General features: G+C 35.6%; 4 protein-coding genes across 6 annotated transcripts in view; 1 reads left to right on the top strand and 3 right to left on the bottom strand.

Annotated features, from left to right (window-relative positions):
• The window catches only part of LOC127948447 (mitochondrial uncoupling protein 2-like), a 6030-nt gene extending 2671 nt beyond the window's left edge, over positions 1-3359 (bottom strand). The window contains exons 1-4 of the mRNA XM_052544884.1: positions 3191-3359; positions 2290-2423; positions 1215-1422; positions 854-1051 (exon numbers count right to left, since the gene is read on the bottom strand). Coding sequence (XP_052400844.1) covers positions 854-1051; positions 1215-1422; positions 2290-2415 — 532 coding nt within the window. The 5' untranslated portion in view covers positions 2416-2423; positions 3191-3359. The remainder of the gene's footprint in view (positions 1-853; positions 1052-1214; positions 1423-2289; positions 2424-3190) is intronic.
• Positions 3360-7510: 4151 nt separating this feature from the next.
• Positions 7511-33685, bottom strand: LOC127949242 (TBC1 domain family member 9). Its single transcript, XM_052546283.1, has 21 exons — positions 33117-33685; positions 26999-27109; positions 24155-24273; positions 23848-24076; positions 22751-23012; positions 21573-21780; positions 21221-21427; positions 20598-20771; positions 18897-19047; positions 17225-17439; positions 17027-17144; positions 15781-16066; positions 14499-14628; positions 14312-14410; positions 14171-14239; positions 13690-13930; positions 12116-12181; positions 11749-11835; positions 11551-11619; positions 11358-11461; positions 7511-10067 (listed from the first exon to the last, which is right to left on the bottom strand). Exons 1-21 carry the CDS (start codon positions 33235-33237, stop codon positions 9456-9458), a joined length of 3678 nt encoding a protein of 1225 aa, XP_052402243.1. The 5' UTR covers positions 33238-33685; the 3' UTR covers positions 7511-9455.
• A 7869-nt stretch (positions 33686-41554) lies between these two features.
• LOC127949241 (RING finger protein 150) lies at positions 41555-55079 on the bottom strand. 3 transcript variants are annotated; one of them, XR_008152269.1, is made up of 8 exons: positions 54419-55079; positions 49841-50091; positions 49690-49761; positions 49099-49181; positions 48187-48283; positions 47907-48099; positions 45845-45997; positions 41555-41831 (listed from the first exon to the last, which is right to left on the bottom strand). XR_008152269.1 is itself a non-coding variant. In XM_052546282.1 (7 exons), exons 1-7 carry the CDS (start codon positions 54861-54863, stop codon positions 45897-45899), a joined length of 1242 nt encoding a protein of 413 aa, XP_052402242.1. In that variant the 5' UTR covers positions 54864-55079; the 3' UTR covers positions 42364-45896. The 3 variants fall into 3 exon arrangements, 1 of the variants encoding a protein (XP_052402242.1); XR_008152270.1 differs by having other exon boundaries at positions 41555-41826; XM_052546282.1 differs by lacking the exon at positions 41555-41831 and having other exon boundaries at positions 42364-45997.
• Positions 55080-55498: 419 nt separating this feature from the next.
• The window catches only part of LOC127949239 (zinc finger protein 330), a 13161-nt gene continuing 1675 nt past the window's right edge, over positions 55499-66984 (top strand). Inside the window, exons 1-6 of the mRNA XM_052546278.1 lie at positions 55499-55812; positions 56053-56179; positions 62996-63015; positions 63102-63172; positions 63673-63749; positions 66554-66680. Coding sequence (XP_052402238.1) covers positions 56060-56179; positions 62996-63015; positions 63102-63172; positions 63673-63749; positions 66554-66680 — 415 coding nt within the window. The 5' untranslated portion in view covers positions 55499-55812; positions 56053-56059. The remainder of the gene's footprint in view (positions 55813-56052; positions 56180-62995; positions 63016-63101; positions 63173-63672; positions 63750-66553; positions 66681-66984) is intronic.

Below are 66984 nucleotides of genomic sequence, written 5' to 3'. Positions count from 1 at the left end.
TGTCAGTAATCACTTACCCCCATGTCGTTCCAAACCTGTAAAAGTTTTGTTCATCTTCAGAACACAATTTAAGATATTTTGGATGAAAACCGTGAGGCTTGTGACTGTCCCATAGACTGCCAAGTAAGTTACACACAGTCAAGGTCCAGAAAAGTATGAAAGACATCATCAAAATAGTCCAATTGCCATCAGTGGTTCAACCGTAACTCTATGAAGTGACGAGAATACTGTTTGTAAGCAAAGAAAACAAAAATATCAGCTGTTTCTGTGTATTTATGCTTTGATTTGAAAGAACAAATCAATTGTGGTGCGGCTGACACAGAAGAGTGTACTCAGTTTGAGTGATGTGGAGAGACGTCGGTAATTTTGTTGTTATTTTTTATATATATATATATATAAGTTTGGGTGCTTTTCATACATTTCTGGACCTTGTCAATGTATTTTCCTGGCAGTCTATGGGACAGTCACAAGCCTCCCGGTTTTCATCTAAGATATATTAAATTGTGTTCTGAAGACAAACAAAGCTTTTAAGGGTTTGGAACGTCATGGGGGTAAGTGATTAATGACAAAATGTTCATTTTGGGGTGGAGTATCCCTTTAATAATAACCCAATACACTGTAAAAAAAAAAATCTATATTGGCATCAATGGTTCCATGAAGAACCTTTAACATCCATGGAATCTTTCCATTCCACAAAAGATTCTTTAAAATGTTCTTCACAGTTTCTTTTCAGACCTGTTGACTGATAGGTTCTTTGGGGAGCCCAGACTGGTTCTTCAAGGAATTGCTGGGGAAAAAAACCCATTTGGAAGCTTTTTAAAAAAAAGTGCCATAGAAACAAACAGAAACACACCTTTCCACAATCCCCGGAGCCCCTCGAGCTGGAAGATCTGCCTGTAGGCCTTCATGGTGCCGCTGTAGCGTCTGCCCACCCCCTGCAGGTTCATCTGGGCTTGGAAACGAACCTTCACCACATCTGTGGGCTGAGCCACGGACACGGCCAGCGCTCCGGTGGTGCAGCCCGCCAGGATCCTGATGCCCACGTTGGGGTCTGCAAGGTGAAAACGACCAATCTATAAACAAGAGACCCCTACACTTTCATCCAAGAATCAGCTTTGTCTCAGACGTTTCTCCTTCATCCCAGGAGTCTCGTTCTTGTCTGGGAGAAACAGCTTGTTTTTGTATCTAATGAAAAGTGGTGATTTTGAGCTCACTGTCTTTGCCGCGCGTGTAGAAGCTCTTGACGTTGTCATAGAGGCCGATTCGTATGGAAGCGAAGGCCATCTGTCTCTGAAGACCGGCGACCAGGCCGTTGTAGAGCGAGCGCGGGCCCTCCGTTCTCACCATGGTGCTGATGGTCCCAAACACCCCTCTGTACCGGATGCCTTTAGCTGCACCCGTCACCGCTTTCTCTCCCTGGATCTGGAAGAGAACACGGAGAACACAGAGAGATTCTGATTGTGCTACTGTAGAACAAATATGTAATACTTATCAAATAAATAAAAAAATTATAATACTACTTAAAAAAAATTGTATAATAATAATCTTGTTTTTGCCAGGTTATAGATTTACAAATATCTATCAAAATTCCTAACAATTACCCATTTAAAAAATATTTTAAAATAATAATAATAATCTATTATAATCTATGATATTTAACATACCATATTTAAATATATTTTTGGAGTCAAAAATATAATAATGTATTTTAATATGATATTCAAAACAACCAAATAATATTTAGAAACAGAATCATATATTGTAATAATTTTAAGTAGATTTTTAATACTGAGAATATATTTTTTTCTTCATCAGAAATAATAAAAAAGAAGGTTTACATTTTCACAAAAACTTGTGTTTTTTTAATGACATTATAATCATAAATATATTATTTGTGCAAACATTATATAATAATGTGTATTTTAAATTATATGATCTTAATTATAAGATATATAGTTTTTATATGCAACATTACATATCATTTAATACACTCATTGTCAGATCTTATGTAAAATTGTATTCTTCAAAAATCTTAAAAAATAGCATACTGAATACGTAACAAAACTACTCAAATAATTTATATATATATTTATATTTCACAATATATAATATTTCATTTTATATATATAAATAGAATTTAAAACAATTATATGCATAATAGAAAACACATTTTTTGTCTTCTTCATTAATGTTAAAAAAACATTGACAATACATTTACAATAATCAAGCCGTAAACCGTGCAAACATAACATATTTGGAGTGGTGGGTTGTTCAGTAATCAGTCTGTACCTGTAGCCGCACTTTTGCGGTGTCCAGAGGGAAGGTGACTAAATCAGCGATGCATGCGGCGGTTCCTGCGCTGAGAACCTTCACACCCAGAGGAGGAGGAACATCTGACGGCTTCAGACCCACCATACTGACAGCTGAAAACACACACACACACTCACTGCATTACAGCGCTTGATATAATAAAATGCATGACATCACTGCAGGTCAAAAGTTTAGACACACCAACTCATTCTTTATTATGACCAATAGTCATGAAAATTTTTATAAAAAATACAAATGAAAGGACAGAGAGACCAAAACACTTGTAACAAATGAAAACTCATATACTTGAGCTCTTCTGGACCCTCATCAGCCAAATGCAATGAGGCACAGGGGATGCTTTGAGATGATTGAAAGCATTTGAATTTAGCTGCACACTTGTTGTGTAAAAGTGCATACAGCAGGCTCTATTTTTCTTCCATTAAAAATAATTGCATAAGGAAGGCACAGTTTATAATAGTCTATAACACAAATGTCAAGCATGTTAGCAGAAGCCTTTTGATCAAAAGTGTTTAAAAAAAATCAAAGCTTTTGACAATGACTGTGTAAATATTTATGCAAATGTTCTCAAAGTAAGGATCAAAATATTTCAGCTTATTTTTGTATACTATTTGTGTCTACAGGAAAAAATTAATTCTGCACAATATAAAAAAGGTGCATGATTTTAAATTATAATTGCATGATAATATTTATTCAGAAAATGTCAAACATTCTTTTAAAAAGAATATGTTTATACAATATTTAATTAAAAACAAAAAATCCTCTCTCTCTCTATATATAGTATATATATATATATATATATATATATATATTTTTTTTTTTTTTTTCTGATACTATTGTTAATTGTGGATGCCTCACTGACCTGTGATTGGGTTCCTCTGTCTGATGGAGTGACAGGATGACGACTGGAGCTCTGGAGGGACGAGGACTTCTGTCCTTCTCTATATATCATGATCCAAGAGGGCTTTTCCTCCTGTGCTCAGGGAGGTGTTTCTCTGGGAAAGATTACTGGAGGACACAAAGTCCACCCTCCAGCACAAACATCCCACATCCAGATAAACAAGTGTTAGGTAACAAGTGAACACAAAGCTGAAGCGTCTGAAGATGCTGCTGTCAGTAACCGGCACATTAACATGCACAGCAGCAATAAATGACTCATGCATGCTTAACAATCACCCCCCGATGAGTTTGCATAGAAAAAAATTCACTTTTAAGCAATATATTCAAGCACCAATATATGTGGTAATACTTTAGGGAAGACAGATTTACGATTAACTAAAGTTTTCCCTCAATAAACAAATGTGCTAGTAACATGCATGCTTATAAGCATAGTTAATAGTGAGAAGTGGTCTCTAAACTGAATATATCGGTTCATTGCAAACTGTATAATACAGCTACTGAAACTGCAGATGCATTGAAAGAGCTGGACAAAGCTGTCAACCAATAGCAGAGCCAGGACAGTCCTGCAGGATCTGAGAGATGATTGGCCTCGAGGCAGGGAGGAAAACAGTCAAATATGAGCCGAATCACAGAGCTCTGAGAATCCAGGAGAGTTTCTGTTTAACAGCTACAAGCTAAACATTAAACTCGTCTCTTTAAAAGTCAAGGACCTTATGGGATCCTCAGATATGTTTATAAATTAAACCATTAATATAATTAAAGGACCCTTAAATTTGAGATATCATGTAATAACTCCACCACTGAGTCACAAAAAAAAAAAAAAGAGTTTTTTATGTTACATTTAGATTATATGTATAAATATGAATAATAATAGTGAATATAAAATATTAAATACAGTTATTATATTTTATTACAATGATAATAGTAAAAAAATATTATTTTTTCAGACAGATATGGTTTTTAATTGAACTATTAATATTAAATAACTAAATAAATAAAAATACTAACATTTTTAAAATACTAAATAAATGAAATTTATGTTCAATGTAAATGTATAAATATGAATAATAATTCTTATTGTTATTATTATCGTAATTCTTCTGATGGATATGCTCTTAATTGAACCATTAATATTAAAGATTTAATTTCAATGTAAGTGTAACAAATATTAACAATAAACAATAATACAGTTATTATATTTTGCTAATATAGTATTATTTGTTAGACAAATATGGTTCTTAATTGAACCATTTATACAAAAAGAATTAACTGTCACCAAAGTCAACATGCAAAATCTATTTTGATATTAAACTTAAACATAATAAATACAAAATATAAAACAAATGGTAATAATAATGTTATTGCATGCAAAAACTGTAAAAATAAGGATGATGATGATAATAATAATCATTCAGACAGATTTATTAATATCATCAAAGAAGTGTTTAATGTGAATTAAACTGAGCTTTGTGATTTCTCCACGGCTGAATCACCAAGTGGAACAAAGATAAAGTTTGTTTTTTAGTGGTTTAAGTTGAAGTTTGTTTTTTGTTTCCCGAAAACACTCCTCCGTCTTCCATTGGTCGACAAACAGATAGTCCCACCCCAAATGCATGCCATTGGCTGAGCCAGTGTTGCAGTGTCAACTTTTTGCTAACTAAATATAAACTCTTTAAAAGAGCTTTATCTCTAAGATAATGAACTGATTATGTAATTTGTTCTAAAGCAGATAAGTATTTCTATGTCAAAAACAAGGAAGATCTCAATTAGACTTATAATAACCCATTTTAAAAACATCACCATGCTGAAGTGATTAATCTCACAAACCGTGAACCTGTATTTGTCATGACATTAGACACTCTCCTGAATCAGCAGATCAATGCACTGCCATGAGTTCCTGAAACAGACGGGTTTGTGATCTCTGTATAACCTCAGCTCTCTGTGTCTCTCTCTCTGAGGAGGGTTGGATGTGACTGTGATGTTGACATGAGTCAGACGCTGGGGTGTGAGGAGCGCGGCTGAAGTTCATGGAGGACTGATAACAGAACTGAACTCTAAAGGTTCATGCAACAGACTCCAGCAGCAGCGGGAACATTATCATCATCAGGGTAACACAAGACAGATACACCAATGACAGCAAAGACTTACTTCACACTATACTGAATTCTGACTGCTTTTTTCCCAATCTTGAAGGCTGTCGTCAATAATAATAATAATAATAATACCACCTCCGGGGGTTCTTACCACCTCATGTTATACAAAAACAATGAATTGCATACTTGCATTGGCCAGATGCACACTTTGTAGGACATTAAATGCATATATATAATTAAATGTAATATGTAATATTAATTAAAAAAAATTCATGCTAACAACAAATCACATTATTACTGTAATAATATTTAAAAAACTTAATAATAAATTTTGGGTTGCAAAAATTTCACATGTCCTATGAAATAAAAGTTTAATAAGAAAAAAAAATATATAAATAATGAAACCTATGTAAATAATAAATTTAATGTAAATAATATTAATATAAATACAACCAATTATAATAATCTCAGATAAAATAAGCTAATAAAAATAAAAGGTAAAAAATAATAATAATAATAAAAACTAAATGATGAATGGGAGTAATAAAAGTAAATATTAAACGATTAAGCAAATTATAAAATATAAATAAGTATAATGCAAAATTTATAATATAATTCATAATATTATATAGTATTTTCATTATTATTCGGATAATATTTATTATTTATGTCATATTTATATTATATATTTATAATATTTATATGGGGTTGCAAAAATCGAATATGAGATTAATAAATAAAAAAGTTAATAAAAATTAAGGTAAATAAAAATGAATGATATATTATTAAAAGTAAATATTAAATTAATAAATAAATACAAAATTGACAATAAAAAATTAAATACATAAAGGCATTTAAATATATCAATATCTTAAAATGTAAAAACTTTATGCAATATTTCAAACACAGCTTCCTGTGTAATAAATCCCCACATCAGCGCATTAATGAAGCTGAAAGTATTATATTGCGACCGAGGGTTGACTGTGCACTATTGCAGTAGACTTTGGTTTTATTGGTTCATTCATAAACGGCAAATGTACAGGGCTTTTACTGTTTGCGTTGCTAATCTATGGCACAATACTCGGATGGAGTACAAAAGATACAAGGCTAAAGATAAAACAATACTTGATAGGTAAGTGGATAACCAGAACAGATAAACAGCTGACTTATCAAGTGCTTAGTGATGGTAAAGTGCTTTAGTAAGTAGTAAATAGCTTTATTTACAAGATATTTGGATCTTAAGAAATGTGATTTTGAGGCTGCGAGAACAGTTTTCTCTAGCAGAGCGCCAGTAATGACACAGGACAGTTTACTGAGACAGCATGCTGTCAGTATGTGAGTGCCAAGAATCCCTAGAACAGCGGCGTGTGATTGGACGTCTGCGCTCACACCCTCCAAACGTCACAGCGCTTCATTCAGACACCGCTCTGAACTCTGAACAACAGCAAACACAAGGCCTCGGTCCAATCTCTGCGAGAGGACAACGTTCAACAACAGACACATTCAGCACCAGCTAATATGAACAGATACAAGTTAATCAAATAATAAACAAAATAGGAATAAATAATAAAAAAATAACAACAACAACAATAATTTATCTGGGGTTAAATAAAAGGTAAATAGCAAATAAAATATAAATAACAAACCAAAAATAATAAATGAATTTTTTTAATCTAATACTAAATGATTTAAAAAAAAAAAAAATAGTCACTGTATAAAATACAACAAAAAATAACATTTATCTTAAATAAATTTTGTTCTGTTTTCATGCAAATTTGCAATTTAAAATTCATCAAATCTGAAAAAATAATTATATATATATATATTTTTTTTAATTGATCAGAAAAATAATTTTATTACTAACTACTAACCAAAAGGTAACTAGCTAGATACTTCTGTGACAGTTTTTTTTAGCCTAAATCTGCATCAATGTTACCCATTCTGGCTTAAGGTTATCTTATTAAAACTTAAGCTGAAGTGTCACTTCATCTGATGTTTAAGGTTTATTTATTGAACCTTATATATAATGTTAAATAACATGGGAGCCCCGTTTCTGAGGATCCTTTCACTGACACTTTACATAAACACACACACACACACACACACACTCCATAGCTTAACCCCAGATGGACTGCAATACAGTAAACAATAAATGAATCAGAAGAGTTTTTGATAACAGGGACAGGATATTTCCATTTAAACTTTTAATTGCTGGAAGTGAACTCAATCATTTACAAGTCTATTTGAACCATTCACATTAAAACGTAAACTTTAAAACAGCAGCATGAAATACAGTAGAAACTCGTCTATTTAAAAAAAAAACTAAACAATCAAACAATAACTTACGAGAAGGTGCACAGACATGCCACATGCCTGGTGGGAACACGGTAAAATAACATAAAAACTGTACACAATCGGTCTTCAGCAGACAGATATCAAACACAGCTGGACTGCGTCGCCTCTCAGCCGATTCATATCTGACATTTCAGCGCAAGAAGAAAAACCCAAAGTGCAGGTGCAAGGAACCGAGAGAGGGAGAGAGAAACGAGAAACCTGGGAAATAACAGATCAATCCCAGACACATCTAAGCTCCCAGTGTTAAATATCACACACTATCCCTGTAAACACTAAACACATGTACAAAAAACAACCTAAAGCATTCTCTTAATCTGTATTTACGTCTCATTTCAAAGCAAAGATATCTAAATCTTGAGAAGACACTTGAGAAGCAACTCCATATAAATGGCGTAATAAATGTACTGATATTTTTTAGCATAAATATTTAAATTAAATATCCCCCACTGAGGATTCTTGCACACAGTTTGCTTCTTAAGTCACTTAATATATATATATTTTAAAGAGATTTAGATACTTTTATTGGAACTTAAAACAATAATACAGATTAAAGGATGTGTTTTATCCCAATCAGGACTAGTGAGCTAATCTAAACACTATGATAAACATCTAACTGTATTAGATATTATTAGTAACCATTTCTGTATATAAAGTACATCAAGCGCATCGTAGTATACAACAGGTCCTCTCAGACTTTGTACAGGTAAAAAGCTCACATCACAGTCCTTCTGTCCTCAGATCAAAGACAAGCGTCAGGGAAAACTCATTACTGTCCGCTCACTAACGAGCTGAAGTTTCAAGAGATCAGATTAGATTTAGTTAAAGGGACAGTCTGCCAAAAATAAAAGTTCTGTCATCATTTGTTGAAATTTGTGTCGTTCCAGACCTGCGTTTCTTAAGGTAGAACACAAAAGGAGATATTTAGCCGAATGTCCAGGCTGCTCATTTCCATTCAATGGGGAAAGGAGATTTCAAGCTCCAAAAAGGACACTAAAACATCATATAAATGAGCAATAAACATCTAAAACAAGTTTTGTGAGAAACACACTGAAATTTAAGCCATTATTTGCTAGCTTATGGCTTCAGAAAACACATTTATATAGTGCACAAGTATGTTATTTCATTGGACATTTAGGTTCACTGCTAGAAAACAGTGAAAATACATCAATTAGGGGTTTTTGGGGGGGTGAAAAAGTTGCAAGCCTTGCATAAAATGTCAAATAAAACACTTTGACCTCCTGAGGAAGATTTCCAGCTCCAAAAAATGACAATGAAGCATCATAAAAGTGGCTTATGTGATTATTACAAAACATCTAAAGTAGGTAAAATAGGTTTGTGTGAGAAACGCACTAAATCTAAGTCATTATCGGATAGCATATGGCTTAAAAAAACTCAATACGTAGTGAATAAGTCTTATATCACGTCGTTTGATATTGAGATTTACTGCAGGAAACAGCAAAATCACACTAATTCAGTGTTTTTTGTGTGGAACTGTTTGCTGCATAATAAAATCAAACAGTGCATATAACATTTCAAGCTGACCATGAAACATCACAAAAGAAACATTATAAACGTCATAAAATGTGAGGTTTGTTGTTTGTTCAAGTTGCTAGCGTATGGCTTCAGAAAGCTCACTGTGTAGTGTCCAAGTCTATTTTTATGGTGCTTCTTGTCATGTTTTCGCTCGACAGAGATTGTATGGAGAAACTAGCATTAACATAAAAGTGAGTAATCGAGGTCCAAATCTTGTGTTTTGGATAACTACTCCTGTAACAGTTTTTAGCCCGATAGCGAGATCTCGTAGTCACTGAGGGACATGTGTTGGTGTCCCACCTTGCGGACGTTCTTGGCGTTGGTTATTCGCGCGGCGATCTCCACAGGTTTCTCAAAGTACTGCACCAGAGCTTGTTCGGTGAGCACCGAGGCCAGGAACTGCTCAAACGTGATGGCCCAGTCCTTATCGACGCTGACGCTGTGAGGCAAACCGGCCCTCCTCCCATGATGCCCGGCGGCCGCTGCGCCGCTGCGTATGAGCACGGTGTCCTCGGCGATGTCCTCGCACTGAAGCTCGTGCGAGCCGGCGCTCAGGACGGAGTAGGAGGACACCGAGGTGTCGTCGTCGGAGAGGAGCATGGCGCAGGACGTGGCCGTGTCTTTGGGCGAGGAGTCCTCCGGCTGATGGCGCTCCTGCTTGCTCTTGCTCGGGACAGGCATGCGCTCGTCCTCGTTCTCCTCGTCTGTCTTGTGAGCCGGACTAGAGAAGAGCTTGCCCACCTCTCCCATCTCCAGCAGCAGGCTGGTGACCGTGGCCGTGGCGTGATACAGCTCCTGCTCGCTGGGGTCTTCACTGAACATGTTGTAGAGAGTCTTGCACAGCTCGATGAACTGACTCTGAAGAAGCAGAGACAACAGATTCTGTGAAGGATGCTTTGGAAACATAATAGGCTACAGACTAAATGGAATAAGTAGAGTAACTATTACTTTATTACAGTAAACAAAAACTTATTTTGGATGCGATTAATCGCGATTAATCGTTTGCGAGTACTATTTTAAATCAAACAATAAATACATTTTAAAGCTTTTTTCCTATGATTTGATCTTTTTATTTTTATACTGTTTTGCTTCTTTTGGTTGATGTTGTTTAGCTGATCATGGTTTTCATCTTCTGGAGCATCAGCAGGTGTTTGAAGCTTCTGTAATAGTTGCATACGAGTCCCTCGGTTGTCCTCGGTGTGAAAATATGGATCTCAAAATCATACAGTAATTGTTGGAAAGGGTTCAAATACACAAAAGATGGAGGAAAACCAAAGAATTTGTGGGAGCTGAAGGATGTATCTGAAGAACAGCAGAAAGTTTCACTGTTCAGGACAAACAAGGGACTCATGAACAACTATCACTAAACTAAATAAAAAAAACATAGCTTTGAATCGTTCAGGTAACAACACCGTATTCAGAATCAGGGGATGTAAACTTTTGAACAGGGTCAGTTTTTTTTATTTTTATAAATTAAACAGTTTTTTTCCTCTTGTGGACTATACACTATGTAAATATCTGTTATGTGAAATATCTTATTCGGTTCAGTACTAAATAAACAATAACATGCATTTTTATGATCCCCCTTATCATATACTTTAACTTATTATTTGGTTAAAGTAAATACCATTTAGCTGATTCTGCACGGCGTATGTAAAATTTTGACTTCAAATGTATATAAAACCTGAATTATATAAAGTTGTACCTAAAAAATGTATTCATCTAAAAAATAATCTATACTACTACTACAACTAGAATTAAATAATTATAATATTGTTTGTTACTATATCATTTTTTACAAATTATTTCATATACATTCTTGACAATATACACGAGTTACTGCATATTTCAAATCAGAGAAACCATTATATATATAAAAAATTTTTTTTATAAAGTAGCTTAAAAATATTTAAATGTAAACAGCAATATATACTAGTTGTTTTTTATCATATTTTCCATTGACAGATTATCAGGTTTATATGATCATGAATTTAATTCACATTTTTGGTCTCATTGTGCAATGCACTTCGAAGAAAGAAAAGGTTTATTTTCCGCCTCTGAAGTGACTTCCCTCGACCTTGGATGGGTTTTGAACAGAGAACGATGTTGTTTTAACAGGAGCTACACTGATGAAGTCTCCTGATGTACCTGGTTGAGTTTGGGCAGGTCCTTCATGTTCTCTAACTTTTCTTTGGTCTCCTGGTTCCACAGGCGCATGTACGTGCGGTAATCTGGAGTCTGCATTTTCTTTACTACACACAAGACAGAGTGTTGCACATTTAAACAGCTCTCCAACATCAAACATCAGCTCTGATTCAAAGAAGAGGATGTTTTCTCCCACCTCTTTCACTTTTAAAGGTGACTCCTACAAAACCTTCATCCTTCTCGGCTCTGTTCTTCTGGTCGAGGCCTGTCAACGAGAGGTCAAAGCATCAGCACCGGTGACCACAGTCTCTGGACTAGGCACCAAGCATCATTTACACAGTTATTTCAGTGCAGCAATCTATTCTGTGTGGTAAGTGTGAGCATGCAGCAGTACCGCTGGAGGTCTCTGGGGTGATGTCCTCAAAAAAATACTGCGTGGCTTCACACGCCGAGTCGGGCTCCTCCTGCTCATGATGCAACTCTGAAAACAACAACAACATTCAGTCTCTTCTAGAGCTCAGTCGATTTCAGATAATAACACCTAATCACAAAACATGCAACTAGACATTATAATTAAGCTGCATTTCCTTGGGTCTTCTTTAAGGATCATTCTTTTGATTTGTTGACATGTTTGTGACAAAGTAATGTATATGTCAAAGGCAAACAAGTGAATATGAAAAGCTGAAAATAATTCTGAACTGTATTCATTTCTGGCACCATGTTAACAATGTTTCACACTTCATTTTCTCTTTTACACTCACCTGGAAGTACGTGAATCTTATACAGAAATTTGAGTTTTTCCGTCAGGTCACCGTGACACAGGACGCCTAACAAAAGAAAGCAAATTAATCATTTTAAATGTGTACAAAATCAAACAACTTTATACACTATATATAGTCTGAATTAAAATGTTTTTACGTTTTTAAATCATATGCACACATACATTTTTTTTATACCCTAGGGTCCACTTATAGATTTTTGGTTCAAAATATAGCTTTTTTTTTTTTTTAACTTCAAAATCAAAATAGATTTCTTTTTTCTTTTTTTTATGAAATATTGCATTAAATAAGTTTATTATAAATAATTTATCAGTGCACATCATTTTTTTAAATAATGCATGTTGCCTCATCATCATCTTTAACCAAAATGACTTTCCCTCCCTCTTGCAACAACATGTCTTCTCTTCTGCAGTGATCCAACAAGACAATCCATTCCAGAAGGACCCAAATTAAATCCTGCCCTGCATTTGTCTTGTTCTAGAAGCCGTTATACATACATACATACATATATATACATATATACACAGTACAGACCAAAGGTTTGGAAACATTACTATTTTTAATGTTTTTGAAAGAAGATTCTTCTTTTCATCAAGCCTGCATTTATTTTAACAAAAATACAGAAAAAAACAGTAATATTGTGAAATATTATTACAACTTAAAATAATAGTTTTCCATTTGAATATACTTAAAAAAAAATTTATTCCTGTGATGCAAAGCTGAATTTTCAGCATCATTACTCCAGCCTTCAGTGTCACATGCAACATCAGTCGATCACATGATCATTTAGAAATCATTCTAATATTCTGATTTATTATGAGTGTTGGAAACAGTTCTGCTGTCTAATATATTTGATGAAGAAAAGGTTAAAAATAACTGCATTTATTCATAATAATAAAAAAAATTATAATAATATATTCTAATAATATATTTTCTTTTCTATCACTTTTTATCAATTTAACACATCCTTGCTGAATAAAAGTATTGATTTTATTTAAAAAGAAGAAAAAGAAAATTACTGACCCCAAATTACTGACCAGTAGTGTATATTGTTATTACAAAATATTTATATTGTAAAAACATAGCTTTATTTTATTTTTATTTTTTTTTAACTTTTTATTCATCAAAGTATCACATGTTCTGAAAAAATATTAAGCAGCAGAACTGTTTCCAACTTTGATAATGAATCATCATATTAGAATGATTTCTAAAGGATCATGTGATAATGATCCTAAAAATTCAGCTTTGCATCACAGAAATAAATGATCATTTAAAGTATAATAAATTTAAAAACAATTATTTTAAACTGTAATAATATATCACAATATTAAAAAAAAATTCTGTATTTTTGATCAAATAAATGCAGGCTTGATGAGCAGAAGTAACTTCTTTCAAAAACATTAAAAATAGTAATGTTTCCAAACTTTTGGTCTGTACTGTATACATACATATATATATATATATATATATATATATATATATGTATATATATATATAAATGGAAAGAAAAGATTGCACCTTCAAGCATGGGATTGGTCATGATAAAGTGCACTCACTGAGGCCGCAGATGAACTCTCTGAAGTTGATGAGTGCGTCTGCGTTGTGGTCGAGCAGACGGAAGACGCGCAGGGCCAGGTCGTCTGTGTGTGTGCCGCAGGACCAGGGGAAGAGGAGCGCAAACAGCACTTTGAACTGCTCCAGATCCATGCGGTACTGCTCCAGGTACGGCAGGCTCGGGTCGTGCCGGCTCATGGGGTTACTGGTGCTGCCCCAATAACAGCTGGTCAGATGCTCAGCCTGACGGTCACAGATACAGGACACTCATGTTAGACAGCCAGTGGACACGGAGCCTGTCTGTTCAAATGAGGGCAGTGGTCATAACTAATGTGTTTCATCTGTTTTACTGTCTGCCAGACACACATATTTCTTGGGACAGTTTAACACAACAGACTGTAACTGGTATAGGGCTAGATGAGTTTAAAATGTAGGTACCACTAAATATGCTGATTCATGACCTCATCATGTGATGTGACTGACCTTAAAGAGTGTATAGAGCTCCTCCAGCTCATCGATGCTGAAGGGTGTCTCTGTCACGATGGTGCGCACCTGCAATCAAAGATATTAAGCTCCCAGATCCTCCATATGAGGGCTAATACTACACTAGCACTGTCTGATTACCACATTGCGTTTGGTGGTGTCCTCAATGGCCTGGATCACTCTCAGCCTCTGTTTGAAACGCATCTGCTCAATCACATCCGCCCGGATGGAGCCGAACTTCTGCAGATCACAGTGAACATCAGCAAACACGCAACAACCCGTGAACACACTTCATGATATAGAAGCTGAGACCTGGAGCTGAACGCACCTCATAGGAGCTGCGCACCAGTTTGAAGATGTCCACCTCGGGATGAGGCTCGCCGTTATCCGTCAGGAGAGAGTGAAGATGAGGGATTGGAGGAAGAGTGCTGTCCTTATTGGTCACGCTGTCCAGATACCTACAACACACATACACACACACACACACACACTCGTTTGAGACAGCAGAACGAAGAAAATCTGCACCATCATCATCACGGTTTCATACATAGATCCTGCCATTCCATATAAACTGTAGTATACTATAAATACACACACATATACCCTGTTTAGTAGACTATATGTGTGTATAAGTATTACTGTACTGTATGTGTTTGATGTTTTGTTCTTATGTTTATCTGTGACTGTGATCACCTGCCAAGGGACCGCGGATAAAAACTAGCCCAAGGCTAAATTCAGTACAATGCATGAAGTGGAAACATTTATGTTAAGATTGTACACAGTCCCTTTCCAAATAAATATTTATTAATAATAATATACACACAGACTACAGAATATTCCCTTTGTAGTACACAATTATTCACAGTATAGTCCCACACTATACACACACGTTACAATTTAGTTACTTTGTTGTACACTACATACTAAAGTATAGTCCCTATGTAGTACTATAGTCCCTTTCTAGTATGCTATATACACATATTACATTATAGTCCCTTTGTAGTACACAGTATACACAGTATACACACACACACACACACACACACACACACACATTACAATTTAGTTACTTTGTTTTACACTACATACTAAAGTATAGTCCCTATGTAGTAATATAGTCCCTTTCTAGTATGCTATATAGACATATTACATTAAAGTCCCTTTGTAGTACACAGTATACACAGTATACACACACACACACACTACAATTTAGTCACTTTGTAGTACACTACATACTAAAGTATAGTCCCTATGTAGTACTATAGTCCCTTTCTAGTATGTTATATAGACATATTACATTATAGTCCCTTTGTAGTACACAGTATACACACACACACACACATTACAATTTAGTCCCTTTGTAGTACAGTATACACACACACACATTACAATTTAGTCACTTTGTAGTACACTACATACTAAAGTATAGTCCCTATGTAGTACACTACATACACATACATGTACTACACATATAACATTCGCTTAATTTGCAGTATGTTATATTATCCCGCTTATGACTTTGCAGAACATTACATACTTTATGCAGAATACTATGCATACTACACCACACTCATTATGAAGTATAGCACACTAGTGTGCGGTTCTCCTACCTGCCCAGGATGGTCATGGCCTCTCCGTCATCTTTGCAGCTCAGCAGCTGATGGATGTTAGCGTCGAGCACCGACAGCGCTAGCTGGAAGATGACCTTGATGCCCTCGTAGAAGAAGCAGTCGACCACCACCACGGCGCTCTCGAAGGGCATGACGGACAGGAAGAGCGTGAGGAACCAGGACAGAGAGATGGTGGAGATGACACTCAGAGCCTGCATGCAGTCGTACAGCTGAGGAACGTAGACGTGAGCCAGCTCCTCGAACACACCCTGGTCCACCAGAGCACCTGAGACACACACACACGTCAGGTATGTATGAAATACTGAGGATTTAAAATCTCAAATTTAAATCTCAAACTTAATTTTTTTTGGCCTAATTCTGTTTTCAATTGAACATTTATTAATTAATAAATAAATAATTTATTACATATTTTACCATTAATAGGGCCCATTTTATTAAAAACATTTTATTTTTTCCAAATTCAGTGTTTTCCAGATTCAATTTTAACGGTTTAATTACATTTTAATAATCAAAAAGCATGTATAATCAACTCAATCAATTTATTTTTACAAAAACAGCATTTACATTTTTTCTGGATTCATGATTTAATATAAACTTATTATCCAAAATAGTGGTACTCAATTGAAGGTATAAAACATAATAATTTAAAATGTAATCAGATGAAAATTCCTTTCATTTTTTGGCAAACAAAGTGCAGCACAACAGAGGTTTACCATTAAAATTAACATGTAAGAAACACAAGAAAGGAATCATATAACTTTCTTAAAAAAGTTTCATTATTATTATTATTATTATTAATAACACTTGCCAAACAAAATTTTTCATTGGACCATGATGAGTCCAATTTTATTTAATTTTATATTATTTTATTTTGTAATTTATTTATGCCTAAATGTCTTCAATTTAATAAAAAAAAAAACATTCTGCTCGTACTTTATTTAATTTGATTACCATTTTATTTTACACAAATATATATATATATATATATATATGTCCTTTCAGACCTTTGAGTTTGTGTGCGTATCTGACGATAGTTTTATGAACTGAATTGAGTAAGAGTAACATATGTAACAGATAGGTGCAGAAGATCCTATGTGGTTGAACATTTACAGATACTAGTCCATGTGGTCATTTGATTCATTATACATTGCTAATTTTCAGTAACGCATCCAAAATCTGGCGGCTCGCTGATGCACTGGAGAAGCAGGATGATCCCGGAGCTCACCTACGACTCTGGTGTTGTAGTAGTCGGGAAGCATGCGCTCACATAAGGCCACCAGCAGCCAGAAGGCCTCTTCCTCTTTAGCGTACAGCAGCAGGACGGAGGTCACGATGTTCATGGCCTGTGGAGGACGACAGACTGGCATTATGAACAAGCTGTGGGTGCATTTAATCACAGACGGTGTGTTGTTGTGCATCGCACCTGGCAGTAGCCGATGTTTGGGTTGCGGAAGGCGTACGCAGTGAGGACTCGACGCAGGGCAGCGATGCCCATCTCGTTCTGAAAGGCTGGATGCTCTGGAAGAGAGCGGTGCAGGTCTCTCTCGATCTCCTCGGTGGCCAGATTATACTTCCCCATCGACTTCTCCACCAGGTCCTCATAATAACCAGGATGAGTGGCCATCTCATTAATCGCCCCTGGACACACCAATATACACACTTAACAGCAGCAATTTCAAACAATTAATCACATCCAAAATAAACGTTTTATTTACATAATATATGTGTGTGTGTTTATTATGTTTATATATTATTCGGACTATAAGTCGCATCAGTCCAAAAATACATCATGATGAGGAAAAAAACGTATATAAGTCGCACTGGACTATAAGTCGCATTTATTTAGAACCAAGAGAAAACATTACCGTCTACAGCCACGAGAGGGCGCTCTATGTCTTCAGTGTAGACTACAGGAGCACTGAGCAGCATAGAGCGCCCTCTGGTGGCTGGAGACGGTAATGTTTTCTCTTAGTTCATTTCTCTTAGTTCATTTCTTTTGGTTCATGTCAAATTAATTATGATAAATAAGTCGCCCCTGACTATAAGTCGCAGGACCAGCCAAACTATGAAAAAAAGTGTGTCCGGAAAATACGGTGCATGATACATTTTGAAAATATTTCCATGCATATATTTATATTAATATAATTGATGTTATATATAAATATTTGAAAATGTATAAACGTAACATATCTTTCTTGAATATAAACATGCATGTGTGTGTAGAGATATATGCGAGTAGTTCAACATAAGCTGAGCTGCTTTAAATCAAGGGAAGCGTGTAAATTCGCAAGTTTCAAAGTAACTACAATCCCGTGATTTCATCACATTGTAATGTTGCTAAACTGTGAAGGGAAACAAAGCAGCTGTTTGTTTACTACCACAGTCATGTGTTTAAGTTCCCGCACTGGTCTAGACAGCTTTGAAGTGTGCATGTGTGACTCTGAATAAGGCACTCACATCTAACAAACAGGAACCAGTACTGTATAAGACACACAGATACGTGCGCTGAACCACAAAACAACCGCACAACAAAACAGGTGCATGCACACGCAAAAGAGAGCAAACACCTTCAACATGCTCAGATTTTTGTTCCTGGTCATTTTTTTGTGCTGATAATTGTTTTTAATTGTGCATAAAAGTGCAAGAAAATATGTTCTTGAAATTCAAACCTTTTATTTTCATTATTTAAAAAAATATATATATATATTTTTCAAAAAAGTAATACGTAGTACTATTTAATATATATATATATGAACAATAATTGGCTGCATAAAATACATCATGCTCCATGCAAATCATATTTAATGTCTGGATCATATTTTTTTTACTGCATATTTCGCTCACTTTTTGAAGAATGAGGTTAACACAGTTTGTTCATCTTGGCATATCTATCTAATCAGATTAGCTTCAACCAAATGACAGATAAATGTGTAGAAACTAATTGGCCACAGGCTCTCTGATATCAACAACACCAGATATCAGTAGACAGAAGGTGATAAGACTAGTTATCTGGTTAGTTCGTTGTATTTATTTGCCTGAATCCAGTCTAGCTGTTCTCCCTGCTGTGTCTGTCTGTTGTGGGACGCATGACTCACCAGAAAACAGGAGCCAGAGCTCTCCTCTCATGTTGTCCGGGATGCCCTGCAGCACCAGCTCTTTGGTCTTCTCCGTGCGGTACATACACACTCCCTGGCCGAACTCGGTGAAGTGATTCTTCCAGGCCTGCTCCTTCAGAAACTCTTTAGCCTGAAAACATATCAAGAGTATAAAGAGAACGACTCATCTGCTGTCCTGACTTCAACTTCACAAGTGCTGATGTAGGAGACTCGGACTTTACAAAATAAGCGCTGGCAAAGAAGCGAAGCCAGTGAACCGTGAACTTCATTAACTTTCTATTCTCAAATTTTAAATGTGGTGCAGTTAATGTATACAAAAGCTTTAGATTAGACAGTCTTGCAAGCAAAGGTGACTACAATATTATTCTGAATGCAAAATGTTTAAATCTTTACATGCATTTCTCTTTCACGCACTGATCCTGTGACTAAATGAACACAGTCTAGTAGTTTTGAAGCGAATGACTTGGATAAGCAGGTTTTCAGGTCATTTGTTGCAGGGTCAGCAAACTAAATGAACTGTACATGGTCTCCTCGTCAGTTGCTCTTCCTGTGTGTGTCCTAATAAAATAACTCAATAACCTGCATCTGACTTCAGGCTTGGCTGTTAAACCTCTGACTGGACGAGGTGCGTTCAGATGCTGATAAACACACACCTGTGACCACACCAGGGCTAGAACCTTTTTTTGACTTTAAATAAAATACACTTTAACTGAAATACTATATGAAAATAATCAATAATAATAATAAAAAGTATATAGATATTTAATTCATATTTGTATATTTTTATATTTATATAATTATTTTATTTATAATATAATATTAATATTTATTAATATAATATACGATAAAATCAAATAACATTTTGTATATTATTTTACATTAATATTTAGAAATGGATATATGTTTTGTAATATATAAAATATTAAAATTACATTTTTTTTTTATTTCAGCAAGTTGATAGTCTTGTGGTTAGTGTGTCGACATGTAGCACAACTTCGCTTGAAAAGTTATTTTTTAAATAACTAAGTGAACTACCACTAAAAATTTAAATGAATACAGATTACACAGACATTTAAATGAAAATTTAATTAAAATTAAATTAAATTACATTTAAATTTAAATAAAATGTATGCATTTTGCAGACGCTTTTATCCAAAGTGACTTACAGTGCATTCAGGCTATACATTTTTACCTATTTTTACCTATCATTTAACAAAAATAAATAAAAATACAACTAAAATGAAAATTAAAACAAAAGATGTAATTTAAAATATTAACTAAAACTATAAGAGTACATAAAAAATACTAAAATAACACTTAAGCAAGAAGCTGTGTGTTTGTAACATGCCAATAATTAAGCTCAAAAACTGTGTAGCTTCACATACGATTTGTTAAGATTAATTTATAAACACAAACATAACTGTTGATGTCTTCCCATTGTTTTATAAAAGCAATAAGCCACTGAAATGTATGGCAATGATTTAACTGTGTTTTTTTAAATGGGGAAAGGCAGCTCTTAATCATAGTCAAATCACTGTAATGCACAGCCACAGCACATTTCTATTCCACTAATCCTGTTGATTTGTGATCTGAACGTATCTGTGAATGTCCTCTCAGTGAACAGTGATAAAAGCACGATGCTGAGGGGTCTGTGATCAGGCATGAGTGCTGGTGCTGTACCAGTTTGGGGTTGAACTCCTCGGGGGAGCGCCGGCGGTACATGGTCATCAGGGCTTGTGTCGCAGTGGGAACCCTGTTATCATTGAGATTGAACTGTCTGTCACTGTCCCCTTCAGAGCCGAGAGCGCTGCGCTGGGGACTACAGGACAACACACTGCCCTGCTGAGAGCACACCTGCACACACACAGGTGATGAATAATCATAACACACTTATTCTGAAAGAATCAGTAAACATATGACAGTAAAGACTTTATAATGTTGCAAAAGATTTATATTTCTGGTCTGAACGGTCCATTCAGAAAACTGAATTGTTTTCAACACGGATAATAATCATAAATGTTCTTGAGCTGCAAATATATGCATATGATTTCTGAAGAGTTATGATGCTGAGAATTCAGCTTTGATCATGACATTTAACAATGTATTACAATGTAAAATGGTTATTTTAATTGCAATAATACTTCACAATATTACTGTTTTGCTGCCTTTAAAAAAAATATATTTTCAAGATTCTTTGATCGATAGAATTGAAATGACTGAAAATGTTGATGTGTGCTTATTGAGTAAAAGCTGAATATTAGTAATAAATAGGTAGGTAGATTAATAGACAGATCTGTTCCCACCTCGTCGTCTGAGCTGCTGAGGCTGCCCGTGATTTCCCGCTCAAAGTAGATTTTGGAGGAGGTCTGCTGCAGGAAGTCTGAGATCCTCTGCACCAGGAAGTCCCGGTCTTTGAGGTTGGCGAAGAGGAAGGTCATTTTGTTTTTGGTGCTGATTGACAAGGGGCTGGGAAGGACGTTACAGCTATCAGCTTTCTCGACGATGGTCACCTGGTGAAGAACGATGCAAAATGCAACTCATTTTACTTCCACAGAGTGCAATAATTAAATAAGTCTTTATGCTCCAGGGACTGACGGCATTGTGAAAGATGGTGGAGAATGCATGATAAATGCTTGACTGTTTTCTGTGTTTTACCTCTCTGAGTGGGATAATCAGACTGCAGGTGGTCTCCTCTTTACTGGTGAAGCAGATGTAATTAGTGGAGACGAACATCTGTCCGAGGATGTGCATCTTGTTGAAGGGGGTCCACAGTGTGCAGTCTGTGTGACCGTCCAACTTCTCGTCTTTCGGCAGGCGGAAAAGTGCACGGTATCGCTCGCTTTTAGCCCTGGCGTCCAGATCCCTGAAGTCACAAAAACAGATTAAAATATTGAAAAAGGCCACTGAAAGTTTCCTAAACTCCTTTTAAATGCATACAGCGTCTACAGTATTGTCACTTTACTGCACATCAGAGCATTAATCCTCTTAGTTTGCTCAGACGGTGTTCAGCGCGCCCTGAAGGAAAACCAGATTTGCTCCTTTCAGTTTCACACAGCATTTCAGCTCCCATTTTAAAGGCAATTACAATTCTTTAATAAATTCGATAAGCAACAGTTCTGTGACACTTTTTTTTTTTACTCTACAAATATCTAAAATCAGGATGCATTTTCTTGAGAAGCTGTATTCCTGAAAGGTACTAAGCCTTGCTTTCTGAAACAAATTAGCAAAATTTAAAAAAGTGTAAAAACAATCTGCAAATGGGGTACAAAAAATATTCACTTAATAAAAAATTTAAAAAACATGTTTTATTTTTCTTATCTCATTGGCAGATATTTATTTTTATATCTTTATATATACTTCTTTATTATATATGTCATATCTTAAATAATTTAGCTTCTAAAATAAATGTAGCTAATAAAATAGGCTATAAAATAAGCTTACAAATATAATAAATATTACATTAAAATGACAAAAATAATTTATTTTTTTCAATTCATTTAAACTCATGAATTAATTTACATTTTGACTTTTTATTTACATTTATTTAATTAAAATACATAAAGCATTATATATATATATATATATATATATATATATATATATATATATATATATATATATATATAGAGAGAGAGAGAGAGAGAGAGAGAGAGAGAGAGAGTGAGTGAGAGAGAGAGAGAGAGAGGGAGAGAGAGAGAGAGAGAGAGAGAGAGAATATTAAGATGAATATTTCTTCATAGTTTTGTAGACGTCTTGACCTCCTAACACCAGTTTTCTAGCATCACTGGATCTTGATGGATCTACTTTATCTTCTCAAGTGTTGCATCACAGACCTTTTGAGGGCCGACACTTTCTTGGGTGACTTCTTCTTGAGTTTGGGCAGAGAGCGGTCCTGCTCGAAGCCCTTGTTGTCCAGCAGCTGTCTCATGGCTATGTTGGCGAGCTGCTCCATGAGTTTGAAGGTCTCGTTGATGTTGATGAAGACGGAGAAGACGTGCTCGCTGCAGCGTGTGCTGACACGCACCATGTCTGGAAGCAGCAGCGTGGCGCTCTTCTCCAGCTGAGTCACGTCAGCCCAGCGGATCACCAGCTTAGCTGAAACACACACACACACACACACACAGACACACAGACACACAGACAGACACAGACACAGGCACACACACAGACACACACACACGCACAGACACACAGACGCACAGACGCACAGACACACAGACACACACACACACACACACACACACACACAGACAGACAGACACAGACACACACCACTTTAAAGATGATTTTCTCAATATTTAGACTTTTTTGCATCCTCAGATTCTCACTCGCAATTTTGCCTTCCAATGCTTTCAGTATCCACTATTTATATATATATATATACATAAATACAATGACCAAAGATTTGTGTTCTGCAATTTTAACTAAACCGCTGTCACCAGAGCCACTGTGTTTGGGTTAAAAGTGGGAATGTTAGGAAGGCTTTGCGGAGCGCGCTCTTGAAGGGTTGCCAAGTCCTCTTATTATAAACAATACTTATTAAATGACTTTGGGCCTGCTGTTTAGGATCAACTTGGCTCATAAAGCGATCCATTATGGAGGTGCTAGTCATGATATTTTTGTATGTGGCCTATTTGTAAAGATGACACATCTGGATCATAATTACAGTTTATTTTTTTATAGCAATATTTCTGAGGACACTGAGTCAAGATGTACATAATTCCCTGTGATTTCTTGCAGCACAACTCAGATATGCATTTAAATATATTATTAATAACTACATGTTCAGTGCAGCTCTGATCACAATGTGCAGAATTTGTGTAAATGTGGTTGCCATTACCTGCATTTTCTAGGAGTTAATTCATTTGTAGAATCTATTTAAAACAAACAATGACATTACACTTGACAGAATCAGAAAAACGGTCCTCACCCTCTTTTCCGAGCAGGTATGAGTAAAAGCAGAGGTGGTTGATGCTGAGGTACAGCCAGCCCTGCCGCGGCACCTTGCCCTTCCAGTAGCTGCAGGAGTAATAGTTGACCAGCTTCTCCTCCTCCGGCATGACGAAGAGCTTGCGAAACTTAGCGATGGCCTCCTTAAACTTATCCGTGTCGTCATCCTCTCTGATATCATGGCTTTTGTTGTATTCGGCTATAATGCCCTGAACACAAATACACACCTATAAGCACCCTGGCTTATAGTGAAGCACCAATCTGAGTTTGAAACGCTAATGTGTCACCTGTATTTTGCCCTTGACGAAGGTGGTGATGTCGTTCTCGTTCTCGAAGATGGAGAGCGTCTGCAGCAGATTCTGCTCCAGCCATTCCCAGTTCTCCGTGATCTCCCTACGAGAGCTCCCTGCCAGAAACAAAAGTCAAGTAATACTCATCCAGGCGTTCAGGATAATGAATTTCATTTGAAGTCTTTATCTGCAGCGACTTCATTTGCTCAGAACTGAACAGCAGATGGGTTGGGGTTCCTGGTTTAATTAGCTCTGTGTTAGCACAGCTCTCCTCAGGCAATTCATCAAACACATTACTGGCAAGACACATGATTCATGAAGAGCGCTCTGTGACGAGTGGCACGCAATTATGTAAAGATGGAAAACACAATTATTCAAAAAATAAACTATCGACGCTCTATCTGCCATTTAAACAACTCACAAAAACAAATACATTTAATACACACACACCACACACACATATATATATATATATATATATATATATATATATATATATATATATATATATATATATATGAAAGCTTAAATTAAAATATAAATATTATTAATAAAATAAAAAAATAATACAATTTAAGACATATGTATGTTATAATATTATATTAATTTAGCTGTTTTAAATGTCAGAAAACCAACGATTTATATAAAATGTTAAATTTGATCTGAATATTATTTTATATTTTATACATGTGAATTTAATATTAAATATTAATAACATGAAATAAATTTAGTTGTTTTTGTCTAAAGTAATATTATAGTGCATTTAAAATTAACATTATAATTTATGTACACACAATTATTTATTAATTCATTATTTTTTTATAATGTCTGACAACCAAATATATATTTAAATGGTGAACAACAATAATAATAATACTCATATTAAATTATACATTTATTTTTAATATTATAATGTTATATTTATAACTATATTTTTATAGTTAGATAGAAAAGTAATACCAAACTTTTATTACATTATGTATTTATAAATGTATTTACTTTTAGAAATTTTCTCACAACTTAAATTTACATTATTAATGAAGCCTACAAGTATTTCTAGAAAATGTATTTTTCAATAAAAAGTCCCTATGTAGAGTCAAGCTGAAGCCTTTCACAGAGCATACACACATCACAGCAGGCTCAGTGGTTTCTCGTCTTAAATAAAGAGGTTTACCAAATGGCTTGCAGCTAGCAATGTAACAGCTTGTGAAATATGAACCAGCATCGCAGTCGCCCGTAAACCAGATTAGCTGAGGAACTGAGCACTCTCCGCTCCTCTGAGAAGCCAGCGCTCTCTTTCGGCTTCACACATGATGTTCTGGATGCTCTTACCGTAAATACTGTGGGGCGACCAAACAAATCTTACTGATACAGTCATCTTGCATTAACTCAACTCATGCTGTGCCATCCATTAATAGCATGGGTTTTCTTTTGATGTCTGACTGTTTTCAGCTCTGTATTTTCACTCTCAGTATGTCTCAACATATTGCATGAATTTTTTTTTTCATTTTATTACTGAATGTGTATTTGTCTTTGTCAAGCATAGTTTATTCTTTAAAAAAGTGTTTTGAAGTACTATTTATTTACAATTATTAATTTACAATAATATTTAAATCTGTATTTTTTTTATTTATAATTAAAGGGATTTTTTTTACAGTATTAAAATAAAATTGTGAAATATTTAAGAGGCTCAATATCAAATTTGTTTTTGTAGTGATACTGAAATTAGCATCAAAAATTCATGAAATTTCTTTAGCATTGCTACTGACTCCAAAAATTTACATTTTGGTATTTTGACAAAACTACTTATTTCTTTAAGTGTAGATGACATAAATCACTCTTACACAGATGCATCTACCATGCCAATAACTGCACAGAAGAATCTATACAGGTTTGATTTAATTAGTGTTTATAGCCATTTTTACTTGATAAAAAACTGAAAAATACAGAAGGCAATTTGCCATTGTTTTAATGCATTATTTAGTTAAAATTATTAATTTTGAGCAGTATGTGTAAATAACATATACATAATATACAGTAATAACAAATCACTCTTGCACAAATATATCTAACTTCTTAATAATTGTATAGTAAATTTAAGATTTTATTTATTTCTAACTGAAAAAACACTGAAGGCTACTCGCCATTGTTTTAATGTATTATTTATTAACAAAAGATTAATTTGTAGTAATATTTAAACAAATTTATGTGTATTTAGAATTATAAATTAAAATATGTAATTATTAAAATAAAATAAAATAGTCCACTACTGAAAAATTATGTTGCAATATAAATAGTTGTGAAACTGGTACTGAGAAACTTTACTGAAAATGTATATAATTTTAGAGAAATGTTTCTGGTATTGCACCAACAACAAAAACTTTGTTATTGTGACAACTGATATCATGTGTCTTCACGTGCAACTGGCGTAATGCAGACCTGTGCAAAATATATCTAGCACAGTAAAAAAGCTATAACATTCGGGTTTCAGGTTGTGATGTCCTGCTGCCTAATATCTGTGTTACTCTAAACAGAGCCGCTCTCATCTTAAGTGCTCTTAATTGCACATTAACCGCACTGCCCTGCATTACAATACCCTTCGTAGTCGTCCTGCACAAATACTGATCCCTAACAAACACCATGTTATCTAAAACATTGATTCCTGCACTGAAGTTTGCAGTGAGACAGTGAGTGAACATCATGTTCATCCGGCTTCATTTGAAAGAGAAGTGGAGATTGATTTCTGACTTCAGCTTGCACTTTAGAGGCACTAGAGCATGAGGTAATGCTCCGGCCATCAGGGAGCAGAGTACTCCAGAACGTTCGGAGGAAGTGTGTTACCGTGTGCGATGGTCCAGTAAACCAGGGAATCAGGGGTCTGGTAGAGGATCCTGTACGGGGCCACACGGGCGCTCGAGTCCAGCACCACGTCAAGAGTACCAACCAGCAGACCTGTGAGAAAACAGACCATTATGAAATACAGTAGAGTTTCAGTTTTTCAAGTTGTTTGTAAAATCTAATGTTTCCTAATGAGCACATCAATAGATTCACTCGTGTTTTAATCTTGTGATCCTTGTCTTGGGACTTGCAAACATGAGAATGTTAAGAAAGAGGTTATTTAATATATCATCCCTGATTTAAGCATTAGCAACAAAAATGGTATTACAGTTGGTAAAGTTGATTCATTTTAGCGAGTCAGTTCAATCTGTGACTGTTTGGTCAAAAAGATGGTTCCTCTGATCATTATAATCATCAATCTTTCAAGCAAATTCAGAGCAACCATACAAAAATATAATTTTTATATTATATTTTTATATACTTTATTTAAAGATGCTATTCAAAAGCTTGGGTTTTTATTTAGATTTTTTTTTTAAGAATGTCATTTTTATTAATCAAGGATGCTTTAAATTGATCAAAAGTGACAGTTGACAAATTTAGAATGTTACGGAAGATTCTAAAGGCCCGTTCACATCAAGCACGATAACTATAAAGATAACGATAAAGATATAGTTCTAAAAATCGTTCTCAATATTAAAGAATAGCAGAGTCCACACTACAACTTTAACGATAAAGGCATAGAGAAACGGTATCGTTTGAATAATTTTCAGAACGATTTTTTTCCAGCTGATGAACGATACAAACATTGACATCCAATCAGAATCCATCTTGCTGTAATGAGCTCGAGGATTTAAAGCGGCAGACGCACGTGCACTCAGAATAAACAGACGATATCGTTCGCTGGTGTGGACGCTAATATCGTTATCTTTATAGTCATCCTCATAGTTATCGTTCGCTGGTGTGGACGGGCCTTAAAGCAAATAAACGCTGTTCTTTTTAACCTTCTATTCATCAAAGAATCTTGAAAAAAATGTATCTAGAGGTGCTCCGATCACGATCGGCCGATCGTTATGCGTATCTCCTCAGTAAAGCCGGTTTTCTAATCAGCGGTTGATTCCATCAGGTGCGTGATTTCACATAGAGTAGCTGTTAATACACAGAGCCGTTGTTAATAGAGAAGATGCGCAAATCACGTTAATTTTCAGCGTTTATTGGCCCATCTTCTCAGTTAACAACGGCTCTGTGTAGTAACAGCTGCTCTATGTGAAATCACGCACCTGATGGAATTAACCGCTGATTAGAAAACCGGCTTTACTGACGAAATGCGCATTAACGATCGGCCGATCGTGATCGGAGCACCCCTAAATGTATCCACAAAAAATACAAACAAGCAACATCACAACTGTTTTCAACATTTATAATAATTATAAAAAATGTTTCTTGAGCAGCAAATCAGCATTTTGAAGTGATTTCTGAAGGATCACGAGACACTGAATCACAGGAATAAAGTACAGTTTTTACTATATTTTTGATCATATAAATGCAGCCTTGCATTCAACATACTGACATACAGCTTCAGGAGGTGTAGTTTAGCTCTAACTAGGTGTAAGGCTTCAAAGAATCCATCTGAGGAGCATTAGCACTAGCATCGCTATCAATGCATCAGACACCTGTAAAACCTGCAGATCAGAGGAGGAGCTACTCATCTCCAAGACAAAACCTCCAATGCTTTTACAATCCAGTGTGGACCAGGCAGGTTCAGCCAGTTTGAACATGCACGAGCAAAAAATGCAATTTGAGACTATTTCGTTTATTTGGAATAACAGAGCAATCATGCACAGTAAGACCAGGAATGTGCATTACGCAAGTAAACACGCATGAGGCTGTTTCAGACACCACAGATTTAGCCAAAGTTGAATGTGTGAATCATGAACCTCCAAACAAATCTGGCTTCCTGTTTCTGCTGGAGCTCGTATGTGCACTAACGAACACCCCCCTCCTGAACACATGACTTTCCGTTCCTGCTTTCATATGCTCGGATGAGCCACGGTTTCCTTGGTTGCGAAACAAGAGAGCAGAGATTTGAGAGTACTGTACGGATCACGTGATCTATTCAGTGGCAGAGCCCCGCGTTGAGCGCTGTGTAAGTGCACATTAACAACTCTCAGTTCATTCTTAAACAAACCGTTTCCAGTTCCAGTATTTCAAGTTCCTTTGACAGACAGAACCAAGCAACTGCCTTCTCTGTCAAATACTTGACATATTTCATGACATAACATTCCATAAGCCTCTTTTTATTTATTTATTCATTATTATTATTATTGAGATATTTTAATATGATTGATGGGAGTTATTTTACATTATATTAATCGAGTTTGCTCTGCAATAAATATTAAATATTCTATTCTTGGATCATGAATATTAATTAAGCTGCATGACTGGATAGTCCCAAAAGGTTTCCAAGCAACGACTGCCAGAATTGATATTCACACACTTTATGGCTCAAATTCACACTGTTACACAGTAGCAAAGTCGTTTAACACTTTCTATTTTCTATTAGGATGCAATCACACTAGATTGCCATCAAGAAAAATCCCTTCACACTCCGCAACGAATACCAACAACAGGATAGGAAATCATACGCTAAGGTTTTGGTTTTTAACAAATAATGAATAAAAAATAAATAAATAATAGGTAATAATGAATGCATAAATATAATATTTAAATAAGACTGGATGTTTGTATTCTTTGTGTTGTGGTTAATCTGCAACATTTAGATCTTCTCTTGGTCAAACTGCTCAGTTTGCACCGCAGATTGCCTATAAAAATGAAACCATAAATAACAATAATTGTTTTAATAGTAGTATTCTATATTATTGTCACAAGACCTTTTTGTGAACGTGTTTAATTCAGCAATTGGCATCCAGTTGTTGCATTCATAAAATAGAAAAATTATGCATTTTCAATCCAATGCTTTTCAACCACTTGCACGTGCAAGGTCCAGTCGAGTGCACTGCATCATGGGATACACTATGTAGTGTGCACTATTTTGACCACTGTAGTAGGGCATGCTACACTAGATACCCTTTTACAGATATAATTATGTTTCCCTGTTGGCATATATGTGAATCCTGGGAACACAATTCATTCTTGTAAGGATGCTTGGATAAGGAGTTTGTGGGAGGAACATTTCATTGTTGTCTTTTCTCATTCTAAATATAGAACGTTTCGCTCTCAACTGAATTCATCTCCGCTCTGACAAAAAACAGCCTTACCAGCACATGAGCAAAATCAATATTCTCCTGAACAGCATCAACCTGATACAACTGTATTGAATAGCATAAAAACACAAAGAAGCTGTTGACTTCACCCGTATTTAGCTTTAGGAAAGACATTTAGGCTCCATCTGGGTGCATGTAGACCACTGGGCCAGTGGATAATAGATGAAAATTTGATATACTACCGATATTAATATTTGCTTTTTAACCGATAATTTGCATGTTAATGTGGCTGATAACCGATATGCAGAACCTGTAATAATTGCACTCATTCAAGCCGTTTTTCTTTTCATATTATGTAAAGTTATGTCTTTGGGACATGATTTAACAGATTACTTGAGCATTTCAAAGCGCCAAGCTTAAACTATAGATCAAGCGTTATTTTCATTTCTACATTAACGGCAGTTATGTTAAATAAAGTTTAGTAAATAAAGCAAAGCAAGTTCGAATTTGAACAGGTTCGTAATGGAGGTCTAGCGTGCTATTCTCCATTTATCGGTGGTTTCGATATTAGAAAACTGATATCCGTTTATGGAAAAATGAATAAATGTCAGGGAAAATATTGGTAAAACCGATTATCGGTCAATCTGATGCAACTGTTCTAATGCAACTTAATGCTAAAATTGGATTAAAGTATGTTTATGTTGGTTTAAAATTGCACTAGCTACAGTCTGACTGTTCAACAGTTGCTCTTTTTAATAGCTCACGACTATTTTTTAAAGCATGTATCATTTAGGCATTTGTTTCAAATGTTGCCTTCAAAATAGACTCAAATGAGTCGCACATAGATTATTGCTCGATACATTTCTTGTAAGAATCTGATGAGCTCCTATGGAGACCATTGAGAATAAAATTCTGGTAAGATTCAGGTAATAATACCAAAACAAAAGTCGCTGTTCAAAAGCATTTGTTCTCGATGAGAAACATGCGAGACATTAGGGAGATCTCGTGTGATTTTTTTGTGCTCATGGGTAAATAAATGGAAAATATTTACACATGTAAAGAATAAAAAAATAGGAAAAGGTTTCAAAACCTATAAAGGCTAATCATTATGCACAACTACATCGTCTTTGCCTATTCCACTTTTCTTCTGTTAAAAATTCATGTCTGAATACAAATGTCACAAGACATTAGGTCAGTTTGATGTTTGTAGGCACATACACAAACATATACATTGCTTTTTTCCTAGTACTTCTGGCCGAACGCCGGCTACCCAAGACTCTGTGGGTCAGTCTGCTGGGCCGTGCCAGGCTCACCGGCTCTCACTGGCACACAGCTCGCACATTTATGTAACAATGACATCATCTTCCCTCGCTAGTGTACGCTTTGTGTCTGTCTTTTCTCACTGACAGACACAAAGAGGTAGACGCACAAATACCGGCACCGTTTCGGCTCCAGCACGATCTCTGTCAATCAGCACCTGTCCAGCTATAAATACAGGTCAGCTCACCAGGTGAGGTCAGTAAAGGGTATTTCACAACACCAGACCAGCTAAGTTTCCTGTCCTGAGGCATTGAGAATAAACCGAACCTTATTGAGCCTGTTTGGTCACTGATATCAAGCTAGGACTTTTATATTTGGTTGCTGGATGCATATATCAGCCAGACTGTTTAACTGGACCATATTTGGCCATTTTAATGCGGTCAAAGCAATAGAAGGGATATTTAGGTTTACTGTAACTAAGTCTGAGAACATGAAAATGAATGTTAATTTCAGCAACTTTCCCAGTCAACCAAAACTCTCAAAATTAGTATCAGCCACTGAAAAAAACCCCATCGGTCAACCACGGCCACATTAAAAACACCCCACAGAAACAACAATGAGCCATTTCTTTGGTTCTTGAATGCATCTATACATCTCTTGCATGGCCTGTTCACAGCAGTGATAGAAATGATATGATTATGAGGCTGTATAATCCATGTAAGTCTATGTTATGTACAATCATACATACACACAATCATCAAATATATACTTGACTCTGACTGATCAGTCATGATATTGTCCAGGGGGACAGAATGGTAGATCTGAATGGAAACCAACTTTCTATCAATATCAAATCAGGATACTTATTGTCCATTCAAAAGACATTTAGACTTTTTTTTATTTTATTTTGAAAAAGGAACTTCTTTGTACAAATGCTCAAATAATGCTGGATAACATGAACCAGCAAGTTGTCCATGCAGACATTGTAAACATGAAACACTGAAATTCCTGTTATTTTAAAATTATGGTGAGAACATAATTGCTAATAAATAATATTTAATCAATTGTAAAAATGCTGTTTTTTTTTAATGAATCAATAATGACCAAATCGCACTACCATAAAAAAACAAAATAATAATAATAATAGGCTAATATATAGATATATATATATATATATATATATATATATATATATATACACATATATATATACATATATATATATATATATATATACATATATATATACATATATATACATATACATATACATATATATATATATATATATATATATATATATATATATATTCGAAATAAAACAATTTAGAGTAGGCTACGTTTGATAAGAACATACTATGCAATGTGTTATTTTTCGTTTCTATGTAGTTATTTGTGGAATTCACTACCAATATCTGAGTGAAAACTGTTTCAAAGTAAATCCTATTTTATTTAGTGACCCGTCCACACAGGTAAGAGCGGGCTCGCGCGCACAGGTGCGTCTCTTAGCACGCGGCGTGAACAACAACAGCGCGCGTCCACCTGAGTGTGCAGGCATGAATGAACACATACACACACCTGTTTGTTAATAAGCTGTCATCATAAACAACATGCGGTTGACTGAGTAAACACGGCTTTACCTGCGAGTCCTCCTCCGCCGTCTCCGTGGCCCTTTCTCTTCTGCAGGATGAAGTAGGGATTCGCTCTCTCTGTCATCCACAGCGCGCTGGCCAGCAACACCTCCTCAGGGTTCACCCACATCTTCTGCTCGGCTTCCTCACGAGGACATCAAACACACCTCAGATGCGTGGTCCAGTGTGGAGCTTATCCAGATATTGGGAAGCGACGGCGGCGGTATAATGCAAACGTTATCAGCTGTCAGTAGGATATAACACTTATTGTACCGTGCATATAGATAAATATTAAAATATTTCCATTTAAAAACGTGTACAGTCCTCCTGGGGCTTCTTGAGACGCGCGCGCACCTCACTCTACACAAATAACAGCATTAACACCTTTCTTAAAGGACGACAGCAGCTCCAGCGCCAAGCGATGACTGACAGAGGAAACGAAGAGCAGGATTGTTGTATTTCTGGGGTGGATAATGAACGGCGAGGATAGTTTCAGCGTTTAAACGAGCACGCAAAATAAACAATGCCGTACATTTCTGCCGTGCTTCTATAATGATGCTTAACTCACTAGCGCCACTGCAGCGTACGTCACGGGCAGGCCACTGTGACGTCAAGGCTGTGGGCGGGGAGCACGTTGATCATAAACAAAAAAAAAGATTGACAATTCATTTTGACTAAAATAAATTGAAAATATATATTTTTGGTGTTTTAGGATTAAATACTGGGTTCAACTAAGTTGTCACGATCAATCATGTTTAATAAATAAAAAAATAATAATGAAAACACATAATATTTGTGTATGTATTAAAACTATTCTAAAAAAAAATTATATATATATATATATATATATATTATATATATATATACTTTTAAAAATATAAACTATAGTATATACTATAGTACTTAAAGTACAATGTTTAAAATATTTTTTTTTTATTGTAATATATACTTACATCATTTAAGGCTAACTGGCTGATTTTCAAATAAACAATCATATCATGCTTGTCATCTGGTTTTAAGTTTGACAACAAAAGGACACAATTTCTATTTTTGTAATTGACTTTTTATGAGGTTCATCGGGTTGAGGTGAAGACCATATTCTTCAAGTAAATAAAGCAGTAGCTGTTGTTTGCATGAGGTGTTTCCCCATCGGTCGGCTGTGAAGGATCATATGCAGTGTGTTGTTGCGAGTGGCTAACCGCTTTATCAGTAGGTTTAACAGCTCTGTTCAGCATCACAGGTGGGACAGGCTGAAGTTCAAAAGAACAAAGCAAAACAACCGCATAAACACCCACAGCGACAGCTTCACAGCATGAAAACAGAGGTCATCCATTACTGCACAGCTGCTCTGGTGGTTTGTCAGCCGCTGCTGGGTGAGAACAAACCAGACTTTCCTAAACCAGACCACAGCCAGAAAACAAACAAGCTAGTGTTGGCGGCACTGAGGGGGTGTAGAGGAAACTCAACTGGAAAGTGCTGTGAACTTGGAATAAGTGATCATGTACAGTCAGTCACACGGCGCTGTGATGTCATGCTTACATTATAGTTTAAAGATAAGAAAAAGAGTCTGTTTCAAATCAGCCAATCAGAATTTAGTATTCCAGAGAGCTGTGTAATAAATTATACAGCAGATGTTCAGTGTGCTCACGTCAACTCGGACAGTTTTATAATTCCAACAAATCATACAAATATTTCTTACAAAATACCCTTCAATAATAAAGTCTGTGGAGATCCGGTCAGCTCTGAATGACTCATCTGTGTTGCATTTCTCACTCATTTTCTCACTTCTTAAAGAAAATGTGGGACTTTTCCGTGTGGCATGTGAAACTAACTTAATTTTCAGAGACAAACGGATCAAAAAATCCTAAATGACGCATTGCAAACATTACATCAACATAACGTCAAATCAGAAACAGAACAGAACAAGAAAGGTTTTATTTAGACCTACAGTAAATTAACAGGGGCCTATGTCTCATACATGAATCTCTAAAAGGCCTGTAACGTCAGAATAACTTTTAGCAATATTTCAAGATGAACACTTACTGAACTTAAGCAACTTTGCTTTGCTTAATTATCCATACAGAAATAACCATTTTAGAAATATCATATTAAAATGTGAGTGTCAAATATCTTTGAGGAACATTTATTTGTTAGATCACATGGAAAACTACAGATCTTTTGATCATAAAACTAACCATTGAAGTCACCTTACAAAGACATTATTGGGAGATATAGAGTGAAAATTAATATTGACATGTATTTGAATATGTATATAAAGATCTCACTGATTTACTTTTTCAGACTATTAAAGGCATTACAGGGTTATATTAGGCCACTTATTCCCCAGCTGGCATATTAATACAGTATACTAAATTTTGGTTTTCATTTCCCCTTTGTGTCATATCATAAATAGCCTAGTATACACTCAAGTACTATAATGTATTAGCTTTATTATATTCATATTAGTGTAAAATATAAAGATGACAGGGTGGACCAGCACATGACGGTATGGACACATAATGCAGAACACATAGCATGACTAAATATGACAATTCAACTTTGAAAAAAATAAATGAATAAATAATAAATAATACATCCATACATATACAATAAAAGTACATCCTCAGTCATAATGATATACCCCCTCCCACCTATTCATTTTAGTTTTTAGCAGTAATATTAGGCTAACTACAAATGAATGCTATGTCCACCCTTCAATTAGCATACTAGCTTCCAACAAACTGTGACTTGATAACTATTTAGAGAATTTGGTATATTTAAACTTGCATATTTTGAAAATACTGTATTATAATCACTTCAGGCATATTTTATGCCAACAGGGTGGACATGTTAAGCTTCGGCAGAGCAAGTAAGCAATTTGTCAACTGAAAAGTGACCAACTTATTCACCTCAGCTATTGAAATTCCTGCCACTGAAGACACAAAAAATCTATTGTCTTGATGTCACTAAAGCGGATGGCCTTTTCTTAAAGAGGCGGTATCCCTAATATGAAAGAGTGGACAGCCATTCAAGAGACATGGACAAACATGGGGCAAATTTTATCTTATTTTATTAAATAAAAATATAGTTTCCATTACCAAGTGATCAATACACTCAAATTGAGTAATCTCTTATGTAACAAAATATTATTAGGAGAACAAAAAAAAAAAGGACTTCGAAAAATAACATGCATTCTTTTACACACAACTAAAAAAAAAAAAAATGTATCGAAAGAACCAAATAATGCTTTTGTTATGAATATAAAAACTTAGCCTAATATGACAAACCCTTTCTCAGTAATTTTCATGTTATTATGGTGATTGAGTTATACAGGACCCCAAAAGGCACGCTACAGTGATATTAACCCACATGCTATTCTGTGTCATTATGAAATGCTTCTTCATTTGTGAAAATCCTTGATTGAAGTCTTTACATCAGGTTAGGGGGTGTTTTGAGGGTTTTCTTGATGACTAATGACTTTCCCCTGCTAATGTCCGCTCACCACAACAACTTTACATTACCAAATGCAAAACGATGAAATCTTTACTTTTTTTCTATTTTTGCTCGTATGAGTCATCTATAAGAATATATGAGTCGTAAATATCCTCACAGTCTGACTGTTAAACCAGAGTGTTCCTGTTTTTGCACATCTTTAATATCAACAATAACTGTGTCTTCTCGGTGGATGTTTCACTTCTGGAGAAACTCATGCAGATGCAGAAGTTTGACAGCACACACTTCACATTATCAACAGAAACCAGGCGTAAATGTTGAAACCTTGAGAAAATCACACATTGGCCTATACGATAAGGCAAGAGGCCCTTTAATTGGTGAATGGAGCAGGGTGCCTTTCACATGTTACTCATTGTATTGTAGATAGGTGTTAAAACATGGCCATCCCCCCAAATGGTTGAATTATCATAGAAAAGAACAAAGTCAGCAGTTTCAGTTTTCTACACCATTGGAGACGATCACATACTGAGCAAATGCTCATGTAGAACGGAAACGGGTGTGTGAAACTGAGAGCCATCGCAGACAATAAGATGTCTGGATTTCATTAACATACAGACATAACAGGAAAAAACTGCTTTCATTGCGGGCATGTAAACTGAGACATGATTAAAGGCTTGAGTTTAGGATGTTTGAGGTTTATTCAGCTGCTACTTTGTTACTGCCATGCTGCAATAAACTTCATGTCTTACAGTATTATAGATTTTAACATGTGAGGGACATGTACAATCTTTGTTATTATAGTATTATTTACAATCTGTTTTGTATGTATAGCTTGTATTTATGTATTTTAAAATTGTCAGTTGTAATTTTAGTTTATGTAGTTTGCAATACTATATTTTATTCATATTTTTGAATTCAATTTTATTTATTTACATTTTTTACATTTCATTTTTAATTTTATGTCATTATGTAGTTTTATTTTAGTATGTACTGATATTTTATATATATATGGTTTAAGTTTTTACATGCTTTGGTATATTAACAAAATGAAATAAAAATGTCTTTCTTTCATTAGTATTTCATCTTGAACACTTCGGTTAAGTGGGTTCTGTTGGCATCTATTCACAAACTATTTGATTTGTTTTAGTTTATCTATATAACACGTGAAGTGGGAGACAGTTATGCATATTGTGCCTCCACCAGAGGGCAGTATGTCTTTGGGTAATACTTGGACTAATATTCTGAACTGTAGCCATAACATATGCAGTGAAGCATCTGTAAAGACCAGAGCAGACGTTGATTCGAATGAGTCGGTTCATCCTTAAAACCGATTCTTCTCATATGCAGAGTTGGAATGTTCGATTCTTTCTAATGAATCGATTCTCTCTAAATGGTTCGATCTCTCATTTGAAAACGTTGGAAGGTCCGGTTAATGTAACTTCATTAATGATTCACGTATTATACTATTGTCCATGCATTTAGTAACTGCAGCGTGGTTAGGCTTTCTCTTTTTGTTTGTACATGTGCTTGAAATGTTCTTCACGACGATGCCACAGAACAACCTTTATTATTATTATTATTATTATTATTTTTATGATCTTACCTTTTTCTAATCTGAAGATCCTTCTTTCAACACAGAAACTTTTGTGAAACAGAAAGGTTGATGCTTGAAGCTTGTTTAACTAGTTTTTTGACTGAATATCTTGTAGCTTGACAAACTACAGTTTCACAGTAACTTCTCAAACTCTCTTTCATAGATTTTAAGTTATGTAATGTGTTATTAAAAGACAGTTTGCAGAGAGAGAGAGAGAGAGTGTGTTGCAATACTAAGGGTCATGCTGGACTGAAGAACTCAGTTTTTGGCAGCTGCATCAGCCACATTATTGACGTTGGATTGGTGGATGTTACAAAATAATTTCCTTTATGTTCCACTAAGGAAAGAAACTCATGTCTGAAACAACTTGACTGATTGACGACTCAATTTTCATACAAACCCGAAAGTTGGGACACTGTACAAATAGGGAATAAAAACAGAATGCAATGTTTTGGAAGTTTCAAATGTCAATATTTCATTCAGAATACAACATAGATGACATATCAAATGTTTAAACTGGGAAAATGTATCAATTTTAGGGACAAATAAGTTGATTTTAAATTTCAAGGCATCAACACATCTCAAAAACGTTGGGACAAGACCATGTTTACCACTGTGTGGCATCCCCTCTTCTTTTTATAACAGTCTGCAAACGTCTGGGGACTGCTTAAGTTTAGGAATAGGAATGTTGTCCCATTCTTGTCTAATACAGGCTTCTAGTTGCTCAACTGTCTTAGGTCTTCTTTGTCACATCTTCCTCTTTATGATGCGCCAAATGTTTTCAATCGGTGAAAGATCTGGACTGTAGGCTGACCATTTCAGTACCCGGATCCTTCTTCTACACAGCCATGATGTTGTAATTGATGCAGTATGTGGTCTGGCATTGTCATGTTGGAAAATGCAAGGTCTTCCCTGAAAGAGTCGACGTCTGTATGGGAGCATATGTTATTCTAGAACTTGGATATACCTTTCAGCATTGATGGTGCTCATCTTTCCAGTTGTGTAAGCTGCCCATGCCACACACACTCATGTAACCCCATACCATCAGAGATGCAGGCTTCTGAACTGAGCGCTGATAACAACTTGGGTTGTCCTTGTCCTCTTTAGTCCGGATGAAATGTTAGTCCGGATGAAATGTTTTCCAAAAAGAACTTCACATTTAGATTTGTCTGACCACAGAACAGTTTTCGACTTTGTCACAGTCCATTTTAAATGAGCCTTGTCCCAGAGAAAACACCTGCGCTTCTGGATCATGTTTAGATATGGCTTCTTTTTTGACATATAGAGATTTAGCCAGCAACGGTGAATGGCACGGTGGATTGTATTCACCAATGTTTTCTGGAAGTATTCCTGAGCCCATGTTGTGATTTCCATTACAGTGGTATTCCTGTATGTGATGCTGTGCCGTCTAAGGGCCGAAGATCACAGGCATCCAGTATGGTTTTACGGCCTTGGCCCTTACGCACAGAGATTAATCCAGATTCTCTGAATCTTTAGATTTCAAACTCTGTGCAATTTTCAAACTCTGTGCAATTTTTCTCTGAGAAACTCCTGTCTGATATTGCTCCACTATTTTTCGCCGCAGCATTGGGGGAATTGGTGATCCTCTGCCCATCTTGACTTCTGAGAGACACTGCCACACTGAGAGGGTCTTTTTATACCCAATCATGTTACCAATTGACCTAATAAGTTGCAGATTGGTCGTCCAGCTGTTCCATATATGTGCATTTAACTTTTCCGGCCTCTTATTGATACCTATCCCAACTTTTATGGAATGTGCAAGTCTCATGAAATCCAACATGAGCCAATATTTGGCATGACATCACTTTCACGTCTCACTTTCGACATCTTTTCGACACTTTTCTATATTCTATTGTAAATAAAAGATAAGTTTATAAGATTTGTAAATTATTCCATTCCTTTCTTACTCACAATTTATACAGTGTCCCAACTTTTTTGGAATCGGGTTTGTATTTAGGTTGCTGGTCCTTTAAATGCCAGTGAATCAGGGTAATAGAATCACTTGGGAACTTTCTTGGGCGTTTCTGAGGAGAAGACAAAACCTTTTTTGGAGTTTTCCATTGAAGAGTCCAGAAGAGGATCTCAGTCAGTAACACAACACTGGATATCCTGATAGCAGAGAACCGGCAGGGACACGTTGAGACAAGTTACTGACAGCCAACACAAAATGACAAAAAGCACATGATCCAAAATTGGCAGGACATCTAGATTATTTGCTGCCAATTGGCATTTAATTTAATAGGGGAAATCTGGTTTGCACATTGCAGGGAACGTCCATAACCATCGAATAACAAAGCGAGATCATGAGGAGGGTGGCTGTGGTAGGTCTGTAATGAGGAACAGGTTGGAAATCCAGGCCACAGTTTTGGGTTGGATCAAACAAGTGGAAAAGCTATCACAGATGAACCTACAAACCTAACGTTGTGTTTGCAGATCAGAAAAAACTGCTAAACAGCCGAAGACATCATACATGTGTTTAATACTGATTCTTTCTGAGATCAGGAAATGCGCTGGTATCCACCCAAACAGTCGCGCCACGGCTAAAAACTTTTCCTCGAAGGAGGGTGAGGCACATCCTGAATGACATTAAATGTGATGTCTCAAACGCCAAAGTAAATAAGACACTAAGTAGATATTCTGAAGAAGACATGAGGGGCTCTTGTGTATCCGAAACTTTCTGATGACACAGTTTCTGAGCTATTCAGTCTTTTAGGGACAGGTTAATGTTAGGACAGCAACTAAAATAAGGTGACCTGTTGCATGAAGCCAGTTTCGGTTTTTACCCAGGTAAGTTTGCATTTAGTTTGACTAAACTCGTTGAGTTTTAAGGCTCAGAAAGGTAGGTTGGTTTTGATTGCATTTTGTGTGCAATTTTGTATGGTTTTTTTATGTTGTGGGTTACATATAGCACTAATAATTAATAATAATTTAACAACAACAACAACAATAATACTGGTATACAATTCTCCAAAAATAACAATATGACAAATAGAAAAAAGTAACCATTGCAAATCAAAACGATAATATATTATTACAAAATACATTACAAAAATATAATAAAAAATATGAGAACCTATATAAAACTGCACTATGAATGAATATTAATTAAAAAATTTTTTTTATTTATTTTTATATAATATTACGTTTATATATATTTTAATTAAATATAAATATAATATTTTCTTAACATATGACATTTAAAAAAAATTCTATAATTTTCACACATCTTGTATATACAATAATTACAATATTCTGATGTTATTTTATGCATTTGCGTTTGGAGATGAATCTTTATCCTTAATTATTCCTACAATTTTGCTTTTAAGGGTCATTTTGAGCTGAAATTATGTGCATTCTGCAAACATTGCAAGTGCAAATGTTGAGTTGGAGTTTTATTAAGATTCATTCTGAGATGAACATTAACTCACGTGTTTCTGCTTTACTGTTAAAAGGAAGTCAGAAAGCAGTCATCCCCAGGCCTCTTTTATCATCTTCTTCTTTCATCCGTGGTTATGCTCTGTTGACACAGCTTTGTCCTTGTGTTTAATGGTTTCCTGCAGCTGGCTGACACACATGAAGATCCATACGGCACGTTTAAGAGTCCAGTCTGTCATCTTTATGGTAACTATTGCTTGGAAACAGCAGCGTTTTCTGTGCTGATGGAAAGCATTAGAGGAAGACAAATGACAGGTGTGCAACCATTCAGTCATTAAAGCACAGACACCTTGAAATAAAACGACAAGATTAACTAGATTTACACTGATGTTCTTCTCCGTGTTCTTGGCTGAAAAACATGTATATAAAACAGTTTTACAGAAGCCATATTCAGCTTCTTTTAAAATCTACAATTAAAAGCTAAGTAAAACCACTTGAGTTTAGATGCTTGATCAAGTATTGTACCTGTATCTTTTCTACATTACAGAAGTCACTTCATCTTTAAACGCTCTGATCAGACTTCCTCACAAACGAGATGAAGTGCTTTCACGAACATGTTTAACTGGCCACAAACAAGAAGTAAGAATACGATCCCTTTAACTTGTAAAACATGGAAGTGGTAAAATACTGAGAAACTGTGCAAAAGGTGAACCGAGATGGCTAGACGGTCGCATAAAAAAAGTACAGAGAGCTGTGGCCAGCATTAAATATCCAATCAGATTTTAAGGTATTTAAGAGAGTGGCAACTGAATATTTATCACAATTATGATTTTATTGCACTGACTTCAAAAACCACATTCACAAACCATGAAAGACATTTGGTGCACGTTCAGGAAGGTTATCAACCAAATGCTAATGATGTACAGCAGCATGGATAGCATCCAATCGTTTCACAAGAAAACGGATATACATATACAGAATGTGCTTGATACATGAGAGCTATCAGGTCCAGTGCATGACAGAAACACTGACACAGCAGTCAGACAAACACTCGACGGTGTCTACAACCGCACACACTCACTGTGTCCCTTAAAGGGGTCATAGTAGAAATATCGAATTGATGCAAACATAATGCAAAATGTAGCTCGCAACACTTTTTGACCAATCTATGTAAATGTGTCCAAATGCACATGTTTATATATGAAGAGGGCGTTTACATCGTCTTAAAGGCACAGCACGGAAATATTGTACATTAATTTCCCAAGGAGAAAAAAGAAATAACAAATGCGAGGTATGATCACTTTGAAGGATTTGCTAAATTATTCCTAGACATTCCTAGACAGATGGTTTTAAACAATGAAAACACACTGGGCCGGATTCACAAAACATACTTAAGAATATAATTCTACTTAACTTTAGAAAAATAAAAAGTTTAGAATATTTTGTAAAAACTTATTGAGTTCTGAACTCCGATCAAGCCTGTGGCAACAATATTGTGTGCTTTTTCAGATAAGAACAATGTCTGCTTTTAAAATAATTAATTGCACTTTTTTAACAATTACAAACTCTTAGAATTCATTATTAGAATTTTCATAGTTTTCAAGAACTGCACAATTTTTCAAAATAACATTTATTATTAGAATTTTCATAATTTGTCTCAAGAATTGCACATTTTATCACGATTCTTATGAACTTATAATTTATCATTAGTATGTTTGGATTTCTTCTCAAGAATTGCACATTTTTCAAAACTTCTTAGAATTTAATTTATTATTATTTCTTTTTAATTTTGTGAATCCAGCCCACTGTTGTCAAGTAGTTTGTGCATGGTTGTTTAATAAGCACAGAGTCATAAGTGCTTAACAATCTAATCTATTAAAATTCCTCTAAACACTCATCTCATACATGCTAGACAATAAAATCTGCAGATCTCAGGGAAATCTCATGTGCTTTTTGGCTGACAGATGCCTTTATGTTAAATATTACCGAGTATGAATATGAGGATCACAGACCCCAGCGCTATGTCCCGATATTCATCAGACTTTCCCGCTGCAGCAAAATACCTCATTAAATGACTAATAATTCATAATAACATCATCTTAATGAATAGTTTTTTAAATAAATATTTGAAGTTAGCAGACTGACTGAAAGTCTGCATTCAACATCGACACGCTATGATATCTCTATACTGGAAAGCTATTCAGTAAAATAATAATAATTATGATAATAAAACATGAATATTTAAAAGGGGTGTTGTTTATCTTCATACAGTATGTGTCTTTTGTTTTTGGCTTTTTTCTTTCATAGAAAAATAAACCCTTTGATATCAAAATAACCTGTCAGTAGTCTTTTGCTTTCCTATTGTGCATCAGAGAAAGCAAACAGTTGTATCAAACAGGTCTGTTAGCCATATGCTAACCTTCTGCAAAAGTGTGGTGAGCTGTTTAAATGCTATCTTTTATTACTGGCCTGCAACGTTTTATGGTCATTATCCATTGTTTGGACAAACCGGTAGCATCTGCGCCACAAGATGCTCAGATCAATTCAGCTGCTCTGACTGATATTCAGTTTGGTGTTGCAATAAATACGCACTTTATCTTTAGCAAGGAGTAAAGCAATGATGTCCGCGGATATAATGTTGAAATCCTAAATGCCGCAGTTCCTTTTTAAAGAAATAGAAACTCAGCACGTCAATGCCAGAGAATATTACAAAAATGGCCACATGCACACTGCAGGAGTCAGGAAGTGACAAGTACAGCACTGTGCATCACATGTGAATGAATCGACACGCTTGACTCACTGTCTTCATAATGGAAACTAGCTGACTGCATATTAAAAAAAACGTAAACTATACACTTTATACTGACAAATGTTTTTAAATATAGCATGTGAAAAAGATTACAATACTGCATTTCTGTCAAATGACAGAGAGTGGCATCAATAATATTATATAATATTGATTTAATGTAGTGTAAATGATATTAAACTTCAACTTTGACAATCAAGTCCCTGGAATCAGTAGTTGTTCATTTAAGTACGGAGTACAATCAAATAATTTATTAAGAAATATTAGATTTTTTAAATAAAAATGCTTTTGATATTAAAATCCTAATATCAATCAAGCATAGTACAGTGGGATACCGTAATGCATGCAGTGTGCTCTGTAGCATAAAGAAAACAATCATGCTATTCACCATTTTTTTGCTTGCAATATTAAGTCAGGAGGATTCTGATTGGCTGTCAATATTTTATTACATATGAAACCAAAAATATATATATATATATATATATCGTTTAAAAGTGATTCCAAGAATGATATTGTGCTATTCTCATACAATTACGATTAATTATTATTTTTTGGATTTTTATATTTTGACAACAAACTGCAATGGAAACATAATTATAAAATTAAAATGTATGTAAAAACTGCCTTGTTCTATTTCAATATTTATGTATGATATATGAGTTCAACTGATTATTAAATCAACTTTCAGTGTTCAGTTTTCGACTAAGTGAAAAACTAGATTGGGTATCAATGGTATCTTTCTGTAAATAATTCATTTTGGTGCATCACTAATAGTTATTATCTTGCGTGTGAATGGGCCTTTAGTTATTTTTGACATTCCACACTGTAACTAATTTCCAGCTAAATGAAATAGTGTATAATGCATGCAGGTTTGAATATGACATGAATATTTAGTGGTCACTTAGGTTGAATTTGAATGCAGTTGTCTGTGTATTTAGCAGTGTGCATGTGGCCTAGCAGAACAGATGACAGCACTTAGTCAAGACAAAATGAGCGGAAAGTATCTGCATTTGTGGCATTGTGATTGACAAACAGTGCTGTGACACATTGTGACTGGACAGGGCTGCTGAAACACTCATCGTGTCATAAGCTGGGTTTCTGGGTTCACTGTGGTGTGAGCTGAAACATAACATTTGAGGAGATGCAAGAATAGCACTGGTGATACTTCACAAGGAGATCTGACACTGGACCACATGAACTGCTGGTTACAGCACACACAAACCGCTTTACACACTTCATTGACGCATTACATATATATTCATTTTGGAATATCCTGGTGTATACTGGCAGTGATCCCATAGGGAAGTTGAAACAGTCAACATTTTTTGGAAACATTGTTTGTAGGACCATGTGGCTTTTCCAGTCTGGTAACACAAGCTTGGGACAGAAGACATTGAGTGCAATACAGCCAGAGGAAGAGAACAAGCAAGCTGTTTTTTTGTTGTTGCAGCGATTGAGACCATGAGGTCAGAAAAGGAGGTTGCACACCTGTATTGCTATTGCTTGTGTTCTTTTATTGTCCTGTTCTGTTTATGGCACTTCAAGACTTCACATCGTCCTGTTCTGGATCGGACTGGACGAGCTCCACTGGCCTGATGAGTGAGGTGTCTGAATCCGTGCTCATGGACGACTGGTGCTCACCTGAAACAACACAAAACATTCAGGACCAGCGCTGTTTTATCACCAAACCTGGTGCCAGGTGTTGTTTCTGAACTGGAATGAAAACGTTAACGAGATTTGTATGGAAGCTTGTTTTTGCGATCAAATAAAAAAGAAAATTACAATTACGCAATTGAAATGATGCAATATAATTGAGCAATTCTGACAAAAGAAAGTCTGAAATTGTGAGATATAAACTCGTAATTGTGAGATATGAACTCGCAAGTTTGACAAAAAGTCAGAATTGCGAAATATAAACCTAGAATTGTCCCATGAACTTGTAATTTGGAGAAAAAAGTAAAAATTGCAAAATATAAACTCATTATAAAAAAAAGTCATAACTATGATATATACTCAAGTCTTTGTGAGAAAAGAACACGTAATATTAAGAAAGTCAAAATTGCAAGATTTAAACTCAGAATAGTGAGATATGCACTCGCAAGTTTAAGAAAAAGTCAGAATTGCGAAGTATCAACCCAGAATTATGATATGAACTCGCAATTTTGCAAGATATGAACATGCTATGAACTTGTGAGTTCATTTCTCGCAAATCTGAGTTAAAATCATTTTAAATTCAAGATTTAAACTCAGATGTGCTAGAGATAACATTTTCAGAATTGTGAGATATAAAGTCAGATTGGCAAAATATTAAACTTGTAATTTTGAGAAAAAAAAGTGAGAATAACAAGATATAAACTCAGAAATGTGAGATATGAATGTGTAATTTTGAAATAAATTCAGAGTAGCAAATTATAAAACCAGAAATGCATATGAAGTCGCAATCTTTAGAAAAAAGTCAAACTGTGAGATAAAAACTCAATTTTGAGAAAAAGTCAACTACGTGATTTAAACTCAGAATTAATTTTAGGTCATAAAATTGCAATTTTGACAAAAATTACAGAAATTAAAGACATAAATTCAGAATTGCTTTTTATTTTTGTGAAATAAAGTTGCATTAATGTTTTTTAGAGATTTCAGAGCTTCGGTTGTTGGAAAAATGTCTTGGAACAGTAAACAAGACACATGGTGAAGTTTTATGGTGTTTTTTGTTCTGTCTGGAGTTTTTATAGTCAGCGGCAGCAGACCAAAGTTATAAATCTAGTCTCCTTATCTAACTAAATATGACCTGATATGAGCTACAGAAGCAGCACGGGATAGGAGAAAATGGAGAACCAGGACAGGCTGTGCTTTTATTTACTGCCGGTACCAAAAAAATGACCTACATATGTGAGAGCTGAAAGTAGACCACATGTAAGATGACTGATACGGACTAAAATAACCAAATCCACATTCAAGAGAAGTGTAGGTCAATGTGAGAGAGGGGAATTTCACCCTGGAACTACAATTCCTCTTATATTTGTTCTTTCTAAGCATTACTTATACAGATCCTTGTTTTTATTAGGAGAATAATTCCATCTTAATGGATTCCTCTTCTGAGTTTCATTTTATACAGTCACTGAAAACCCCACTGAAATAAGAAAGTGAAGGTCCATATATTGTTCCCACTTCTATGAAACATTGAATTTCTATACAGCTGTAGGATGTTTAAAATTCATTTTACACAGACTACACTCAAATATAGCAATTCCACAACCAGAAAAATGTATAAAAATGACCATTGATTGCATGAACTCTAGCCCTGGTAATGACCTTTTTAAAATTGGCTACTGAAAATTCAGCTTTGCATAAAAAAAAAAAAAAAAAAATTTTAATAGAAAAATAGAAAAATGATTATATACAATATTCATAGATTATTTATATGTTATACAATCCTTTTATTTTTATTTTCATAAAATACCTTGAGAAAAACGAAACTTCTTTTCTCAACAAAAGGTTTATGTAAGGAAAGTTGTTTTCTTGATAATGCACAGACTGGATGGTTCATACTCACTGCTGGCGATGTGCAGGAAGGCGTCCATCTGATGGTAAATGTGTGACAGGCCTATTGTTCTGACAGCTGGGTCCAGGACCACCGAGCTCTCGCCCACGGAGACCTCGCTAGCGCCCGTCACAGGGTTGGTGGGCGGCCCGCTGACAGACAGCTCATAATCAGGAGGGATGTCATCAGAACAGTCTGCACTGGGCTGTTTGAACAGAAAACTACAGCGTCATTAAAGAGCAAAACACAAGCTTACATGCAAGTCTCATGGATACAGTAGCGTCTACTTTACCGGGATGCCCAGGGCCTTTAGGATGTTCATTTTGCACATGGGACAGGTTCTGTGGTCCTGTAGCCACGGGTCCACACAGTTCTTGTGGAAGACATGACTGACAACAACAACAACAACACCACAGTGACATTAAACAGTTAGAGACACATTTTACTCTTATTTTTAATGCATTTTAACCAAATTAATATGGACATTGTATTGGCTTCTTTAGCAAGTAAATTAAATAAAAAACACAAAAAATAAATAAAACTGATACATTATTGGTTGAACAACAGATCATCCAGTTTTTAATGTCTTTAGATGCCTACAGACTAATTAGCATTAATTTTCAACTAATTTGTTAGCAGAAATTATTTTATAATTTTTGCTTTTTGACTCAGTAATTAAATCATAAACAACAACAACAAAGATCATTTAAGACTATTTAATAATACACCAGAAAAATCATGGGCCGGCTCTGGTGTAACGCTCAAAAAGTATATGCTTTTTTGTTGTAAATACAATTATTGAATTAAAGACTGATGCATTAAGACAAAGCGTTTCAATAACGGTAATGTGTCGTCTGTTGATCCCACAGATACTTCCAGTTTCAGCATTTTCATAGATTTTTAAAGAAGTATTTTCATCCAGTGTAGAAATAATATGAGCAATGCTTCAGGACGGAGGCCTTTGATTCATTCTGATGCTGCACTATTGAGAAAAACATTAAAAGCTTGACTGTCACACATTAAAACTGAATGGCTTTAGAGGAAGCGCTCATTTAGTTCAATAGTTTTAGACTGAACTTCAATATGAAACTAATGATGAATTCCTTCAGTTTTAGCCTTCAATTTCTCTGAGAATCAGGATTAGTCTTTTTTTAAACTACTTTGCTGATGTCTTATGTGTGTGTGTGTGTGTGTGAAATCTTACCCACACGGCAATATCCGGACAACATCATTAGGTTTGTAGTCTTCGATGCACACTGCGCAGTTATCAAAGTCCGACTCAGTTTCCTAGAAACAGCGGGTCGATGAATAATGTTGTGAAATTCACACGTGTGTGTACACTAACAGGAGATCTCCATTAGAGCTAACGCAGCAGACAGGAACTTACAGTCATAAAACACACATAATGAGATCAAATCACCGGTCACACTACAGATATCACACATTTCGATCCTATATATCATTTCCTCTTGCAATAAGATGTCAGTATGGCAGGAAATGACCTCATGTTTTGCAAGAAATTAATACTTTTAAACAGCAAGGATAAATTCAATTCAATGTGATGGTAAAGATGTTTATAATGTTACAAAATATCTATATTTCAAAGAAATGCTATGTGTAGCTTCCTCTTCATTAAAGGATTTTAAAAATGCATCACAGTTTACACTAAAATATGAAGCAGCCTGATATTTCATCAGAACTGTGGCATTATTACTTTGAGTGAATTGCTTAACAGATTTCACATTAATACTCAAATACCAAGACATCGGCCAAAAAAACACAAGAGGAACTGAACCTTGTCCCCCTTCCTGATGGTCCGCACTTGTAATTTACTTATGGCCTTCTTTGCAGCGTCGCTCAATCGCCTCTGCAAAGACAAGAAGTAATCTCTGATTTCTGATTCTCTTTGCTGTCTGAATGCATGCTGTGTAAAACCCAAGCGGCACCTGACTGCGGTCGTGTGCGTTTGCGTAGCGGAAGCGCTGGATGTAGTAGAAGACCAGCCAGGCCAGAGAGATGATCATCAGGACGATGAAGGAGATGGAGACGAACACCACGGATGTGCGGCTGACGTACTGCTGCAGGTTGCGTGTGCCGACAGTGATGTGCATGGTCACGCTTACGTTCTTCTCCAGCAGGGCCAGGATCTCACGACCTCTGGGCTCAGGAATCATGATCGCCACCACATCGCCGGTTCCTAAACCAATGATGATGGGTTCAGTTCTCAAGATGCAGATGACATACTGTACTTCAATGGCATTCAGTGTCAAATCTAGACTCGGCTTGAATTATTTGTTCTCTAGAAAGCTCTGGAGAGGCCTTCGCTTGTATTCTGAACAAACACACAGGCCTTCCTTAAACTGACACCTTTAACAAGACATACTTCATTCTGGATTCTGCTTCAATGAGTCACAGAAAATGAAGAAATAGAAGAAATCAATAATATCTTGTGTGTGTGTGTGTGTGTTATTAAGAGTATTTCCTACAACTAATACTTAATATTTAATAAATTCTGATATTTTCAAGTGATATTATTTCAAGATGATTTAGTATTATTTACATACATTTTAAGGATTTTTATATTTTATTTTTAAATATTTCTATTTTCAGTTAGTATTTTTTTTCATCAGTTTTCATTTTCATTTTAGCTTAAGGCTTTTATGTGTATCATTTTTGTAATCCTCAAATTCCATTATTATTTTAATTTTAGCTTTCGTCACAATAATAATTCAACTTCTTTTATTTCACTTCGTTGTCAAGAACACATTTGATTTGTATATTGTTTTTTTACTTTTTAAGTTAAAGTCAAACATTTTTATTTTATTTTATTTCATTTTTATTTTAGTTAACAAAATTGGTTTTTAATAATCGGGCTTCTTTCAGAAACATACAAAGAAACAAAATAACGAAAAACAGGTGCAAATAGGAGAATTATTTTTACATATTTCAAAAACAGTCCTGAAAAAAAGGAATGAATAAATAAGTAAAAAGATAAATAAATGAATACTACGACTACTGCTTTAAGAATCAATGATAATAAATAAATTAAATATTGATAAATTAATACTACGACTACTACATTAAGAATCAATAAATTAATGATTAAATAAATAAAGTATGTCTGTCTGTAAAATAGAGTATCAGACACACATATGAAGTCATTTTTTCAAACCAAATGGTTAAACTGTACTTGAATTTTGTAATAGCTCTAGTAATACCATTCTGGACTCTGAACTTCTGCTTTGCATCTGAGAAAGCCAGTGACATTATCCTCAAAATCAGCACAAGCTGGAGCTGATAAACATTAACATCTTATCTCTGAGCTGAAGATTTCAACACATTCAGATGGGATGCTCTCCTCAAACTCACATACTTTCAGCGAGTTTCTCAAAACAGCACCATTTCAGATCTGTGATTCCCACAGCAGCAACAACAGCACTGTAAACCCAGGCCAATATCTGGCCCCTCCTCTGCATATCTCCATTACTGATTGATTGTCAACAAAGAAACCAAAAACAAAACCATGAAGAATGACCATGCTGAGTTCCAGACTTTCCATTTATAAACCAGGAACTGGCGCTGATGAACTACAGCTGTGCTGCCGAGGTCAGGATACAGCGATTCATGCTAATAAACACTTTATGGAGCTTCATCAGTAACGACAAGACAGCAGCAGGTCAAGAATATGCATCAATGTATTCAATGGCAGACTTTGACCCACTTCAACTCTTAAATGATAAACATTAGAGGCTAAAAAAGGAGGTTAAATGGATAGTTCACCCAAAGAATTTAAATTCTGACCCACTTCAACTCTTAAATGATAAACATTAGAGGCTAAAAAGGGAGGTTAAATGGATAGTTCACCCAAAGAGTTTAAATTCTGTCATCATTTACTCAAGTTGTTCCAGTCTGCGTGAGTTGCTTTCTTCCATTGAGCACAAAAGAAGTTGATGGTACCCATTGACTTCCACAGTATTTCTTTCCCTAATATGAAAGTCAATTGGAACCAACAATTCAAAATTCTTTAAAATATATTTTAAGGGGAGATTTGGAACAACCTGAGGGTGAGTAATTTCTATTTTTGGATGAACTATGCCGAAAATTAGGTTTCTTCAACTACTTGGCATTAACACACCATTCTTACCTCTTTTAGTAGAACTTCCCTTGTTCTTCACAAACTGTTTTTCTAATAAACCCAGCACTGCGTATTCCAAATACTGTTGGCTTTTTGAGTAAATGCTTTTGTTTGGTAATTTGTTATTAATTGATTTTTTGTGAATATGTTCAAAATGACAAAATGAAATGAACTTTACAACCTATTATCCAGCAGTGCTTATTTCAAAGCTCAAATACAGTTTACAAGACTCATGTAGTGATCAATAAATGATGACAGAAAAATGTATCGGAGAACTGTTCCTGTGACATTAGAAAATAACAACAGCTTTAACCATCATGTGTAGAATAATGTGTTTGGATCATGTTGCTCTTGAATGCCTGACTGACTGCAAGCACTTAAAAACCACAAAGAATTCAGGAAACAAAGGATCGAGAGACAAGAAAACAGTGGGGAAGTGAGAGAGACAGAGAGAACAATATGAACTCTTGATCAGACACAACAGCTTGTCCTGCCCATGATTTCTGCAATTGCAAGACAGATTCTTGCGGTTGAAATGGTGCAATATAACAACTCCCACTAATGTTACCAAACCAAAACATGCACAGACAAGATCTTTGAGAACGTTTTAAATGAATAGTTTACCCACAAGTACAAATTAACTGAAAATTCACTCACTTCAGGCCATCCGAGATGTAGATGAGTTTGGAGAAATGTAGCATTGCATCACGTGCTCACCAGTGGATGCTCTGCAGTGAATGGGTGCCGTCAGAGTCCAAACAGCTGATAAACACATCACAATAATCCACAAGTAATTCTGTAAACATTATAATGCTTCATCCAGTGAAAAAGTCCATCCCCTGTTACTCTCTCACATTAAAATCCACCAACATATTTATTGAAAACATTGATGATATGATTTTTTTCAATGGAGAAAGCAATATTATGCATAGAGAACTCATATTTTTTCAGAAGCAATGATGGTCTGGAGTGGTCTCAATTACTTGTGAATTATTGTGGTGTTTTTATCAGCTGTTTAGACTCTCATTCTGACGGCACCCATTCACTACAGAGCATCCGTTTGTGAGCACGTGATGGAGTGCTACATTCTGCTCCAATTAAGAAACATTGGACTCAATATCTTTAATGCACTGGACTCTATATCTTTAATGCATTAATGAGTTTTTAATGTTAATGAGTTTGAGAGAACATGAGCTTGACTGTCATGATAACAACAACAACAACTACAGACAAATCAAAATATATTTTTCTTTATGATTTTGGGTTGCAGTGTGACCTGGACGTGTTTTTGTGAAAATCCTCCATTGAGCTGAGAAAGCACAAAACAAGCATGAAGTAACCTGCAGTGACTGCTAACGCATTGAGTAACGATGTCGCAACTCAAATAATAAATATAATACTTAGCTGCTTCAGAGTTAGTCAAGGCAAAAATCACAGAAAATATGTGTGTAGACCAATACATTTAGATTATTGAAATAATATAAATCTTACGAGATAGTGGAGTCAAGAGAAGTGTGGACAGTTGGTAAATGTTTGGAAAGTCTGTGCGAAAAAAAAGGGGGATGTTGGGAATGTCATTAATGTGCAATAATATGCCTTGTTTTAGCATTATAGTTTTACTTTTTTATGCATTACAACAATATAATTTATTGTTGTGAAAACAATGTTAAAAAGCAATAAATAAAGTAACTAATGGAATCCTATTGTAAAGTATAACAACGTTGTTGTTTTTTTTGGTGTGCAATATAATGCAATATGAAAATACTGATCCAAAGATGCAAAGGAGGCTTGATACTTGATACAAAGTATGCAAACAGACCATGCAAATTTCAAGAATTTAATGCGTTTTTCCGCATCAGTATACAGTGTATCATAGATGTTAACTATTAATAGCCTGAATGCACTGCAAGTCGCTTTGGATAAAAGCACCTGTTATATGCATAAATGTAAATGTAAATTAATAGTGCAAACAAACTGTGCATTGATGCAATATCCTTGTTATACATTAAAGGAATAGTTAATTCAAAAAGCAATGCAGTCACTATATATTCACCCAATTAACTATCAATAAAAGTTTACAGTTCACCCAAAAATTATCGCTTGCTCACCCTCAAGTTGTTCCAAACTTGTTTGCATTTACCTCTTCTGTTGAACACAAAAGGCAATGATTTGAAGAATGCTAGTAACCAAACAGGTGCATACTTAGTATGAAAAAAAAAATATATACTCAAGTCAATGGCTACTATTTGGTCACACACATTCTTCTAAAAATCCTCTGCATACAGAAATGCATACAGGTTTGGAGCTACTTACTGCATTTTTGGTCAATTAATGGTAACTTTAATGGTCAATTAATGAGTGAATGCACAGGAAAAGCATCTCATCTTACCGTGATGTGGCATAGTAATGGTCTCATTGGAGCCCACATTGAAAATGACCACAGCGGATGCATTGAGAGCAGCAGCCAGTCTAATCTTCTCCCTGTAGGAGCTGTTTCCATTGGCTATCAGTGCTATCCATGGGATGCTGGGATGGGGAAGGAGGAATTTAGTGTTACTGTCACACACCTGTCTGTCCTGCAGAAGGGATGGCATAAACACAAAGCCCCTGGCATCTCTTTTAGGAGAGTGCTCCCCATATCTGCCACATTCACTCTTGTCTGTCTTCATCTCAGATGTGACTGGATCCAGGTAAGTGATGTTGACAAAGGCAGTGTACCATTCCTCCTTCTCTGCCACTGTGAAGTCCAGACACAGCAAATGCATGAAGCAAAACGACAGCAGCCATGTAGACAGGGCAAGACTCCGGCAGGCTTGGGTTAGGGACATTGCCATGTTTACTTAGATGATCCCAAACTAACTGTCTTTATCCTGCCTCTTTTTCAGTATATGATTATGTTCCTTGAGCACGGCATCATTTGGCAACCCCACAACATAATTAAAGAGCAGTCAGACAGAAACATGTACCGGTCCATCGCCGTTGTCCTTTAAAAGTGGCTTATAGATGTAGTCTATCATCATGACGACTGACCCAGCAGCGTTTGCGCTTGTTGTGACGATGTCGGATGCAAATGTTGCCAGATATTCTTAAAAAACATGGACCCTTGAGGAAAAATGCAGTTGTTCAAGAATATATCAATGCAACGCTATATTAAGCAAGGGACTCAAAGAGCGTGATTAATAAATAAATCGGATTAATTAAAAACACACACACACATACGCACACACACACACACACACACATATATATACACTAACAACGTAAATACATTGAACAATCTCTAGACGTTTTCATTTTTTTGCAGTTTTTTTATACTTTGATTTTATTACTACTAGCTTATATTTGTCAAATATTTATGAGAAAATATATGCAACACTTGAATGATTCTTCCGTTAATTTATTACTTATCGCATATCGAAAAGAGGCAACGTGAAAACTTATTGAAGTGATTTGGTAGAATATCTGGCAACCGCTTCATCACGCACAGGGCAGAACATGTGCGTTGCCCTCCTCTGTGATGGAGTGGGACTACATCTCCTGCAATTCATTTACATTTACATATATATGGGTTTTACTATATAGAGATATTTTAATACAATTTTTCTGCATCCGCTTATACTCCACAAACAGTTCCACCACGCAAAAGACACCTGTTAGTAGATGTTAGTGGAACTGATAACAGCGTCACTTCAGTTTCCTTCCGGAACGGTTTACTGTTACACACGCACCGGGATCAGCTGTGATCAACTGCCTGTTTTCTACGCGATTAAACCTTTAATCTGGGTATGTTTCCTATGAAAAACGAGGTCGATTATATGTTATTGAGCTGCGACGAAAATCAGACGTTTTCGTAAAAGTAACTGTTAAGCTGAGTTGTATATTAAAGTCATTAATGAGCTCATGTGAGTTCAGTGGGAATTAGCAGCGCGGAGTCGCACTTTGTCAAGCGAACATCACGGTGTGTTTTATATGCAATCCATTACATGTGTCACATATTTGTGTTCTGTCTCTGTGATATTGGAGGTGGAAGATGCCTAAGAAAAAGACTGGCGCTCGTAAGAAGGCAGAGAACCGAAAGGAGCGAGAGAAACAGATTCGAGCCAATAAAGACGTTGTTGATGTGGCCAAACACCCATGCAATGCATCCATGGTAAGAGTCATCTATAGCATTCATACTGTACCATATTGACGGATTACGTATAACACACATACATATATATTCCACAAGACACATTTTCAACATAATATTGCATATTATGTTAGATATCTGAATCTGGATATTCTGAAGAAAATGAAATGATCGAAAGCATGTGGCCTTTTTTTCTTTACAGTATATTTGATGATATTGTAATAGTGGCTGGGAGCATCATTATAAATGTACTGTCTTGTTCTATAAATGATTTCTTATATGTTACTTTTTATTTAAAAAATGCTAATCTTTGGTGAATCACTTTTATTTGTATTCTCATAATATTAGCACATACTCCATGTGGTTAGATTCTATGCATTTGCAAATTTTATCCTAAAATCTCAATCCTGTTACATTCAGTCCTGTTGCTCATATACTCATCTGTCCCATACTTGTATATAAATCTCAATCCTGTTGCTTTCAGTCCTATATACATCTGAATCCTGTTACTTTCAGTCCTATATACATCTCAGTCCTGTTACTTTCAGTCCTGTTACTCCTATACTCATCTGCCCCATACTTGTATATACATCTCAATCCTGTCACTTTCAGTCCTATATACATCTCTAGGGCTGAAACGATTCCTCGATTACAAAAAATGATCGAGGCAAATTCCTCTGCCTCGAAGCCTCTTTTAATTTATTTTAAATCTCACGTCAGGTTCTTTCGCAATGATTTTTTAATATGACACATTGCGTTTACGTCACCCACAAAGTGGAAGGAGACGCAAGCGCTGCATCCGAGATCGTATACTGCAAGGAGTCAGCAGTGTTTTGATTAGAGCGCGCGGGCAAACGTGAAGAGAACGTCGTGGCGTGTGTCCATTGCAAGATAGAGCTGGCATACAACAACTAGGGCCATATGATTTCCGCGATGCAGAAAACGCTGAGGGAATCGCGGAATCCAGTCATAAAAACGGAGTTTAACAGTTTAATGTGGAATGGCACGAAATTTGACAAATTGTGAATGAATTAATCAAAAATAGGTCATTGCACTTACATCAAATCAAATATGGACTAATATCTGTAAATATTAAGCCGGAACAGTCTATTTAAATATGAATCCTGCATGTTCTGTGTGTCTCTGTTAATGAATGGAGCAGAAGCGCGAGTTCCTTTATCACACACACTGAAGCGCGCGTGCTGTTTCACTAAATAAGGATGTGAACACATGAACAACATCTCCAGAACTGCACTGACAGAGTGTGAGTCACTTCATGAGCATTTGACCGTTGTCACATCACAATACAAAGAACTGTAAAGGTACGTCGACCCGTCAAAATAAAAGTCCGTTTTTTTTAAGGTTTAATCACACTACATTTCTTCCATGTTTTATTTTTAATAGTAAATCCCCTTTGTTTACCAAAAAGTTAAGGTTGCTTAATTTTTAATAATTAAAAGATAAATTAAATTAATGTTTTATGTGTTTAATGTTTAATGTGCATCTCAGAAAATGCTTTATTTTAAACCCCAACTGAATGGCACTTAAATGAACTTAATTCATCTGTCAACTTTATTGTCATTGTTCACATTACGAGTACAGACAGAGAAACAATGGGTAATAATTAAATGTTTATTTTTTATGTATGCAATGCATTTTATGCATTTAAAAAGTAAAAAAAAAATTCTAAAAAAGGAAACTTATTTGTTCATTTTAAGAGCCCCAGGAGTCTTATTTTCTCTCGCATAAATAATATTGCACTTTAATTAAGCAAAAACACATTTTATCCGATTACTCGATTAATCGATGGAATTTTTGGTAGAATACTCGATTACTAAAATATTCGATAGCTACAGCCCTATACATCTCAATCCTGTCACTTTCAGTCCTATATACATCTCAATCCTGTCACTTTCAGTCCTATATACATCTCAATCCTGTTACTTTCAGTCCTATATACATCTCAGTCCAGTTACCTTCAGTCCTATATACATCTCAAACCTGTCACTTTCAGTCCTATATACATCTCAATCCTGTTACATTCAAGCCTATATACATCTCAGTCCTGTTACATTCAGTCCTGTTGCTCATATACTCATCTGTCCCATACTTGTATATAAATCTCAATCCTGTTGCTTTCAGTCCTATATACATCTCAATCCTGTTGCTTTCAGTCCTATATACATCTCAATCCTGTTGCTTTCAGTCCTATATACATCTCAATCCTGTTACTTTCAGTCCTATATACATCTCAGTCCTGTTACATTCAGTCCTGTTGCTCATATACTCATCTAATACTTGTATATATATCTCAAACCTGTCACTTTCAGTCCTATATACATCTCAATCCTGTTACTTTCAATCCTATATACATCTCAGTCCTGTTACATTCAGTCCTGTTGCTCATATACTCATCTGTCCCATACTTGTATATACATCTCAAACCTGTCACTTTCAGTCCTATATACATCTCAGTCCAGTTACTTTCAGTCCTATATACATCTCAGTCCAGTTACTTTCAGTCCTATATACATCTCAATCCTGTTACTTTCAGTCCTATATACATCTCAATCCTGTTACTTTCAGTCCTATATACATCTCAATCCTGTTACTTTCAGTCCTATATACATCTCAATCCTGTTACTTTCAGTCCTGTTACTCATATACTCATTTGTCCCATACTTGTATATACATCTCAAACTTGTTACTTTCAGTCCTATATACATCTCAGTCCTGTTACTTTCAGTCCTATATACATCTCAGTCCAGTTACTTTCAGTCCTATATACATCTCAGTCCAGTTACTTTCTGTCCTATATACATCTCAATCCTGTTACTTTCAGTCATATATACATCTCAATCCTGTTACTTTCAGTCCTGTTACTCATATACTCATTTGTCCCATACTTGTATATACATCTCAATCCTGTTACTTTCAGTCCTATATACATCTCAATCCTGTTACTTTCAGTCCTATATACATCTCAATCCTGTTACTTTCAAGCCTATATACATCTCAGTCCAGTTACATTCAGTCCTGTTGCTCATATACTCATCTGTCCCATACTTGTATATACATCTCAAACCTGTCACTTTCAGTCCTATATACATCTCAATCCTGTTACTCTCAGTCCTATATACATCTCAGTCCAGTTACTTTCAGTCCTATATACATCTCAGTCCAGTTACTTTCAGTCCTATATACATCTCAGTCCAGTTACTTTCAGTCCTAAATACATCTTGGTCCTGTTACTTTCAGTCCTGTTACTCATATACTCATTTGTCCCATACTTGTATATACATCTCAATCCTGTTACTTTCAGTCCTATATACATCTCAATCCTGTTACTTTTAGTCCTTTATACATCTCAATCCTGTTACTTTCAGTCCTATATATTTATCAATCCTGTTACTTTCAGTCCTATATACATCTCAGTCCTGTTACTTTCAAGCCTATATACATCTCAGTCCTGTTACTTTCAAGCCTATATACATCTCAGTCCTGTTACATTCAGTCCTGTTGCTCATATACTCATTTATCACAAACTTATCCCATATATATAGTAACTCAGTGAAAATAACAGGAGTGAGTAGTGTAATCACATTTATTAATGTAAATATTACGATACATCCATATTAATCTAGATACATTTGAAAATGCATCTTTTTTTTTTTTAAGATTTTGGCCTCCTATTCACAGTGAGACAATGCTTTTTCCCCAGAGATAACCTATGGTTGTTTCTGCATTGCTGTTTTATATTAAATTTCTGCAAGTATGACAGAAAATGCACTTATGTCCAGTGGCAATTATGTATTTGACTAGTATATGGAATGCCGTTTGAGCTGCACGAAACAATATTCACAGAAAAACTGAAAAGATACATTTAAGTTTATTACTTTTAATAGCAATTTTTGAATATTTAAAATATACATTTTTGTTATTTTTATAATTTCATAATCTGTCCTCTAACCCTAAAAAAAAACCTCTGCAGACCATTAGATTTAAAATAGAAACATGATTTGGCCTTTTTATTTTTATTTTTTTTATTTTTTTTTAAGCAGTGACATCAGCTCACTGGTCAGTGTTCAACACTTTCACTATAAGGCAGTGTGGGCGTTAACACCTCACATGTGTAGTCTCAAACCTGTACACTAATATAATGGATACTCATTCCTGTTACCCAGTTTCATTCCTGTTACTAAAGAGTTTTTTCTTTAAAAAGATATTTTGTAAATTAAGTTTGGTCCATAATTGATCCCATCGTTAAATAAATTGCATCTTAGAAAAATTATAAGCTTGATGTTTGAGTTGACTTTAAAATTAATTTGCATTCAAATGTGGATTTTTATTTTAAATTCCGTAGTAAGCTCTAGTGATGGGCACATTCGAACACTGCTTCACAAAGCATTTAAAATATTTGTTTCAAATTAGTGTTTTGGAGGCGTATCAAATCGTCCAGGTCACGAAATTTTAGCAAACAAAGTTTTGTTACGTCACACTTTTTGAAACACCCCCTGGTGGTGAACTTTTTGGTTCACCACCAGGGGGTGTTCATCTCAAAATGAACCCATGAACTACTTCTGGTTGCCCAGTTAATCATGTGACATTAAAACACACAACATTTTTCTCTAAAAATGAAGAAACCACTCTGGTGGACATTCCTGCAGTAAGCATGCCAAATGCACGCTCCTTCAAAACTTGCAACATCTGTGGCATTGTGCTGTGTGATAAAACTACAGTGGCCTTTTATTGTGGCCAGCCTAAGGCACACCTGAGACATGCTGTCTTATCAGCATCTTGATATGACACACCTGTGAGGTGGATGGATTATCTCGGCAAAGGAGAAGTGATCACTAACACAGATTTAGACATTTGTGAACAATATTTGAGAAAAATAAGCCTTTTGCGTACATAGAAAAAGTCAGCTCATGAAAAACAGAGGCAAAAACAAAAGTGTTGCGTTTATAATCATCAACGGCATTAGATCAATGGGATTTTTTGTGCAATGCAAATAAGGATGGACGATATATCACATGCAATTGTCAAACACATTTCGTCAGTAAAGCCGATTCCCTGATTAGCGCTAAGTCGCCATCACCTGCTTTCAAATGGAGTGGCATTTAATAGACAGAGCCGTAGATCACTGACAAGCTACGCAATATCACGTTCCTTATCGAAGGCGATTCGTCTTGAAAGGCCAATTTAAAATATTGGTACAATAAATCAAGTGCACAAAGTCAGTATTTTGTTTAGGCATTATTTGTGGCATTTGATAAATTATATTGTGAGATTTGTCTAAAATGTGTGCATTTTTGCGCCAATGCATTGTTAAAGGATCACTGTGTCGTGTAATATTCCCATATAAACTAACAGACAATTAAAAAATTTTGCTATAGTAAAATTAGCTAATTCATGAGATCAATAGATCCTTTTTAAACCTCTTTTTTGAGTTTAATGCATCCTTATAGAGGTGTCGACATGCTGAATCAATTAAATTACTTTTAACAGCACTTAATGGAAACAGGGTCATTCACATAGAGGACAGAGCGTCACATTATTTAAAGGGGAACTTCATGCGTTAATGAGTAGCAAAGGATTAAGTAGCTGCATTGATTACATTTATGCCACTGATCAGGAAGGGTTTTATAGGGTTGACTGAAATATTGCAATAACTGACACTTTAAATCAATGTTTCAAGCAACGACAAAACAATTGAACAAAAAACAGATAAATAAAAAAAGTAGCCATTGATCTCTAAACATGTATCCAAATCCAAATGTAATAAAATCAATTTGTATGATTTATGTGCAAATTATGTGCAATGTATTAACTACTAGGGATTGTTACATAGGGTCATACAGGCATAGTGGCAACAAACTATTACAGCTAATGAATTGTGCAAAATATTTATCTTGACAGTCAATTTACAAATAATGCATTCAGATTTGTGGACCTCACAGTGTGCTGAATCTCCACAAATTAGTGTTGTTGCTACGATAACCAATTTGAATGTGATCAGAAACTGGTTCCTGAAAAGAATGTATTATTGCAACATTCTTTCCCAAGATAACAGCTCTGAGTTTTCTCCTACAATGCCTGAAGAGTTTAGAAACACCTGGTAAGAGATCAGAGACCATTCCTTCATGCAGAATCTCTCCAGATCCTTCAGATTCACAGCTCCATGTTGGTGCTTCTTCTCTTCAGTTCACCCCAGTCTTCATTTATAGGGCTCAGGTCAGACGACTGGGACGGCCATGGCAGAAGAAACTAGGTCACTGCTCAGTGGCCCATTTTTGTGTTGATTTCACAAGATGTCCAGGACCTCCTGTAGAAGGACATGCAACAACATTGAAAGATCCAGCAGTATTTTAAACCCTGGATATGGGGTACTTTTTATCCCTGTTTGTACTAAACCCATCTGGTTTGTTTGCTGCTCAAAGGTATTTTTTATTATTTTCATCTGACCCCAGAAGCCAGTCCCATTTGAAGTCCCAGTCGTGTCTGAGAACTGAACAAGCTAGAGTTTGTTTTAGGATAAGTGAGGATGTTTTCCGTTAAACCTTCCCGAACAACATGTAGTGATGTAGGGGCTCTTTGATTCTTTTTATTTTTTTTAGGCTTTCTGACCCCAAGGCTCGACTAATCTCTGTAATTTTCCAGCTGTGATCCTTTGAGAGTCTTTAGCAAACTCTCCTCCTCACTGTGTATCAGGACGATAAAGACACATGTTCTCTTCCAGCCGGATTTGTAACATCTTTAATTGATTGGAACCCTTTAATTATTTATTACATTAATCCACAGACCTAACCTTTTTCTCCATTTTCTTTTACATTTTAGGAATGTGATAAGTGTCAAAGGTAATTTTACTTTATTATACATTCAGAATTGTTACATTACCTTGTACCTTTCCATAATATTTCATAGAGTTATTATCTGTTGGCAGGCGACAAAAGAACAGGGCGTTCTGCTATTTCTGCGCTTCAGTGCAGAAACTTCCCATGTGTGCACAGTGTGGTGAGATGAACTTCCTCCTTCTGAACCCCAACATGCCCTCCGAACTCATTATAACTGACCCTCGTTGTTTCCCCCCTGTTAAAGTCTCTGGGAAATAACTTGCATGTTGTTAAGTTTGATATTAGATGACAACTTGGTCAGTGCAATAAAGCAGATAGCGATAACATACTGCTCTCAAACACATAAATAACTAATGATAACAATACAATGGAATCTGCCACTCTGGAATAGAGCTCTGCTGTTCAGTTTGCAGGCGAAGGGCCGTGTCTGACATTATAAGCAAAGAAAAAACAACTTTGTAATATGATCCACTTAAGTATGCAAAGGGAGTTGAACTTTTCTGTGAAATGTGCCAAGTGCATCATAAAATAAATAGACACTGGACTGAGATAAATCACGATTGATTTGCTTCTGAAAGAGAAGTAATACATTTCTATAATATTAAGCAGTTTTAGTCTTCTATTTGATATATTTATGCTGTTATTTTTCTTTATTCCAAGGCAAAACTAAATGTATGAAGGCTTCAGACTGTGTCATAAAACATCCTGGTGTTCACAGCACTGGAATGGGCATGGTGGTAAGTACAAACATCTCCATAAATGGCTTCTGTTTTATACCCGTTATGCTAGAAATATCTGTTTTGGGGCAGATAGCCAAAAAACTGTCTTAAAGAAGCTTAGTATGCAAATAGATAGGTTTATATAGGTTATGCACAAAAATTCCAATCCAAGTAATTTTCTTACATGATTTATATCCAGCTTCTTCAGTGACTTCAGAATGAAAGTGTGTTCATTAAACATTATGTAACTTCTGACTGTAGTTGCCGAGAGTTCACCTTTTTCTTACATACCATGGTGTTTTGCAGAAATGATGGGAGTATCTTCCATTAAAATGTAATCAGTCAGCAACTGCCAATATGAAATACTAAAAGTATGCCAAAAACTGTAGGTACAGTGAGGTAACATTTTTCCATCACTCCTCGAACTATCAACAGACCCTAAACAACAACCCTAAAAGCTCAAATGAATGACTCTTTCAGAAGAAATATTTGGAATGCGTTAAATATTACCGTTTAAATATGTAGTAACATGAAATTATTTATGGATGTTTAATAGTGCTCTCCCTCATTTTGACAGATCAGTGTTCTATTTCCCAGATTTATATCATCATATTGAATATTCCAGTAAACACAGCTAATAAGGATTGTAAGTGAAAAAGGGTAGAAAAGTGTATTTTAAACTGCCTTGTGGCACGATTTAGAGGGGAAAAACGTTACATAAAATCTACATTTCAATGGAAAAGGGAAGCGGGTACACCGCTAGAGGACTGTGAAGAGATTTCTCACAGATATCATTTGGTTGTTTCCCTGACAGATAATAATAGAGCGTGATGGATGTTATACTGCTTGGGGATTATTTGTAGCACAGTCGTTTGGTTGTCATTTTAAGTAAAAGGTTCCCCTAACCAGATATGCCACCAATGTGGTGGCCTTTTAATTACAGTTCGGTTTCTTTTACAGTGCATATTTGTACTGGTTATTTTATGTCATGGCACAAATGGTTCAGAAAGTGAAGTTAGCTCTAGGGACATTTAGTTCATTTTTTGTTTCTATTTCAGGGAAACTCCGTATTTTTGAGGGTCAATAAAAATGAGCTCAGTGTCAGCTTTTACAGTATTGTTCAAAATAATAGCAGTACAATGTGACTAACCAGAATAATCAAGGTTTTTCGTATATTTTTTTATTGCTACGTGGCAAACAAGTTACCAGTAGGTTCAGTAGATTCTCAGAAAACAAATGAGACCCAGCATTCATGATATGCACGCTCTTAAGGCTGTGCAATTGGGCAATTAGTTGAATTAGTTGAAAGGGGTGTGTTCAAAAAAATAGCAGTGTGGCATTCAATCACTGAGGTCATCAATTTTGTGAAGAAACAGGTGTGAATCAGGTGGCCCCTATTTAAGGATGAAGCCAACACTTGTTGAACATGCATTTGAAAGCTGAGGAAAATGGGTCGTTCAAGACATTGTTCAGAAGAACAGCGTACTTTGATTAAAAAGTTGATTAGAGAGGGGAAAACCTATAAAGAGGTGCAAAAAATGATAGGCTGTTCAGCTAAAATGATCTCCAATGCCTTAAAATGGAGAGCAAAACCAGAGAGACGTGGAAGAAAACGGAAGACAACCATCAAAATGGATAGAAGAATAACCAGAATGGCAAAGGCTCAGCCAATGATCACCTCCAGGATGATCAAAGACAGTCTGGAGTTACCTGTAAGTACTGTGACAGTTAGAAGACGTCTGTGTGAAGCTAATCTATTTTCAAGAATCCCCCGCAAAGTCCCTCTGTTAAAAAAAAGGCATGTGCAGAAGAGGTTACAATTTGCCAAAGAACACATCAACTGGCCTAAAGAGAAATGGAGGAACATTTTGTGGACTGATGAGAGTAAAATTGTTCTTTTTGGGTCCAAGGGCCACAGGCAGTTTGTGAGACGACCCCCAAACTCTGAATTCAAGCCACAGTACACAGTGAAGACAGTGAAGCATGGAGGTGCAAGCATCATGATATGGGCATGTTTCTCCTACTATGGTGTTGGGCCTATTTATCGCATACCAGGGATCATGGATCAGTTTGCATATGTTATAATACTTGAAGAGGTCATGTTGCCCTATGCTGAAGAGGACATGCCCTTGAAATGGTTGTTTCAACAAGACAATGACCCAAAACACACTAGTAAACGGGCAAAGTCTTGGTTCCAAACCAACAAAATTAATGTTATGGAGTGGCCAGCCCAATCTCCAGACCTTAATCCAATTGAGAACTTGTGGGGTGATATCAAAAATGCTGTTTCTGAAGCAAAACCAAGAAATGTGAATGAATTGTGGAATGTTGTTAAAGAATCATGGAGTGGAATAACAGCTGAGAGGTGCCACAAGTTGGTTGACTCCATGCCACACAGATGTCAAGCAGTTTTAAAAAACTGTGGTCGTACAACTAAATATTAGTTTAGTGATTCACAGGATTGCTAAATCCCAGAAAAAAAAAATGTTTGTACAAAATAGTTTTGAGTTTGTACAGTCAAAGGTAGACACTGCTATTTTTTTGAACACACCCCTTTCAACTAATTGCCCAATTGCACAGCCTTAAGAGCGTGCATATCATGAATGCTGGGTCTTGTTTGTTTTCTGGCAATCTACTGAACCTACTGGTAACTTGTTTGCCACGTAGCAATAAAAAATATACTAAAAACCTTGATTATTCTGGTTAGTCACATTGTACTGCTATTATTTTGAACAATACTGTAGGTTCCTCTTATTGTAGTCGGGGGTCTCTTGGGATTGTACTGATGACGGAAGAATCTGTTGTGTATTTGTGTGCTATAGGGAGCCATATGTGACTTCTGTGAGGCCTGGGTTTGCCATGGAAGGAAGTGCTTGAGCACACATGCATGCTCCTGCCCTCTTTCTGACGCAGACTGCATCGAGTGTGACCGCAGCGTTTGGGAACATGGTAAACAGCAAGCATTACCATCATGTTACAAATAATAGGAGTTTTGGGAGTTTTTTCACACTTTATCTTAAGGTCCAATTCTCACTATTAACTCACCATTAACTATGACTTTTGCCTCAATTAGCTTCTAATTTGCTGCTTATTATTAGTTTATAAGGTAGTTGTTAAGTTTAGGGTATTGGGTAGGATTATGCATGTCATGCATTATATGTACTTTATAAGCACTAATGAACAGCCAATATGTTAATAATAGGCATGCTAATAAGCAACTAGTTATTAGTGAGAATTGGACCCTATACTAAAG

Source organism: Carassius gibelio, chromosome B1, assembly GCF_023724105.1.
Source record: "Carassius gibelio isolate Cgi1373 ecotype wild population from Czech Republic chromosome B1, carGib1.2-hapl.c, whole genome shotgun sequence".
In the NCBI taxonomy this organism is placed as follows: Eukaryota; Metazoa; Chordata; class Actinopteri; order Cypriniformes; family Cyprinidae; genus Carassius; species Carassius gibelio.
The sequence above is the reverse complement of the archived record's forward strand: the minus strand, read 5'-3'. Positions and strand labels throughout refer to the sequence as shown.

Coding starts and splice junctions, on each gene's coding strand:
- LOC127949241 (XM_052546282.1), bottom strand. CDS start 54,863: ATGGCAATGTCCCTAACCCAAGCCTGCCGGAGTCTTGCCCTGTCTACA. Junction 49,182..49,689: donor CCATCAGGAAGGGGGACAAG/GTTCAGTTCCTC, acceptor CGCTGTTTCTAG/GAAACTGAGTCGGACTTTGA. Junction 48,284..49,098: donor GTCCGGATATTGCCGTGTGG/GTAAGATTTCAC, acceptor TGTTGTTGTCAG/TCATGTCTTCCACAAGAACT.
- LOC127949242 (XM_052546283.1), bottom strand. CDS start 33,237: ATGTGGGTGAACCCTGAGGAGGTGTTGCTGGCCAGCGCGCTGTGGATG. Junction 13,931..14,170: donor AGCTCTATACACTCTTTAAG/GTCAGTCACATC, acceptor TGTGACCGTCAG/GCTGAGCATCTGACCAGCTG. Junction 12,182..13,689: donor AGAGTTCATCTGCGGCCTCA/GTGAGTGCACTT, acceptor TTCTTTTGTTAG/GCGTCCTGTGTCACGGTGAC.